A 72,089-nucleotide genomic window follows, 5' to 3' on the forward strand; every position below is an offset into this window, starting at 1 on the left:
TCTTTGTCCACGTTTTGATCGTTTATCAACGTGATATAAAATGTCATCATGTAAGAAATAAAATGGCTGTAGCACTAATACTTTTCGGTGTTTGTCCTTATCTTTAGGTAATCTACCGGTCTCTAAGTAGTCTATGATATCTTTATAGTTGTTATCCGCACGTTGTTCAGATTTTATTTCAGTCGTTGAGAATAAATTATCAGCATTAATATGAATGTCTCTGCACTGTTTCACTGATTGACAGGCAATTTTACGAACAGGTGGTGAAAATATCGGATTTGATGATTCTTTCGTATTTAACTGATGAGTCTCGTGTATTTGATATGAGGGTAATATGTTCAAAAGACTTTCGTTGTTGAGGTCATCATCCGGTGAATCAACATATGTACGTCTGCTTACTCCATCAGCATTGCCATGTGATGATCCAGGTCTATACACGATTTCAAAGTTATATGATTGTATGAGTGCTACCCATCGAGCAAATTTGCCTGTTGGTTCTTTAAGCGAAAGTAGCCATTTCAAAGCGGCATGATCCACGTAAGCCGTAAAACTTGTAAATCGGAGATAACAATCAAATTTCTTTATAGCAAACACTAGTGCTAGACATTCCAGTTCGGTAATCCCATAGTTTTGTTCTTGTTTACTCAATGCACGACCAGCATAGCAAATAACTCTTTCTTGACCACTTTGTTCTTGACAGAGAACCGCACCTAACGCAAAAGAGCTAGCATCAGTGTAAACACGAAAAGGTCTATCATAGTCTGGATACGCCAAAATCGGTGGTGACGTCAAGGCGGATTTTAAATGTTCAAATGCACTGTCACATTCTTTTGACCATACAAATTCACAGTTTTTCTTAGTCAGTGCATAAAGCGGTGCGGCAATCTTTGCATAATTTTGAACAAATTTTCTATAATATCCTGATAAACCTAAGAAGGCACGTAGATCTTTAAGTTTACGTGGAACGGGATATTGAGTGATTGCGTCAATTTTTGACTTATCTGGTGCAATACCCTCGTTGTTAACTTTGTGTCCTAAATAATTTATCTCCCTTTGTGCAAATGAACATTTTTGGGGATGCAGTTTAAGTCCAGCATCTCGTAGTTTAACAAAAACGTCTCTCAAGTGTTCTATATGTTCATTAAAAGTTTTTGAAAACACTATTATGTCATCTAAATAGATCAAACAAAATTTGAATGTCATTCCTCGTAATACGGTTTCCATTAATCTTTGAAACATTTGAGGGCTATTTTTCAGTCCCATTGGAAGACGTTTAAATTGAAAAAGACCTAAATGACATCTCCACGCTGTATATGGGCGAGACTTAGGACTAATCTGAGTCTGATAAAATCCACTACGAAGGTCCAAACAACTAAAGTATGAGGGTTGGGTGGCCCCCAAGCTTTCTAATGCATCGTCAGTAGTTAAAAGAGGATGAGCATCTTGTTCTGTTATGGAATTTATTTTTCTATAATCAACCACGAATCTATATTCGCTATTGTTCTTCTTAGCTACAAGTAGACATGGCGCTGCCCAAGGACTAGTACTTGGTTCTATAATATCTTGTTTTAACATATCCTCTATCATGTTTTCTAATATTTGTTTTTGTTTATTACCAATCTTGTACGGTCGTTGTCTAATCGGTTTTTGGTCGCATGGCATGCTGATTTCATGTTGTAAAATATCGCAATTTCCTAACTTTCCACCGTTTACAAAAACATTAGAGTAACTTTCTAATAAATTTACCATCTGATCTCTCTCTTTATCGTTTAGGTCATGACCTATGTGTGAAAGTATTTCATTCATTACAGCGCCCTCATCTTCGATGGGCGTGTTTTGCACAGACACAGACGTTTTTGATTCATTAACAACAAACACCTTATCTTTGTTCGATAAGCACACAAATTTCCCTACATTAGAATTCTTCTTAATTGTAATAGGCTTATCTGTTAAATTGCATAAACCATGTGCTACTGTCCCGTTTCTAACCTCAGAAAGTGATTTCGCAGCTAATAAGCTATGAGAAGCCAAAACAGGGGACTCTGTAGAAATACCTAAAATTAAATCAGGCAGAGGTGTGCCTTTAATTTTTGCAACAATTAACTTCTCGGACATGGGAGGTACAGTAACATCAGTTTGTGCAACTAACTGACGTCTAGGGTCAAAAGTAACCTTTCTATTTACAAAATCAATCACTGCTCCTTTACTCTTAAGAAAATCAATACCTAAAATAATGTTAGGTTCTAGACCAGGTACTAAATAAAATCTAACATGTGCATTCTCCTTCCCAACTACAATATTTACACTAATTACACCAATAATTTTTACCTTTTCATTATTGGCTATCAAAATAGAGTCTTTATCAGATTTATCAATGTTTACTCTTACACCAATGTTTCTCAATTTGCCAATTAAAGAAGGATTTGCGACAGAAATATCTGCACCTGTATCTATCAATGCAAATGTATCATATTTATCAATAGAAATCTTAATATAATTGTTTATCAAAGAAGCAGCGTTTACTGTACACAAACTGTCACTTACTATTGGGCTTGGCGGGTCAATAAGTCCTTCCGGCCTAACAAGTCGCCCCGAATTGTTAGGCTTTTTTAGTTTCCCATATAATATTCTCGACACTCTCTTGCATAATGTCCACGCTTGTGACAATTATAACACTCGATGTCTCTCTTTTTATCAAAACCAGATTTCTCTTGTATACTGTAACTGCGACAGTCTTTGGCAGAATGTCCGGTTTTTGTACACAGTTGACACTCTACTTTGTATTCACTTTTGTTTATTCTAGGGTTTGAAATCTGCATAGCGGATATAGTGTCTTTCAAATCTTTGATTGCCTTCTCCTGGTCAGAAAGTTTATTCAACACTGAGTTTGAAGCTCCATATTCGAAGGTGCTTGTTAGTCCGGCCATCGATTCTTGTGCCAATCTTGCAGACTGTACGGCATCTTTGAAGTATTTAGGGTCCCTTTGAATCACAAACACACGTAACGATCCAGGTAGTCCTCTGATGAATGCGGTTGTAGTCTCCCTGTCTGTTTTGCACAAACGGCTACACCGTTTCTCAATGTCACTAATGTACACTTCGAGTGATTCTGATGGAAGCATACATCGTTCATATAAATGTTGTTCAAGCATCCATGTTGGGTGTAGTCCACTAAAATGTTCTTTGAATTTTGTAAATAATGTATCACTGTTTCGTTTTACACTATTGGGCAGACCATTAAACCACGATAGCGCACCTCCTTCCAATTTTAGACGCATAGCACTTGCAATTTTTTCATTTTCCTTGTTCCATCCATGGAACGCAATCCATGCATCGAATTTATCGAGCCATAGGTTGGCATCTTCAGTTGGTAACCCGGCAAAACTATCTATAGAAAATCCCGGTGTAGATGATTTTGATCCATGTTGGAATGTTTTTGCCATGTGACTGATGTTGTTCATCAAAATTTCGAAATGTTCACTGTTTACGGTGGCTTGTGTTGGTGTTGTTTGACTAGCTGATTTTTCGGCTGAATTTTTGTCAGGTTCAGGCTGATTTTGGATAGTAACTTCACTTTCTGAATCGCTCATTTTTGAATGTTCAATGGTTCTGTTTCTCAACTGGTATGACATAACAAGTCCATTTTAACCAACAACCGGGTACCTCCACCATATGATACGCCTGTTGTCCTCGGTGTTACTTAGGAATTAAGGGTATCAGGGGAACTAGCTGTCTACTGACGTATACTTCTCTCTACTCCATAGTTTGGTTATTGGCGACAACGTTGTCGTTATTTTACAGGTATCTCACTTGAAATGTCCCAAGAATAACTGACTCTTGTATAAAGTTACATTTTTAATTCCATCTCAATTATTGAAATATCTTTTATAATTATTAATAGGTGTGTATAGTTTCAGCTTAGATTAACAACAGCCCACTCATAAGTATTTCTTTCTCATTCCCACGATCGCAACTTTAACCTTTCAACTCTAACATGTGTTTTCATTCAATTCTCACTCCGATCTAGATCTTACCAACTTTATCCTAAAGTGCACTCGCCACATCTGATGTGCGCCAACTAATAAGTAAGAGTGTGGTCAGCTTGGTAAAATGTTTATGTAAGAGACATGAAGACAAAATGAATATATATATTTATAACTTTTTTGTTTTTATTTTAATTCCGACAAAGATGCGATACGAGTGGCTTCACTAAAACATGAGTAAATTCCGAAAAAAACCACCTATAAATCATGACTTTTATTTGTCCACTTTCTATTACTGCTTTTTACGTACTAGTACGAAAAACGATTGAATTGATAAAAAATCATGTGGCGTCATTGTGATTTATCAAAACCACTAGTTTTCAACCAGTTTGATATCAGTTTACAAAGGCGGTACTTATTAATTTGAAATTGTTTGACATTTGTTTTTTTTTCTTCTAAAAGTAAAAGAAGTTTAAAATAATCATTTAACGAATTTTAGTCAGATTAGGTTTTATTTCTAATATATGAAAGAGAAATGTTTTTCAAAATGTTCCACAGTGTTTAGTACATTTTTTACGAATAATTTCCTGCATTTGTTAATTTAAAGTTAAAGATATAATGTTGAGAGTGCTTTGTAAAAATTACTCACTGTTGAAGGCCGTATGGGTAACTTATAGTTATTAATTTCTGTGTCATTTTGTCTCTTGTGAATAGTTGTCTCATCACCAACCATACCACATCATTTTTTATATTGGTTGCAAAAATTAATTATCGTATTGAACTCGTTTTTGTCCAGAAATATATTGCTCAAACGTGTTCTTCATATGATAATAAAATTTGAAAATGAACCATTAACATACGCACAAAAACATGATTTCTGTCTAAATCCGTCTGTTTATACTTGTAGCTTGCATTAAATAAGTTTGGTTAAATGTAGTAAATATTTTTTATCAGATGGATTTTTGTTTGTCCCCAAATACATTGCTCAAACTTCTCCATATGTAAATGAAAAAAAAGGATAAAATTTTGAAAAAGTACCATAGCAACCGCACAAGGGTGGTTGCATGTAGTAAAAGGTTTATTATCTTATTGATTACGTGGTAGTAATACATTGCTTAACGTCTCCGTATAAGAAAATAAATTTTGAAAAGTGCACCACAAGAAACAAAAAAATGTGTTTCGGCTCCATACCTGTTCGAACGCATGTCCGTCGTCGCCCGTATTCTATCATTTATTAATATGGACATCAAATTAAAAAACCTTCAATACAATTGAGAAAAAATACTTCTTCATTCTGAAAAAAACACATTAATAGTATTTCAACAACAATTCATTTTTTTTACAAATCTTGTCCATTAAACACAACAAATACCATGATTCCCGTGTAATCAGTTATGTAATATGACACGTGTCAAACGGTTCATTGATTTTCGGCACCTCAAAGAAATACGGGCACGTGTCTAAATAATGTTGAATATGTTATTCATCCATGATTATTTTTCTACAAAAATTGAAATTTATGCATTAAATATCATTCTCTACCATAATATGAAAAGAAATTGCATGTAACAGCACCCCATCTAGTCCTTAGTGGCATGTTATATGTCCTTAGCTCCTTAGCAGTGTTTAGACGCACCCATATTAATCTAAAGTAAAATCTGGATCCGCACCTGTTATATTTGGCGTAAATTAAAAATTTCTGTTTTAGCTAAAATACTTGAGTTCAATGGCACGTGCTAGTAATCAACCGAGGCAACAGGAAACAAAATCAATGATCCATAACGCAAAAAGTAAATGACTATTTTACAATATACAATAAAAAGGTGCCAAATATATTCATTTTCTCCGTGTCAGATTTTTATTGACTGTACAATCGCTTGCAAGTTAGCTGTACAATTATTCGGAGCCTTCCTGTACAATCACTTTGAACTTTCCTGTAGAATTGCTTGGTAAAATTTATTAAATAATAAATACATTGCATATGCATTGCATTGGTTGTTCCTTGTCTGTCCTATTACATTCATCTATGGTATTTGAAATGAAAATAAGCACAAAACCAGTCATTTTGACAATTAAGATTATTTTAAGGAACCCTTTTAAGGTAACTATACCAGAGACACTAATTAAAATGTGTACAATAGATATAAAAAAAGAAGAATTGCCAAAGAGACAACTCTCCACAAGACCAAAATGACACAGAAATTACCAACTATAGGTCACCGTACGGCCGTCAACAATGAGCAATACCTCATAGTAAGCTATAAAAGGCCCGAAAATAACAATGAATGATATAAAGTTTTTTAACACTACAACCACAGAAGAAGGGTGGCTGCTTTTATATTTCCATATGTCGGGGTTTAAATCCCATTCAATAGAAGAAGATGGGGGGAAAAGGTGTTTGGCTATATTTATATCATGTCTATCATGACGCGGGGAACTGCTACATAGTTGTTAATAATTCGTAAATCATAATTTAAATTTCACCAATAATAGGGAGCATTAAGTCGCAGAAATAATTAAGGACAGTCTCTTTATGTAAAGAATATACCACATTGAGCTTTCTGAACTTTCTTCTGTCTTCTAGCAATTTCCGGACTATTTCGAAATATGTAGTCTAACGTCTGACATATAAGTATGCAAATTCAATAATTACATGTAGTTTAATCCAGATTAGATTTAAACGATCAAGTTTATTTCTTTATAATGCATAATTGGGACAAATTCGTTGTTCAAAATTATTTTCCAAGTGTTATTTAGATTTCAAATATGCATATTGAAAGTAAATTTTAGTATTGTTTATTGAATCAATTAAAATTCAGATCAAATCCGCTTAAAGAAAATAAAACCGGCGAATGACACTCATTTTTGTTGAAATTGGGTTTGACTGACCTTAATTGATATTTTGTTTAAAACAATTCTTCAAATTAAATATACAATTAATTTACGTTTTTAAGGGGGCATTGAACCTGAAATAAATACTAGTAACAACAATACAGGCTTACAGTATTTTGAATCATTTTTGAAGTGTTCCAATCGGCGTTTTACGTTTCCGCAAATTGGCATTACTTTTCCGCGAAAAAAAGATGACGTTTCCGGAAAAAAAAGTTTACGTTTCCGCAAATAAATATCTTACTTTTCCGGAAAAAAAGTTACTATTCCGGAAAAAATAAATTATTACTTTTCCGCAAATAATTAAGGAATACCTATTGATCGAAAGCAAAGCTAAAATAAAAAATAAATATGCATGAAGTTAAAGGTCATCATAACATATAAGTAAAAAACATCATTAAAATGTATCGAAAACGTATGTTCAAACATATCTTGATAGGAGTACATAAGTCAGTTCTGGCAGAATATTTGTAGCCAACACGTCGTGCAAAGACCATTGGAGCACATTCACCGTTTACAAGTTCTGTATTTTGTTTAGGAAGGAAGTCCATCTTCTCCTTTTCATACCATCGAATGGGTGCTTTTACAGTTAGAGTTCTCATCTTTATGTAAGATGTTGTCTTCAGTTTCAATAAAACATCGACAAAGACAAATATGGTAGGATGCTTAAAACTGCTCGCACAGGTAGACACTAAAAGACTCGACACAATTCGTTGTTCTCTTTTCCTCGCGGTCAAGGGTGATGCCCAAATGCTTGGTGGAAATCTCAATTGCCACCCATATGAAATTCCAATATATAATCGGTAGACCTCATGCATTTATCTTCAGATGGAGCATCGGCAATTAATTCAACATTTAGCATTCTTTAATCATGTCAGTTGGCAAGTAAGCCAAACCAAAGATTTCTCAATAAAGTTTAACTCATCCTTACTCGAGTCAACTAGTTATACACAATGTTAATTGTAGCTATACTGAGATCAGAACATTTGTTTTATTAAAAATTATATCACATATGTACATTCAAATCTTTATAATTTACCAGGTAAATTTGCGGAAAAGTAATAAATGCAAATTGCGGAAACGTATACTTTAAATTTGCGGAAACGTAGTATTGGGACTTTGAATAATTAGCGGAAATGCAATACGCCCGTTCCAATATAATAAACCAGAGACACATAACTTGTAATTTATGTCTCTGAATGAACGAATGATAATTTTTACGAATAGAAAGAATAAAGCAAGTCTGTCCGAAAGGTGATTGTCAATTTGATATTTCAAAGGCAAATGTATAACTATAGTGTGTTCATTGTATACTTAAACTTAAACCAGAATGCGTCGAAATGTCTCTGCATGTTTATAACAGTCACAAGTCACTTCTAAAATTAAAGATCAGCGATCGATTAAAAATTCATGCAATAATATTTTGTTAAAAGTGATCGAGATGCCCTTATCAGGTAATTCAAATAATCGGACCCTTATTTTTTTTCTTCCAAAACACGTTAAAGTTAATATCAGAGCCATATAATTCATGTTTTATATCTATGCTAGTACTAGTATAATTTTCTCAGATTATATTCTCTGTTGATATGCATCTTTCTTTTAAGGTCTTAAAAAGTCTTGTTTTTCTCTAACACTTTAGAATAGTATATCGGGACCATTTCTGAAAATAATCGTTCAAAATGCAAATTTAAGTTTTAGCCTTTAAAACTTGTATGCCAGATAATTTGACCACATGACAAGAAATTCTACAATAAACATTGGTCACGCATGACAGATTCCGACGTGAGACAGTCACGTGCCGTTACAATAGCCAGTGTACACGCATCAGTGCACACATGTATGTCAAATAGGTCAGTTGATTGGAGGAATGTTACCTCAAACACGCCTACCTCAAACTAATACCCAATCAAACGCCTTTACCAGAAACATAAATAATACATATCAGATTTGGTTGCGTATTCAACATTTGAAAAAGTTTATAAACTCTTAATTCGAGATGCAAGTTTTCTTATAAATTTCAGCTATCTAGTGATGAAAAAATATAAATTTAAAAACAAATACAAATTAAAAGTTTTTCGAAATTTTCCGTAGTCTATTCGTCAAAAAAAAAAACCCACCAGCAATCCAAAATATAAGAGATCATACAATACAAATCTAACAAGACTCTCAAAGGTGTTTGCCAAAAATTATTTGAAATAAAAGATTTTCGTGCAGACGAGAAACAACATTGTATTATATAATTAGCATGAGAAGTAAATTTGACCAAATGAATGAAAAAAACTTTTAACAGAGTAAGTGCACATATTTCTAATGGCGACATCCACCCATATCCAGGTTACGTCGCCGAAAAAGAAAAGTATATTTATAATAATAATTACGATGTCAATTTCATGATGTTATAGGATTAAAGTTAGAAAGAATCTTAAGCACGATTCATGTTTCCCCATGTATAGAGATTAAAACAGATTTATATTTTTTATTTTTAAATTAAATTCTAAAATACAAAAGCATGGCATTTTGTTTTTGTTTTACTTCTTTCCCGACAAAGTTATTTGCCACATGTGCATTACTTTGATTTGCGCCAACTAAATGACTAACAAGTTAGAGTGTGGTCAGATTGCTATGCTATGACTTCATCAAAAACTACCTTGACCAAAAACTTTCACCTGAAGCGGAACGAATGGACAGACGAACGAACGAACAGACGGACGAACAAACGGACCCACAGGCCAGAAAACATAATTCCCCTCTACTATCGTACGTGGGGAGTAGTCATCCCTGTTAGACTAGACCACTTTTCCCCCATAGACCCAATGTTAAAGCCGCCATTTTGTTTGGAGGAGGGAATTTTTGACAAGGGTCAAGTGGTCATTTATTTTTTAAATTAGTAATATAATTAAGGAAATGTTGTGGTTTCTTAATTAATAATTTATTGTGACAATTAATAATATAATTAAGTATTTTGATTAAATTTTAATCAATATTTAGCGATGAAATGGTTCAAATCTAATTAATATTATTGATTTATATCTACTCTTGTAGCGCGGGTGATAGGGTTTGACCAAATCAATTAATCAAGACAAAACCTTTTTTTGGTTGATGACCAGTGAAAGAATAAATAGTATGTCATCCTTTGTGTTAAAACAATACGTATACCATTGTAAACAGCGGACGTATTCCAATATATTGTCTTCAACTTTGTCAAATTTTAAATGACCTACTAAATGAACCTTACATTCAATGTTTACATGTTTATAAATAGATGTTTGTGTTCATATGCTATTTTTTCATAGAGTGAACGTTAAATTCTGTTTTTGTTTGTGAAAGTCGGGTGATATCTATTATGTAAATTAAAGACATTTGTTTCAAATAAATATAATTAAATAGTGATAACTTGGGTCATGTTTATATTTTGACCATGTTAAAATCTGACGCTATCTATTATAACTGGATTATACCGGTTTATACCTATTCATGAATAAACATAGTATGTCGGGTCAATGAAATATTAATTTCAATCCGATTTTTCTTTTTTTTATTAAGACTAAATAAAACAAAGAAAATACACGCATGTATGTGAATGAGGCTCTAGTTGAGGTCATTTAGCCAATAGCGGATGTTTGGTGCTTGACATGACCTGTCCACTGTTATGAGTCTGACTATTTATCCGATCCTACACATACATGAATGGTCTCGTTAATCCCTTTCAGGAGTCAGTGTGAAATTTTCCGAACGTTTCTCGTAAAGGGCATCAGAAATGTTTAGATTTTCATGTATATTTATCTTCTTTTTTTTATGATTATTAGTTGTTCTATACGAGAAGTTACTGTGATATGCAGTAAGATGAAAAAAGGTTTGGTATAAAAATAATATACACTGTCAATTTAATATTTTTTATTTGTAATACAATTATAAAAGAAATCAATGAGATTAAAAGTCTTTAACATCACTGGCTTTCACCCATGAATTAAACTTGGTTGGCCAATTTAACCATTTGATATAATATTGTTTATAGGGTCCTCTTCCTTTTGTTTTTATAACTTTCTCAATTTTCCACAAGGAATTGTCTTTGACGTTTATTCGTTGAAGTTCAGATTGGTAGTAGGATCCAGAAATTTCTTCTCCATGGTAATCTTTAATGCGATATAACGGTGTCATGCTTCTCCAGAATCGTCCGGATATCGTGAAAACTTCACCCGTCCATTTTTCGTCATATTCCCGAGAAAAAATATTTCTCAAATATGTAACTCTTACTCGATCTCCAAGTTTAAACCTGAAGTGGAACTGTTTCTTTAACTTTCCAGAATGCGGTCTTGAAAAATATGTCGATAAGCGAATAGCTTCTTCATTTTCCCTTTTCACTTCTACAGGTGCCATGTCGATAGTGCTATGAATAGTACGGTTGTATCCATTTACAAAGCTTTGAAGCTTGTCTATGTATCGGTAAGACTGATTGTACGAAAAGTAGCGATATATTTTCGTTTTTATTGTTTTTATAACACGCTCGGACACTGATGCTTTGACCTCATTTAACGCATAAAAATGATTAATCTCTTCCTTTTTAAAAACTGTCTGAACTCTCTTTGTCTTGAACTCCTGTCCCATATCCGTTCTTATTCTATTTGGAAATCTTCCTGTTTTAAATATGTCTTGAAATGCAGCTGCCACGGACTCTCCTTTTTTGTCTTTTAGTTTACGTAGCCATAAATACTTTGAAAACACATCAATGACCACCAATACGTATTTATATTCTTTATTGTATTTTGAAAACTTCACCATATCCATAAGGTCAGCAGACCATTGGTCATCTATCCCGGCAACAACGATTTCTGTTCTATTCTGTGGTCTCGTTAATGGTCGTTGTAAACTGTATGGTTCCTGGCTTTGTAACCATTTTCGTATCTTATATTTACTAATTTTGAATTTCCCATCTTTTTGTATATAATTATAAAGTTTGTCTGGTCCAGAAAAACTAGAAGGATTTGATGGAATGTAGTAGATTTCCTTTAGATATTTCTCCAATGCAGACATGTTGTCAATGCAAATATTAAAATGGCTATAATGAAATCCGTGCAATACAGTATGTTATAAAGGACTAGTCTTTCTCCTGTACATCTTCGTCAGTGTCCTCTTCATCGTCCTCATCGTCCTTATCCTCAGTGTCACTATTTGTTTCAAAGTAATCCTCATCAAATAATTCATTAAATAGATGTCGATTTTTCATGAGAATACGCCGAATTTGAGTTTCGTTATCTGTATTGTATTCAACAACATCCTGAATTTGTCGTACAATGTCAGAGTGCACATTGCTTTTATCTAGGGGAACAATCAGTTTCAACAACTCAGTATAGCGTTTAAAAAACTGACGTTGAACAATAGGGCTTATTTTTTGATTGCTTTGTTGAATTGCGTCTTCATCATTCATACCCTCTTTCACGTACTTGTCGTATTTTTTATCCCAAGTATCTTTCGCTGTATCAATGGCTGCATGTAATATGGTTTTGTATCCTTCATTGTCGTCTATATTAACATCTTCACTACTATCGTCTGAACCACTATCATATTCAATCCATTGTGAGGCTGACTTTTTTGAAGGATTTTCGTTATCTATGTCTTCGTTGTCTCTTTTTCTTTTGAAAGATTCGTTTTCTGGACACCAATGTTTGATATGTCTTTGTAAATCATGCATGCTGTCAAGCACTACTCCACAATCGTCACAAGAGGGCATATTTTCATACGTCTGTTTACTAGGATTGTCTTCGTAAGAATAAGGAGCGGCTGAATGTTGCTCTGTATTTATATCATTTGAAGTAGGAATTACTTCATTGGTCTTTGCTAATTGTTGCTGTAAAACGTTTCCAAGCAATCGGTTCGATTCTGATGTCGTTGGTTTTAAATCCACAAGAAGATTTCCAAATGGTTTACAAGTTGATTCTTCAAATTTTTCTAAAAAGTATAGTACTTTCCCCGGATACATTTGTCTGCCTAGAGTCATTATTTGTTGTTTATCGACAGGGTTGTTAAATAATACCAAGTAGTGACAATTTCTTCTTTGTGTAGGATCTTTACTGAAGTAAAGATTCTGATTTAATACTACAACTGATAGATTCCTATGATGGCTACCTTCCGTAAACAAGTCAGTGATTCTAGGATCTTTTGCTGATGTTGACATTAAATCGTCCAAAACTATCATATTTCTTACACTTGGATCAATGAAGCTATCCTTCTCTAAATCAACTGGTATCCCTTGTATAAATTCGACATACGGTCTAACCGTCTTTTGAATTTCGTGGTAGAGTGGTTGCCAACGTCTGTAAAGCCATATTATTCTCTGAATAGTAGGCTGAATAAATCTTGAATTTTGGAGAAGTTGTTTCACAAAAAAAGTTTTGCCACATGATGTTGGTCCGCTTACTGTCATCGTGAATGGATGTTTAAAAACCAAGTGTTCTGTTGCCTCCTTCTGGGGCGGCGGCGTATCCTCATCATGCGGCGGCGGCGGCGGAGGTGCTGTTCCTTCTCTCTGCGGCGGCGGCGGCGGGTCCGTATGACTGGTCAGCGGATATGGTTCAGTGATTCCATGTTTGTTTCTATGATGTCGCATCATAACGTCTTTTCTAGAAAATTGAAGTTTACATACGGGACACGTTTTATCGTCCATCTGTTCTCGTAAGAAGGCAGCTGTTAACTGATATATCTTTACAGTGTTTCAATTTATATAGACAATAACTGGTTAGTGTCTTTAAATATCAGCTGTATTTGTACGAGACTAAGAAACATGTGTAATGCGAGCTGTAGCGAGCCATTTCTGGTTCGGGCTCGCTACAGCTCGCATTACACATGTTTCTTAGTCTCGTACAAATACAGCTGATATTTAAAGACACTAACCAGTTATTGTCTATATAAATTGAAACACTGTAAAGATATATCAGTTAACAGCTGCCTTCTTACGAGAACAGATGGACGATAAAACGTGTCCCGTATGTAAACTTCAATTTTCTAGAAAAGACGTTATGATGCGACATCATAGAAACAAACATGGAATCACTGAACCATATCCGCTGACCAGTCATACGGACCCGCCGCCGCCGCCGCAGAGAGAAGGAACAGCACCTCCGCCGCCGCCGCCGCATGATGAGGATACGCCGCCGCCCCAGAAGGAGGCAACAGAACACTTGGTTTTTAAACATCCATTCACGATGACAGTAAGCGGACCAACATCATGTGGCAAAACTTTTTTTGTGAAACAACTTCTCCAAAATTCAAGATTTATTCAGCCTACTATTCAGAGAATAATATGGCTTTACAGACGTTGGCAACCACTCTACCACGAAATTCAAAAGACGGTTAGACCGTATGTCGAATTTATACAAGGGATACCAGTTGATTTAGAGAAGGATAGCTTCATTGATCCAAGTGTAAGAAATATGATAGTTTTGGACGATTTAATGTCAACATCAGCAAAAGATCCTAGAATCACTGACTTGTTTACGGAAGGTAGCCATCATAGGAATCTATCAGTTGTAGTATTAAATCAGAATCTTTACTTCAGTAAAGATCCTACACAAAGAAGAAATTGTCACTACTTGGTATTATTTAACAACCCTGTCGATAAACAACAAATAATGACTCTAGGCAGACAAATGTATCCGGGGAAAGTACTATACTTTTTAGAAAAATTTGAAGAATCAACTTGTAAACCATTTGGAAATCTTCTTGTGGATTTAAAACCAACGACATCAGAATCGAACCGATTGCTTGGAAACGTTTTACAGCAACAATTAGCAAAGACCAATGAAGTAATTCCTACTTCAAATGATATAAATACAGAGCAACATTCAGCCGCTCCTTATTCTTACGAAGACAATCCTAGTAAACAGACGTATGAAAATATGCCCTCTTGTGACGATTGTGGAGTAGTGCTTGACAGCATGCATGATTTACAAAGACATATCAAACATTGGTGTCCAGAAAACGAATCTTTCAAAAGAAAAAGAGACAACGAAGACATAGATAACGAAAATCCTTCAAAAAAGTCAGCCTCACAATGGATTGAATATGATAGTGGTTCAGACGATAGTAGTGAAGATGTTAATATAGACGACAATGAAGGATACAAAACCATATTACATGCAGCCATTGATACAGCGAAAGATACTTGGGATAAAAAATACGACAAGTACGTGAAAGAGGGTATGAATGATGAAGACGCAATTCAACAAAGCAATCAAAAAATAAGCCCTATTGTTCAACGTCAGTTTTTTAAACGCTATACTGAGTTGTTGAAACTGATTGTTCCCCTAGATAAAAGCAATGTGCACTCTGACATTGTACGACAAATTCAGGATGTTGTTGAATACAATACAGATAACGAAACTCAAATTCGGCGTATTCTCATGAAAAATCGACATCTATTTAATGAATTATTTGATGAGGATTACTTTGAAACAAATAGTGACACTGAGGATAAGGACGATGAGGACGATGAAGAGGACACTGACGAAGATGTACAGGAGAAAGACTAGTCCTTTATAACATACTGTATTGCACGGATTTCATTATAGCCATTTTAATATTTGCATTGACAACATGTCTGCATTGGAGAAATATCTAAAGGAAATCTACTACATTCCATCAAATCCTTCTAGTTTTTCTGGACCAGACAAACTTTATAATTATATACAAAAAGATGGGAAATTCAAAATTAGTAAATATAAGATACGAAAATGGTTACAAAGCCAGGAACCATACAGTTTACAACGACCATTAACGAGACCACAGAATAGAACAGAAATCGTTGTTGCCGGGATAGATGACCAATGGTCTGCTGACCTTATGGATATGGTGAAGTTTTCAAAATACAATAAAGAATATAAATACGTATTGGTGGTCATTGATGTGTTTTCAAAGTATTTATGGCTACGTAAACTAAAAGACAAAAAAGGAGAGTCCGTGGCAGCTGCATTTCAAGACATATTTAAAACAGGAAGATTTCCAAATAGAATAAGAACGGATATGGGACAGGAGTTCAAGGCAAAGAGAGTTCAGACAGTTTTTAAAAAGGAAGAGATTAATCATTTTTATGCGTTAAATGAGGTCAAAGCATCAGTGTCCGAGCGTGTTATAAAAACAATAAAAACGAAAATATATCGCTACTTTTCGTACAATCAGTCTTACCGATACATAGACAAGCTTCAAAGCTTTGTAAATGGATACAACCGTACTATTCATAGCACTATCGACATGGCACCTGTAGAAGTGAAAAGGGAAAATGAAGAAGCTATTCGCTTATCGACATATTTTTCAAGACCGCATTCTGGAAAGTTAAAGAAACAGTTCCACTTCAGGTTTAAACTTGGAGATCGAGTAAGAGTTACATATTTGAGAAATATTTTTTCTCGGGAATATGACGAAAAATGGACGGGTGAAGTTTTCACGATATCCGGACGATTCTGGAGAAGCATGACACCGTTATATCGCATTAAAGATTACCATGGAGAAGAAATTTCTGGATCCTACTACCAATCTGAACTTCAACGAATAAACGTCAAAGACAATTCCTTGTGGAAAATTGAGAAAGTTATAAAAACAAAAGGAAGAGGACCCTATAAACAATATTATATCAAATGGTTAAATTGGCCAACCAAGTTTAATTCATGGGTGAAAGCCAGTGATGTTAAAGACTTTTAATCTCATTGATTTCTTTTATAATTGTATTACAAATAAAAAATATTAAATTGACAGTGTATATTATTTTTATACCAAACCTTTTTTCATCTTACTGCATATCACAGTAACTTCTCGTATAGAACAACTAATAATCATAAAAAAAAGAAGATAAATATACATGAAAATCTAAACATTTCTGATGCCCTTTACGAGAAACGTTCGGAAAATTTCACACTGACTCCTGAAAGGGATTAACGAGACCATTCATGTATGTGTAGGATCGGATAAATAGTCAGACTCATAACAGTGGACAGGTCATGTCAAGCACCAAACATCCGCTATTGGCTAAATGACCTCAACTAGAGCCTCATTCACATACATGCGTGTATTTTCTTTGTTTTATTTAGTCTTAATAAAAAAAAGAAAAATCGGATTGAAATTAATATTTCATTGACCCGACATACTATGTTTATTCATGAATAGGTATAAACCGGTATAATCCAGTTATAATAGATAGCGTCAGATTTTAACATGGTCAAAATATAAACATGACCCAAGTTATCACTATTTAATTATATTTATTTGAAACAAATGTCTTTAATTTACATAATAGATATCACCCGACTTTCACAAACAAAAACAGAATTTAACGTTCACTCTATGAAAAAATAGCATATGAACACAAACATCTATTTATAAACATGTAAACATTGAATGTAAGGTTCATTTAGTAGGTCATTTAAAATTTGACAAAGTTGAAGACAATATATTGGAATACGTCCGCTGTTTACAATGGTATACGTATTGTTTTAACACAAAGGATGACATACTATTTATTCTTTCACTGGTCATCAACCAAAAAAAGGTTTTGTCTTGATTAATTGATTTGGTCAAACCCTATCACCCGCGCTACAAGAGTAGATATAAATCAATAATATTAATTAGATTTGAACCATTTCATCGCTAAATATTGATTAAAATTTAATCAAAATACTTAATTATATTATTAATTGTCACAATAAATTATTAATTAAGAAACCACAACATTTCCTTAATTATATTACTAATTTAAAAAATAAATGACCACTTGACCCTTGTCAAAAATTCCCTCCTCCAAACAAAATGGCGGCTTTAACATTGGGTCTATGGGGGAAAAGTGGTCTAGTCTAACAGGGATGACTACTGTGGGGCATAAAAATAATTTCCCGATTTTTAATGTCTTCATATATGAAAATAAATTATGAAAAGTGCACCACAAGAAACAAACTGGTTAAAGTGTTCCAGCTCCATACCAGTCTATTCTTCAAACGCATGTCCGTCGTCGCCTGTCATCACATTCAAGCACGCTTGCAAGAAATAATAAACAGTATAGAGATACGGGTACAATACACATTATAGATGATTTGTCCGATCACCTGAAAAATAAAATTGGTTCCAACGACAAAAAACGCTACGAAGTATTACATTCAATTTTCGGTTCTACCGGACTTTTCACAGCTCAATTTCAAGATGAGTTTAATAAATAAAAAAAAAAGCAACAAATCCAAGCTGCAACACGTACTTAAAAAAATATATATATAAATGTGAAATAAATATTTAAAAATATATATATATATATTTTAGTCACTTATTAATATGAACATTCCATATATTGCTCCAGTGACCGTATGAAATTTATTATTTACCAAAAAATTACACTTGAGAAAATACTTCTTCATTCTGAATAAAAATATTAATACAATTTCAACAATTCATTTATTAGTATCCAACTCTACCAAACATTGTCGATTAAACAAAAAAACAAGACAGAACCAATTTAATGTCATATTTTCTTTTTTTTTTATATAACTATAACTCCCGAAATTAATTTGAAACTTTGATACTCAATACTTTTCCAGCAAAATATTCCGGCCGTTTTGCATTTGCGCCGATATTTTCTTTCATTTGCGCCGTTTTTTTTTATAGGTAAATTACAGGTGAAAAGATATAAGAAGATGTGATATGAGTGCCAATGGAAGAACTCTCCATCCAAGTCATGTTATTTTTCATTTAACATTATAGACCTCTTCCATTAGTCAATTGTCAATCATAACATGTATATAACTGTTGTCCCCTGCTCACAGTCGGGAGGTGGAAGAAGGCCTACAAGATACATTTCTTTCTTATGCATGTTCAATGTAAAAATGTATATAATTTTAAATTGCAACTATCTATAGTTCCGTAACTTTCTATCAAAGCGTATAAAAGAATGGTCGATAAGTGCGTATATTTTTGTTAAATCAATATTCCTTGTAAATTTCAAACTGTCCTTCACTTTTGACAACGAGTACTTACATGTCCCCAAATTTACCATTGGAAAAAATGCATGTGTAAGCAGATTTTTATTTTATCAAATCTCTTTTTGGAATTATTTAGATTTTTATAAATAATATTCTTTACACCAGAAATGTTATTTATAAACAGTAATGACTAGTATATCACTATCAGCGACGCAAGACAGAGATGTATATATTTATCAAATGATTATACACCTGAATGATAGTTTCAGTCGTGTACACTGATGGATACGCTCAGATGTGAAACTATGCATGAACTTGCAAGTCCGACAGGAAATCGCTTGAATACCTGGCCGTGTCACCTCACAATACATTTGGGAGTAATACCTTTAGCCATGCTGGTGATCAGACAAGGGAAGGTCTGAATTTATTTTAAAAAGTTTATTACATAAAAGAATTATGGACAAACTAGGTTTTTGAAAAAAAAATTCACGGAACGTCAGGGGTAATACTTGTACAAGTTAATTTTATTTACTTTACATATAAAGTAATATAAGTAAATAAATAATGTTTGAATAATATCCCGTTAATTTTGTCTGAGTGTTTTTGTTGATTGCGGTTTGTCATATATTTGATTGTTTGTAGCTCCTGTATACTAGTATTATATAAACCAAGTTGTCATCACTGTTGGGTTTCTCGTCTGAATTTTTACATTAACTCTGTTAGATGCCTCTTTCCAAGCCGAGCATTTTATAGGGTCTCATTATGAAGTTTAAGTTTTTGGTCATTGCTGAAGGGTGTGCAGTGACCTATTATATAGTGGCTAACAAGAAAATCACTTGGTTTACATGGTTTATGGTTTATTTTTATGATAGTCGTCTCATCAAAATTCAAACCCAGTGGCGGATCCAGGGGGAAGGTTCCGGGGGGTTGCAACCCCCCCTTTTTTGGGACGATCAATGCATTTGAATGGGTTCATTAAGTTGGACCCCACTTTGTCCTGGGTTTGGAACCCCCTTTTTGAGAAGGCTGGATCAGCCCCTGATACCATATTCCCTTAGGCAAAAATAAAAATTATGTTTGTTTCCCCTCCCCCACCCAGGTCAAAAAATTATGTTCCATAAACAATCGAAATTATTTTCGTTCCCAAAAATCATGAAAATAATCTTTTCTATTTTTGAAAAGTGTTGAAGGCAAAAGGATTGATCATCTAAAAAAATACACTCAAATTCAGCACAAACAACTCAGAGGATGCGCTGACTGGACAAGTCAATCCATTCATGTAACCATGCTATGACAGCCAGTTAAAAAAAATTAACCTCAAACCTTCCTGGTCTGTTTACAAGGGTAGACCATGGGGATGGGAAACAGACATTCTTTAAAATGTGGCCTTATTCATATTTTTTTTTATTGAAATTCTGTAATAAGAAGATTTTACTAGTCTATAAGTATCACATATACTTTACATTATCAATAATCCATTAAAAAAAATTCCAGTCAAAACAACCATGCCAGGCAGAGATGACAAATAATGTACACTTTACAGTTCTTCCATACCCCAAATTTATGGTTAACCGTTTATAGAAACCATGGTAACAGAGAAACAGACTAAACATAAAAAACATAAAAATGGTGTCATAGTCAGATGAAATCAGCTAATAAAAAGTGTCAAACATGTTCACCTTACATTCGTTCCATATGCCAAAAATAGTGATCCTATACATGTACAATGTAGTTACATGTAGTAGTCATCCCTGTTAGACTAGACCACTTTTCCCCCATAGACCCAATGTTAAAGCCGCCATTTTGTTTGGAGGAGGGAATTTTTGACAAGGGTCAAGTGGTCATTTATTTTTTAAATTAGTAATATAATTAAGGAAATGTTGTGGTTTCTTAATTAATAATTTATTGTGACAATTAATAATATAATTAAGTATTTTGATTAAATTTTAATCAATATTTAGCGATGAAATGGTTCAAATCTAATTAATATTATTGATTTATATCTACTCTTGTAGCGCGGGTGATAGGGTTTGACCAAATCAATTAATCAAGACAAAACCTTTTTTTGGTTGATGACCAGTGAAAGAATAAATAGTATGTCATCCTTTGTGTTAAAACAATACGTATACCATTGTAAACAGCGGACGTATTCCAATATATTGTCTTCAACTTTGTCAAATTTTAAATGACCTACTAAATGAACCTTACATTCAATGTTTACATGTTTATAAATAGATGTTTGTGTTCATATGCTATTTTTTCATAGAGTGAACGTTAAATTCTGTTTTTGTTTGTGAAAGTCGGGTGATATCTATTATGTAAATTAAAGACATTTGTTTCAAATAAATATAATTAAATAGTGATAACTTGGGTCATGTTTATATTTTGACCATGTTAAAATCTGACGCTATCTATTATAACTGGATTATACCGGTTTATACCTATTCATGAATAAACATAGTATGTCGGGTCAATGAAATATTAATTTCAATCCGATTTTTCTTTTTTTTATTAAGACTAAATAAAACAAAGAAAATACACGCATGTATGTGAATGAGGCTCTAGTTGAGGTCATTTAGCCAATAGCGGATGTTTGGTGCTTGACATGACCTGTCCACTGTTATGAGTCTGACTATTTATCCGATCCTACACATACATGAATGGTCTCGTTAATCCCTTTCAGGAGTCAGTGTGAAATTTTCCGAACGTTTCTCGTAAAGGGCATCAGAAATGTTTAGATTTTCATGTATATTTATCTTCTTTTTTTTATGATTATTAGTTGTTCTATACGAGAAGTTACTGTGATATGCAGTAAGATGAAAAAAGGTTTGGTATAAAAATAATATACACTGTCAATTTAATATTTTTTATTTGTAATACAATTATAAAAGAAATCAATGAGATTAAAAGTCTTTAACATCACTGGCTTTCACCCATGAATTAAACTTGGTTGGCCAATTTAACCATTTGATATAATATTGTTTATAGGGTCCTCTTCCTTTTGTTTTTATAACTTTCTCAATTTTCCACAAGGAATTGTCTTTGACGTTTATTCGTTGAAGTTCAGATTGGTAGTAGGATCCAGAAATTTCTTCTCCATGGTAATCTTTAATGCGATATAACGGTGTCATGCTTCTCCAGAATCGTCCGGATATCGTGAAAACTTCACCCGTCCATTTTTCGTCATATTCCCGAGAAAAAATATTTCTCAAATATGTAACTCTTACTCGATCTCCAAGTTTAAACCTGAAGTGGAACTGTTTCTTTAACTTTCCAGAATGCGGTCTTGAAAAATATGTCGATAAGCGAATAGCTTCTTCATTTTCCCTTTTCACTTCTACAGGTGCCATGTCGATAGTGCTATGAATAGTACGGTTGTATCCATTTACAAAGCTTTGAAGCTTGTCTATGTATCGGTAAGACTGATTGTACGAAAAGTAGCGATATATTTTCGTTTTTATTGTTTTTATAACACGCTCGGACACTGATGCTTTGACCTCATTTAACGCATAAAAATGATTAATCTCTTCCTTTTTAAAAACTGTCTGAACTCTCTTTGCCTTGAACTCCTGTCCCATATCCGTTCTTATTCTATTTGGAAATCTTCCTGTTTTAAATATGTCTTGAAATGCAGCTGCCACGGACTCTCCTTTTTTGTCTTTTAGTTTACGTAGCCATAAATACTTTGAAAACACATCAATGACCACCAATACGTATTTATATTCTTTATTGTATTTTGAAAACTTCACCATATCCATAAGGTCAGCAGACCATTGGTCATCTATCCCGGCAACAACGATTTCTGTTCTATTCTGTGGTCTCGTTAATGGTCGTTGTAAACTGTATGGTTCCTGGCTTTGTAACCATTTTCGTATCTTATATTTACTAATTTTGAATTTCCCATCTTTTTGTATATAATTATAAAGTTTGTCTGGTCCAGAAAAACTAGAAGGATTTGATGGAATGTAGTAGATTTCCTTTAGATATTTCTCCAATGCAGACATGTTGTCAATGCAAATATTAAAATGGCTATAATGAAATCCGTGCAATACAGTATGTTATAAAAAGTAAAATCACAAAAATACTGAACTCAGAGGAAAATCAATTTGGAAAGTCCATAATCACATGGCAAAATCAAAAAACAAAACGCATCAAAAACGAATGGACAAGAACTGTCATATTCCTGACTTGGTACAGGCATTTTCAAATGTAGAAAATGGTGGATTAAACCTGGTTCTATAGCGCTAACCCTCTCACTTTAATAACAGTCTCATCAAATTCCTTTACATTTACATGATGCGTTAAATAAACAGTCACAATCAATAAAATAGTCAAAATATGGGAACATCAGTCATCATCGTATAACAATTTAACAGGACACAACAACATCTACTATCTAAGGACTAGTCTTTCTCCTGTACATCTTCGTCAGTGTCCTCTTCATCGTCCTCATCGTCCTTATCCTCAGTGTCACTATTTGTTTCAAAGTAATCCTCATCAAATAATTCATTAAATAGATGTCGATTTTTCATGAGAATACGCCGAATTTGAGTTTCGTTATCTGTATTGTATTCAACAACATCCTGAATTTGTCGTACAATGTCAGAGTGCACATTGCTTTTATCTAGGGGAACAATCAGTTTCAACAACTCAGTATAGCGTTTAAAAAACTGACGTTGAACAATAGGGCTTATTTTTTGATTGCTTTGTTGAATTGCGTCTTCATCATTCATACCCTCTTTCACGTACTTGTCGTATTTTTTATCCCAAGTATCTTTCGCTGTATCAATGGCTGCATGTAATATGGTTTTGTATCCTTCATTGTCGTCTATATTAACATCTTCACTACTATCGTCTGAACCACTATCATATTCAATCCATTGTGAGGCTGACTTTTTTGAAGGATTTTCGTTATCTATGTCTTCGTTGTCTCTTTTTCTTTTGAAAGATTCGTTTTCTGGACACCAATGTTTGATATGTCTTTGTAAATCATGCATGCTGTCAAGCACTACTCCACAATCGTCACAAGAGGGCATATTTTCATACGTCTGTTTACTAGGATTGTCTTCGTAAGAATAAGGAGCGGCTGAATGTTGCTCTGTATTTATATCATTTGAAGTAGGAATTACTTCATTGGTCTTTGCTAATTGTTGCTGTAAAACGTTTCCAAGCAATCGGTTCGATTCTGATGTCGTTGGTTTTAAATCCACAAGAAGATTTCCAAATGGTTTACAAGTTGATTCTTCAAATTTTTCTAAAAAGTATAGTACTTTCCCCGGATACATTTGTCTGCCTAGAGTCATTATTTGTTGTTTATCGACAGGGTTGTTAAATAATACCAAGTAGTGACAATTTCTTCTTTGTGTAGGATCTTTACTGAAGTAAAGATTCTGATTTAATACTACAACTGATAGATTCCTATGATGGCTACCTTCCGTAAACAAGTCAGTGATTCTAGGATCTTTTGCTGATGTTGACATTAAATCGTCCAAAACTATCATATTTCTTACACTTGGATCAATGAAGCTATCCTTCTCTAAATCAACTGGTATCCCTTGTATAAATTCGACATACGGTCTAACCGTCTTTTGAATTTCGTGGTAGAGTGGTTGCCAACGTCTGTAAAGCCATATTATTCTCTGAATAGTAGGCTGAATAAATCTTGAATTTTGGAGAAGTTGTTTCACAAAAAAAGTTTTGCCACATGATGTTGGTCCGCTTACTGTCATCGTGAATGGATGTTTAAAAACCAAGTGTTCTGTTGCCTCCTTCTGGGGCGGCGGCGTATCCTCATCATGCGGCGGCGGCGGCGGAGGTGCTGTTCCTTCTCTCTGCGGCGGCGGCGGCGGGTCCGTATGACTGGTCAGCGGATATGGTTCAGTGATTCCATGTTTGTTTCTATGATGTCGCATCATAACGTCTTTTCTAGAAAATTGAAGTTTACATACGGGACACGTTTTATCGTCCATCTGTTCTCGTAAGAAGGCAGCTGTTAACTGATATATCTTTACAGTGTTTCAATTTATATAGACAATAACTGGTTAGTGTCTTTAAATATCAGCTGTATTTGTACGAGACTAAGAAACATGTGTAATGCGAGCTGTAGCGAGCCATTTCTGGTTCGGGCTCGCTACAGCTCGCATTACACATGTTTCTTAGTCTCGTACAAATACAGCTGATATTTAAAGACACTAACCAGTTATTGTCTATATAAATTGAAACACTGTAAAGATATATCAGTTAACAGCTGCCTTCTTACGAGAACAGATGGACGATAAAACGTGTCCCGTATGTAAACTTCAATTTTCTAGAAAAGACGTTATGATGCGACATCATAGAAACAAACATGGAATCACTGAACCATATCCGCTGACCAGTCATACGGACCCGCCGCCGCCGCCGCAGAGAGAAGGAACAGCACCTCCGCCGCCGCCGCCGCATGATGAGGATACGCCGCCGCCCCAGAAGGAGGCAACAGAACACTTGGTTTTTAAACATCCATTCACGATGACAGTAAGCGGACCAACATCATGTGGCAAAACTTTTTTTGTGAAACAACTTCTCCAAAATTCAAGATTTATTCAGCCTACTATTCAGAGAATAATATGGCTTTACAGACGTTGGCAACCACTCTACCACGAAATTCAAAAGACGGTTAGACCGTATGTCGAATTTATACAAGGGATACCAGTTGATTTAGAGAAGGATAGCTTCATTGATCCAAGTGTAAGAAATATGATAGTTTTGGACGATTTAATGTCAACATCAGCAAAAGATCCTAGAATCACTGACTTGTTTACGGAAGGTAGCCATCATAGGAATCTATCAGTTGTAGTATTAAATCAGAATCTTTACTTCAGTAAAGATCCTACACAAAGAAGAAATTGTCACTACTTGGTATTATTTAACAACCCTGTCGATAAACAACAAATAATGACTCTAGGCAGACAAATGTATCCGGGGAAAGTACTATACTTTTTAGAAAAATTTGAAGAATCAACTTGTAAACCATTTGGAAATCTTCTTGTGGATTTAAAACCAACGACATCAGAATCGAACCGATTGCTTGGAAACGTTTTACAGCAACAATTAGCAAAGACCAATGAAGTAATTCCTACTTCAAATGATATAAATACAGAGCAACATTCAGCCGCTCCTTATTCTTACGAAGACAATCCTAGTAAACAGACGTATGAAAATATGCCCTCTTGTGACGATTGTGGAGTAGTGCTTGACAGCATGCATGATTTACAAAGACATATCAAACATTGGTGTCCAGAAAACGAATCTTTCAAAAGAAAAAGAGACAACGAAGACATAGATAACGAAAATCCTTCAAAAAAGTCAGCCTCACAATGGATTGAATATGATAGTGGTTCAGACGATAGTAGTGAAGATGTTAATATAGACGACAATGAAGGATACAAAACCATATTACATGCAGCCATTGATACAGCGAAAGATACTTGGGATAAAAAATACGACAAGTACGTGAAAGAGGGTATGAATGATGAAGACGCAATTCAACAAAGCAATCAAAAAATAAGCCCTATTGTTCAACGTCAGTTTTTTAAACGCTATACTGAGTTGTTGAAACTGATTGTTCCCCTAGATAAAAGCAATGTGCACTCTGACATTGTACGACAAATTCAGGATGTTGTTGAATACAATACAGATAACGAAACTCAAATTCGGCGTATTCTCATGAAAAATCGACATCTATTTAATGAATTATTTGATGAGGATTACTTTGAAACAAATAGTGACACTGAGGATAAGGACGATGAGGACGATGAAGAGGACACTGACGAAGATGTACAGGAGAAAGACTAGTCCTTTATAACATACTGTATTGCACGGATTTCATTATAGCCATTTTAATATTTGCATTGACAACATGTCTGCATTGGAGAAATATCTAAAGGAAATCTACTACATTCCATCAAATCCTTCTAGTTTTTCTGGACCAGACAAACTTTATAATTATATACAAAAAGATGGGAAATTCAAAATTAGTAAATATAAGATACGAAAATGGTTACAAAGCCAGGAACCATACAGTTTACAACGACCATTAACGAGACCACAGAATAGAACAGAAATCGTTGTTGCCGGGATAGATGACCAATGGTCTGCTGACCTTATGGATATGGTGAAGTTTTCAAAATACAATAAAGAATATAAATACGTATTGGTGGTCATTGATGTGTTTTCAAAGTATTTATGGCTACGTAAACTAAAAGACAAAAAAGGAGAGTCCGTGGCAGCTGCATTTCAAGACATATTTAAAACAGGAAGATTTCCAAATAGAATAAGAACGGATATGGGACAGGAGTTCAAGGCAAAGAGAGTTCAGACAGTTTTTAAAAAGGAAGAGATTAATCATTTTTATGCGTTAAATGAGGTCAAAGCATCAGTGTCCGAGCGTGTTATAAAAACAATAAAAACGAAAATATATCGCTACTTTTCGTACAATCAGTCTTACCGATACATAGACAAGCTTCAAAGCTTTGTAAATGGATACAACCGTACTATTCATAGCACTATCGACATGGCACCTGTAGAAGTGAAAAGGGAAAATGAAGAAGCTATTCGCTTATCGACATATTTTTCAAGACCGCATTCTGGAAAGTTAAAGAAACAGTTCCACTTCAGGTTTAAACTTGGAGATCGAGTAAGAGTTACATATTTGAGAAATATTTTTTCTCGGGAATATGACGAAAAATGGACGGGTGAAGTTTTCACGATATCCGGACGATTCTGGAGAAGCATGACACCGTTATATCGCATTAAAGATTACCATGGAGAAGAAATTTCTGGATCCTACTACCAATCTGAACTTCAACGAATAAACGTCAAAGACAATTCCTTGTGGAAAATTGAGAAAGTTATAAAAACAAAAGGAAGAGGACCCTATAAACAATATTATATCAAATGGTTAAATTGGCCAACCAAGTTTAATTCATGGGTGAAAGCCAGTGATGTTAAAGACTTTTAATCTCATTGATTTCTTTTATAATTGTATTACAAATAAAAAATATTAAATTGACAGTGTATATTATTTTTATACCAAACCTTTTTTCATCTTACTGCATATCACAGTAACTTCTCGTATAGAACAACTAATAATCATAAAAAAAAGAAGATAAATATACATGAAAATCTAAACATTTCTGATGCCCTTTACGAGAAACGTTCGGAAAATTTCACACTGACTCCTGAAAGGGATTAACGAGACCATTCATGTATGTGTAGGATCGGATAAATAGTCAGACTCATAACAGTGGACAGGTCATGTCAAGCACCAAACATCCGCTATTGGCTAAATGACCTCAACTAGAGCCTCATTCACATACATGCGTGTATTTTCTTTGTTTTATTTAGTCTTAATAAAAAAAAGAAAAATCGGATTGAAATTAATATTTCATTGACCCGACATACTATGTTTATTCATGAATAGGTATAAACCGGTATAATCCAGTTATAATAGATAGCGTCAGATTTTAACATGGTCAAAATATAAACATGACCCAAGTTATCACTATTTAATTATATTTATTTGAAACAAATGTCTTTAATTTACATAATAGATATCACCCGACTTTCACAAACAAAAACAGAATTTAACGTTCACTCTATGAAAAAATAGCATATGAACACAAACATCTATTTATAAACATGTAAACATTGAATGTAAGGTTCATTTAGTAGGTCATTTAAAATTTGACAAAGTTGAAGACAATATATTGGAATACGTCCGCTGTTTACAATGGTATACGTATTGTTTTAACACAAAGGATGACATACTATTTATTCTTTCACTGGTCATCAACCAAAAAAAGGTTTTGTCTTGATTAATTGATTTGGTCAAACCCTATCACCCGCGCTACAAGAGTAGATATAAATCAATAATATTAATTAGATTTGAACCATTTCATCGCTAAATATTGATTAAAATTTAATCAAAATACTTAATTATATTATTAATTGTCACAATAAATTATTAATTAAGAAACCACAACATTTCCTTAATTATATTACTAATTTAAAAAATAAATGACCACTTGACCCTTGTCAAAAATTCCCTCCTCCAAACAAAATGGCGGCTTTAACATTGGGTCTATGGGGGAAAAGTGGTCTAGTCTAACAGGGATGACTACTACATGTAATAGCAATTCAAAACATTCATGACCTTCTGCTGGTGTCTGCTCTGTAGTCGGGTTGTTGTCTTGTTGGCACATTCTCCATTTCCAGTCTCTAATTTCAGTCAGGGGTACTACTTGTACAAGTGTATTTTTTTTACTTGAAGAAGTGAAAAAAAATATACACATATAAGTAAATAAATAATGTTTGAATAATCTCCCTTTAATTTTATGAAAAATTTACTTGTACAAGTAAATTTTTCTTACAATCCCACAAAAATCTTCAAGTTTTGAGATGTAAAATCATGCCTTTAATGATTTTTCCCAGGTTTGCTCAAATTTTTTCAATAAAGTTCAATGTTTCATCTCATTTATTCATCAAAGAAACTGATTGAGCAAAGATCTTGTATATTTGCACAAGGCAATCAAAAATTGCTCCTTTGGGGCTTGTAAATGAGCAGTGTTAAGAAGATAACAGACAAATGGGACTTTCATTGTCCATGAAATTACATTTGAATGATTAGTAAAGACATCTGCAAAGGGTACACAATTTAAAATTCTATTAGAGCAAAGAAACTTCAGAATTCAAGAAAAGAAGAAAGGATGATTTTTTTACTAGATACAAGTAAAAAAATCTGAATGCGGAAGGGACATAACTCAGCCATTTTTTTTTTAACCTATACAAGTAAATAAAATTCACTTGTATAAGTATCCTACAAATTTACTTATATGTGTATATTTTTTTTTACTTCTTCAAGTAAATAAAATACACTTGTACAAGTAGTACCCCTGACTGAATTTTATTACAAAGTATATGAGAAACAAACCTTTAACCCCATCACATTATTTATGTATATGCCTGTCCCAAGTCAGGAGCCTGTAATTCAGTGGTTGTTGTTTGTTATGTGTTACATATTTGTTTTTTCGTTAATTTTTTTACATAAATAAGGCCGTTAGTTTTCTGGGTTGAATTGTTTTACATTGTCTTATCGGGGCCTCTTATAGCCGACTATGCGGTATGGGCTTTGCTAATTGCTGTACGGTTATCTATAGTTGTAAATGTTTGTGTCAGTTTGGTCTTTTGTGTATAGTTGTCTCATTGGCAATAGTACCACATCTTTTTTTATATACTAACCATGTTAACATTGTATTAAACTGAAATAACCTTAATCACTTAAAATATCCATGAAATAAAGTCAAGGTCAGGTCAACCTAACCTGATAGACAAGTAGACCTTGCAAGATACTCATATACAATAAAATGTATCAATTACATATAATAAAATGTAAAGTATAAGAGATCACTTCACTGATTAAATAACAGTATATTTTACATGCAGTCACTGAATCATGAAAATGAGGTCAAGTACAATGGACATGATGATATAATGACAGACTGAAACATCATAACATATTAGCTACTAGTACATGTATCTGAATACAAGACAAGAAACATCCAGCTCTTTTAGCTTTTAAAATGTAAAGCTCTATAAAAATAGCTTACATCATCCCCCTAAGACTGTAATACATATTTCTTGCATACAACCAACTTTCATGACTTTCGTGTAAGGCGAGACAAAATAAAATGATACTTTGAAGTAAATGTATTGTTTAATATGTTCGACTACTACATGTACATGTACTAGTATAAAATGCCAGTTTTAGAATGAACAGTAATTTAGAAGATTATCAAAATACATGAAGATACATCATTGTACATTCAGACTATTATAACTACAAATGTATACAGCAAGCTGTCATTTGACTCTAACCAACAACTGTACCAGGGCTGTAAAGCTTTTCTAGGTTGGTGAAACTTCCATCATCATGCATATGACACTAAATTATAGTGACGGACCGTGACAGACCCTCATGGAAGGTCAAGAAGGTTTAACACACCATGGTGGTACATGTAGCCAACAGTAGCAATGGCAGCATAGAAATTCTTCTTATATCCAAATTCTTTAATATTTTAAATGAATAATTATCCAAGGTGAATTCAGATAAATACATGTATGATCATGATGATGCACTTTTAGTATTGACAATGATTGCAAGATAATCACAGAAACCATGAATTTCCATTATTCCAATTTCCTACATTTTTTCCTATGAATTGTAAGTTTGCTATTTGTTCAATTCACAATTTCCTTTGTGTACAATCAGAACATCCCATTAACATCATGGCATAATGCTGTTAGCTTTATCAACCTTATTTCCAAACGCAATAAGTAACTCAAAATAATGAATGAATCCACCATTTCACAATTTACAGCTACAGGTACAAATGAGGTACCGTATTTGAGTAATTTAGTGACACTATATATTTCCTATGTATACATGATATATGCCCCTTCATAATTTGGCTGGGAATCATGCTCAAACCAATGTGATATCTTATCTACAAAAAAAATATATACATTAAGAATAAAGTATTTATTACATGTATCTAAAATTAAATAAGTCAATAGCATTAATACTATTTCATATATAACTACATGTATTTGATTTGTCACAATTGTAGTATAAATAATAATTCAACAAATTCTTTTAATAATACTTTTTTATTTTAAAATAGAATTTGTTGAATATTACTACAAACATGACAAAGCAATTGGTATAGATTATAACATGTCCTTTTCCATATTGGCCCTGGTATCATCCCAAGACTCTCATATTGGCATCGAGGCTTTAGCCGAGGGCTGATATGGGTCGAGGGATGATACCCGGGCCAACATGGAAAAGACATGTTATAATCTGTTTATCACATATTTCAGTTCTGCAGAAAAGAGGAAAAAAGGTCAATTTTAACAATTTAATGAAACATAAAATGTAAAACTTAAACATTTTATCCCGCACAACCAAACCATTCACAGGAAGAATTTTTTAGCAAGCCCAAATTCTTACTTTGCCTTTGAACAAGTTACTGTGCAAGAATGTTGTGTATTAGAAAGTCGATTCATACCTGTATGCACAAATGTAACAAATGTAAACATTTTCCCTTCAACTGTTCAATTTCTTGGCCGGATCAATGATCATTCTGAGAATCTCATGTCTGATAGGCATGTTCTACTCACCAATTGTAATTTCCAGTTCAGCTATAAATATTGTGCTGCATGCAGTGTCCATCTACCATGTCAACGATTTTGTGCAAAATAAGTTTGCCATTTGAAGCGCCGACAGACACTGCCGACATGCGAGAGGTATTTTAATAAAGAGGGTACGGTAACGTTAAATCGTTTACGGGCGTAGAATTATTTTCCGTTTTTAATAAAACTTGTCAGATTTGATTGATTATCGTCGGAAAATTTCCCTAATGGATAGTAATTCAAATTAAACCAGCTTTATTATGCTGTATTCATGTAATATATATAACCTGGTCTTTAAATGTACTTCAGGTACACTGACGTATAAACATTTTTTTGATAATTTATCAAACCTATTTCAAATATATGTAAATTGAATGATTTCATAAGCCTTTTTCTGCTATATAAATATTCAAACTTTATTTTTTAACGCAGTCTTCTGGAATGTAATAATTTTTTTTATTGAGGCTCTCGAATTATAGACACATTAAAAGTAAAGATGGAAAGCCAAACGCATGAGTCTGGCAAAAATGAACAGACAATAAACGGAAAACGATAAAAGATATAGTTTTTTCCCTGCCTCAAATTTTATACTCAAATGCAATTTATATAGCTAACATTAAAAGTTAAATGAGAATGCATTCATTTACAATATTAAGAAATGTTACATCTTAAATTTAATTAAACATATTAAGATTACGTTTTCAAGTGTTCACGGCCGACATCCGTAATTATTTAATAAGGGTGTAAAAATGATCTGTTGCGTCAAGATGACACATTTTTCACCACTTCAGTCTCACTCTGTAATTGCATAACCATGTATTGCATTCACTTGTTAACCATAAAATATAAAGGCTCAGGTGCTTTCATTAAATAAATAAATGTTATTTCGGCAATCTGTTGATTTTTTTAGTCAATTCGCGGCGGTTTGTGCAGCAGTATGTCTCTGAGCTACTTTTTAAAATATATAAACAAAATTGTTAAATTATTAAATAGGAAGAAGTAAGAATTCAAATTGAGTATTTTTTTATTTAATTAACATGATTAAAGGGACGTTATAGACTCTCAGTTAACATAAACCGTCTTCTTTCTATTTTTTTTTAAATTTTATTCTTAAAAGGGGAGCAACCCCTGATAATCAACGGGAAAGTTTAACTCGTTTTGTGTCCAAATTATTAAAATCTGAACACGACTGGACACGGTCTGACAACATCTTGACGTAACTTTGTATCCATGGTCTGTTTTGGTCTGACACAGTCGTAACGGATCTAAACAGCTCGCTAGAAGATTCAGTCTGATTTATCTTGACATGCCTTAACGGACTGATTTACCTAATGAGACTATCGATCGGAACGGGTAACTTAACGATCTGACAAGTCGTGACGTTTTCCTCTAGCGGTAAATCCAGTCAATTAAGATATGATCAGACCAAAATGACCGTTTCAGACTGAAATCGTGCTACTAGTGCAATGAGAAAACAAGCATTAACCAAAGCCCAAATTTCAGTAAGCCTAGCCGGAATAATTTCTAACGTCGTTTTCTCTGTATCAAACCAGACGCCAATAAAACATCCCGGAACATGGAACATGGAGCGGGGCAAGCATTTTCAAGCGATTCCTCTAAACCATAAGTTTCTAGTACCTGTATAAAAACCTTGAAATATATTCACACACCACAATAGTTCGATACTATTCAAATTTAAGAATAATCATGATAATCATGATAGAAATTCAAAAATTGTTAATACATAAAATTAACCCTAAAACCTGTACAAAAAATAACAAAATACCCATATCAAAAAATGGGCTAGGGTGGACGGGTTTAAAAAGTTCTCAAACAATAGTTGATTGACGCTTCAAATCAAATTTCAAAAATAATATATAATACCAACTTACTGTTTACCCTGTGAAAACAAATCTTAAAGTGAAGTAAAAGGTATGTAATTTAACAGGTAAACGAAAGTGAGTAGAATTCAACTTATAAACCAATAAGAAAAGTTATGACAAAATCAGGATGACGAAAAGAATGAAGCATTTAAATGAGTAGATTCGTTAGGAACAGACAAATGATAAAATCTAGCAAATATACCATTTTTTCTAAGTAATTGATCAATTTTTATAAAATAAAATTTCCATGACAAAGATGATATAAAAACACTATTTTATATTTATTTGACCCCAAACGGTTATACATAAAACATTATCCAACCGTAACGATAGCAGACTCATAAAAAAATTTTGAATAATGGTTGTACAAAATACTGAGACACGTACACGATATAAGTCATATTTCTGAATAGATGATGTTCGCCTTAATATATATGAACATGTCTAAAATAGGTCTAAATTGAAAACAAGTCTATATTGAAATAACATTCAAACCTATGACTGCGGAGGATAAAAACCGCAATTTGTATACATGAGCATGCATAACAAATGACTTTGTAGGGGTCTTCAGAAAGAACAATACTTTCCAAAAGACTAAAGACATAAAAAGTATATATTTACTTAAAGCATATGACAGTCGGTTCAAACAACAGATGTTCTTAAACACTGCTTACTGCCACATGTGCCATGGCGATTGTTTTGTCATCAAAAGCCACAAGGTATGTCAAATATCGGTATTTCGGGAACCTTAGTTCTTAATTTGTTCCTTATTGATATCAAATATCTGTCTCAATCTATTAATAAATTTTTTTCCAGTAGTGTTATTCTAGTCATTTGATAGACTTCACTGTAGGGATTAAAATGTACCCATCCTTTAGCCCTAACAGTGGAGCTAAATGATTCTGTTAATCCTTCTCTAAACTTATGAAACGCATTTAGACACAGGATGATTTTTTTACTACGAACAATCCTCAAAGAATTACACAGCGTTTTCTTCTTTGTGAAGGGGTCTTAAAAGAAGTGGATTGAAATTCACTTTTCGTTGACAAACACTCACGACTTCGAAGAATCGTCAGATTTGTATCACCATTAGTTGCTGCAATATGCAATGGTGTTTGTCCTTTCTTACATTCTTTATCAACTGATTCGCCATATTTGACTAATAGTTCCCCAGCAGGCACACAACGTTGAACCGACGTTGAAAATATGTTGAAATTTGGTTGTAACGTTGATCAACGTAAAATCAACGTTGTATCAACGTCAATTGTATCAACGTTTAAAACACGTTGTTGTATCAACGTTGATTTGTGGTTAGAATTTTCAACGTTGAACTGCCAACGTTGAATCAACATTGAATTTGAGTTGATGCTTTCCATGCTTTATTTGGTTGAAAATATAACGTTGATAAACGGTTTAGTTAAGGTTGTTGACTTTAAGTGTCAACCAAAATTTCAATCAAGATGAGATTGATCGACCAAATTTTATGTATAATCCTTTTTGCTTAATTGATAATTTTTATATTGGTTTAATGATGTTTTTGAATACATTCAACGATTAATGTTTCATATATAAATTAATATTTTATTTGCGATAAAATTATTATATTATAATTACTCGAAACGGATATCTTTTTCTGATTGGCACATGCGTAGAAGACAGACATTTCGAATTTATTTGCGCCAATTTGGTTACCATATCAGTTGCTCTCGGCAGAGTAAAGTAAGTAAAATTTACATTTATTGTTTGATTTAATGATATATTATAATTTAATTAGTTATCAAAAGTACCAGGGTTATAAGATATACAATCATTACAATAGTAGTGTAGCGTTTACCGTAATTATATGAGTATAGGCCTGGTTATTTAAGCAGATCAGATATAATTTACAATTATACACACATGTGTTTGTAATCTCGGGAACAGCAAGATTGACCTTAACATATATTTGAACATTGATTGGGTGCGGCAACTTGTTATGTTAAGACTTGCAGAGGAAGAGCCTGTTTTTATGAACATTGATTTGGTAATTTAAAGCAAAAGCGAATGGAAAAGAATGCTATCATTGACATTGAAGATACTGGGATGGCGGAGTCATAATATATCATGGAACATCAGTTGAAATTGAAAACAAAATATTCGTCTGGCAAATAATACAAAATAAATATTAAAGTTCACCTATGCGATCTCATATACTAGCTCTTTTACATGTTTTATATGTTTATATAATTAAAAGTCAAGGATTTACAACACATGGCATTCTTGACCTTATTGCAACACATTCAAAACAAACAAATTCTTTTCTCTGGGTCAGAATAGATGTCACTCACAGCATGTATTCCGAGGATTTATCAATGAAGCAATACGGCAGATAAGAAACATGTGTGACCATAACAAATTAGTACACAATAATCTGTCCAATTTCAAAGTGGTCTATATGATAACGTCTAAAAAGATGCTTTATCAATTGACCGTATTGAATTTATACATCACAAAAAAAAATCAAGGAAAAAAAAGAAATATTATTTATTTTTAATGTCTAAATTTAATCCATATGCATGTTAATGAAAATTAAATAAGACGTATCACTAAAGACTGGAATATATTGCAGTTTGAAGAAAAATGTAAACACAGGATCAAAGTTTAGCAGCCATGCCGAAAGTATCTATTGATTAAAGATCATGAAAAATTAAGATGTAAAATGACATATATTGATATAGTTAATTATACGTGAATAATATTTATTTTGAATTTTATTAAAGTAAAGCATCTTGAGATGACTATCGAAAGCACTTAAAATTATATAAGGACATTATTGTATCTTAGGAGGAGTGTGGGTTAGGATCGCGGTGCTTGCGGCCCATCATCTTATATTCATATGAGTGACTGTCAAGATCTCTGTGCTTGTGTTGCATTATTGTTTCTTAAGATGAGTGACTGTCAAGATCTCGGTGCTTGTGGTGCAGTATTGTATCTCAAGATGAGTGACTGTAAAGATCTCGGTGCTTGTGGTGCAGTATTGTATCTCAAGATGAGTGACTGTCAAGATCTCGGTGCTTGTGGTGCATTATTGTTTCTCAAGATGAGTGACTGTCAAGATCTCGGTGCTTGTGGTGCATGACTGTTTCTCAAGATGAGTGACTGTCAAGATCTCGGTGCTTGTGGTGCAGTATTATATCTCAAGATGAGTGACTGTCAAGATATCGGTGATTATGGTGCAGAATTGTATCTCAAGATGAGTGACTGTCAAAGTCTCAATGCTTGTGGTCACCCCTGAGAGGGTGAAATTGGTTGATTATATAAGGAATCACTGAAGCATGACTTGAGCTCTCCCACTCTTTTATGCAGTCAGTGGACCCCTAATGAAAATTTCAGGATCCGCTACTGATTCCAGAATCATGTTGGATTTTCAGTGAAGACAAACTTCCCGTAATGCTACAATAATAATTATTGGACTTAAAGTTTTTCAACCAATTATTGAAAAAATGTAAGATCACAACAATAGTGATCTCCGAGGAAAATTCAAATCGGAAAGTCCCCTATGAAAGGTTTTGGATGTCTAAATTTTGTAAGCGTGTTTTTTTAAGGATGGAATTGACAATTTGAAAATGCTGCAATTCAATAAACATATTTTTTTGTAGATGCATGATGTCTTACCAAAAAATCCATGTCTGTAAAGTACATCTCGGATAAAAAGAATAAATATGCCTATGGTGTCCAACCTTGACCGATTGAAATAATAAGAGGTGAGTATTGCAATATATACTATTGGTTTTTTTTCGCATAAAAGTGTGTGAAATTTTGTCAAAATTTCTTTTAAATGGGCTCTACATCTTTGTCTACTAAAATCTTAAGGTTTGTTTTTATTAAATTAATTTATTATTTGCTATCTGAACTCAAGTTTAAAAAAAAACTGTCATGTTAGCTATTACTTAATATTCAAAGAAATAACTATATCATTCATATGACACTAGTCTTCTTTATATGGGCTGCATAATGAAATTAACAAAGTTATGTTAAAGATAGTACAATAAGTTTTTTTTCTATTGCAGATGCTGTAGTAACAAGTTTCGAATGTAAACATTAGACCTTAATATGGAACAACAGTACAAGATGTCTAGCAGATGGTTTATTTTTTTCTTAAATAAAATTAAATATTCAAGTTGTGTTTGTTTGACATTGTAAGAGGCATGTGTGGGTAACTTGTTATTTAACTACTGTGTTATGTCACAAACATATTTTGAGTGTGAACACAATAGTTATTAGCAAAGCAAAATCATGTCCATTTGGAAAAGTGAAAGCAAAATGTATACCAATGACACTACATACTACATGTACACCAACCACCAACATATAGTTGTGCGACAGTTTTATTACACATAAAATGGCATTGATGGATATAATAAAGGGTAATAATTTCAGCTGTTAAAAAAGCTCAATTCAACCATTTAACATCCTATTCTCCATATTAAAAGTTTACCTGGACACAAATCCCACCTATTTTCAACATACACTGATCACAGTTCAACAAACATTCGACCTGATTTCAACATACACTGACCACAGAACAACCAACATTCGACCTGATTTCAACATACACTTATAACACTTCAACCAACATTCGACCTGATTTCAACATACACTGACCACAGAACAACCAACATTCGACCAGATTTCAACAAACAACAACCAAAATTCATCCAGCAATCGACTTGTTTTCAACAAACCTCGACCAAATTTAGACCGAAATTCAACCTATTTTCAACGTTGAAATCTGACGTTGAAACAACGTTATGTTTTCAACGTCATATCAATTTTCAATCCAACACTACTTTTCAACATGGATTCAACGTTGAAATCTGACGTGTATTCAATGTTGATTCAACGTTGTTGTGCCTGCTGGGATCGACTACGTTTTCATGACCACTTGAGCTAGCGGAATGAAATGGAGTATATCCATTGTTATCCCTTTGCTCAGTGGAAGCGCCGGCATCTAATAATAATTTGACTAGGTCTCTATGTCCATTTTCACAAGCAATTTGTAATGCTGTTTTGCCTTTACTATCTAGGATTTGAACCAGCTGAGGATTGTGGTCACATAAGAGTGACACTATTTCCTTTAGATTGTGATTAGAAGCTATATGTAATGGACTCCATCCTTTTCTCTCACACTTAAAAACGTCAGCGTTATGACTCAGTAATGTTTTTACAATGTCTACTTTGTTTAAATGACAAGCTGCATATATCGGAGTCCGTCCATCATTCATTGCAAAGTTGACATCTGCTCCTTTATCGATAAGAAACTTGGTCAAATTTGTATCACCATTAGTTACTGCAATATGCAACGGTGTTTGTCTTTTCTTGCCCTCTTTATTAACTGATTCGCCACATTTGACTAATAGTTCAACTACGTTTTTATGACCACTTGAACAAGCAGAATGGAATGGAGTATATCCATTGTTATCACAGGTATGATATGAAGCGCCGGCATCTAATAACAATTTTACTATATCTACATGTCCATTTTCACAAGCAACATGTAACGACGTTTTGTCTTCACTATTAATAATTTGAACCAGCTGAGGATTGTGGTCACATAAGAGTGACACTATTTCCTTTAGATTGTGATTAGAAGCTATATGTAATGGACTCCAACCATTTCTCTCACACTTGACGTCAGCGTTATGACTCAGCAATGCTTTTACAATGTCTACTTTATTTAAATGACAAGCTGCAGATACCGGAGTCCGTCCATCATTCATGGCAAAGTTGACATCTGCACCTTTATCGATAAGAAACTTGGTCAAATTTGTATCACCATTAGTTACTGCAATATGTAATGGTGTTTGTCCTTTCTTGCACTCTTTATTAACTGATTCGCCACTGTTAAAGATAAGCTCAACAACATTTGTATGACCACTTGAGCTAGCGGAATGAAATGGAGTATATCCATTGATATCCCATTGATCATTGGAAGCGCCGGCATCTAATAATATTTTGACTATATCTTCAAGTCCATTTTCACAAGCAACATGTAATGACGTTTTGCCTTCACTATTTATGATTTGAACCAGCTGAGGATTGTGATCACATAAGAGTGACACTATTTCGTTTTGGTTGTTATCAGAATCTATATGTAATGCACTCCAATCGTTTTTCTCACACTTAAAAATGTCAGATTTATGATTTAGCAACAGTTTTACTGTTTCCAAATTGTTTGACCAACAAGCTGCGGTAAAAGGTGTCCGTCCATTATCCATAGTAAAGTTGACATTTGCACTTTTATCAATAAGGAACTTGATCAGATCTGTATCACCATTCGTTGCTGCAATATGCAAAAGCGTTTGTCCTTCCTTTCCTACTTTATTCACTGATTCGCCACTGTTAAGTAAAAACTCGACTACGTTTTTATGACCTCTTAAACAAGCAGAATGCATTGGAGTATACCCATTGTCATCAAAATGAGTATTTAAGGATCCGAATTTTAATAATAGTTTTACTCTTTCCCCGTTACCCTCTTCACAAGCAATATGTAATGGTGTTTTTCCGTCCTTATCGCCATCATTTACTACAGCACCGTACTCAATTAATTTCTGTACTACGTTGTCCTGACTATATAAACAAGCAAACTCTAGTGAAGTGATGCCATTGTCAAGGAAAGAGTTAACGAGAGCATCGTGGTCTAATAATAATATTACTATATCTTCGTTACCATTTTTACAAGCAATATTTAATGGGCTCATTCCAGTGTCTTTACATTTATTAACATCAGCTTTATATGTTAACAGCATTTTTGCTACTTCGAGCTGATTAAACTGACAAGCCAAAAATATCGGTGTCCGACCGGCTATACAGTATCTTTTATCAACTTGACCAATTTCATAGGCTGGAATAGATTTATCATGGTGAATGAAGTCGTCACAAGAAGGCGCTTTATCGTTCATAGTACCTTGAAATTCAACACAGTCGTTATACAATGGTGTATCTCTTTTTTTGAAACCTATATCGATCTTCCCACCATTTTGTAGTAATAATTTAACTATGCGTGTAAATCCTGTCTGGCAAGATATATGCAATGGAGACCATCCATAATTTTCACATTTGTTCACATCGGCCTTGTAGTCAACTAACAATAAGTGTACTGCATTAAATTTACCAGAACTGCACGCTAAGTACAATGGAGTCATTCCATTAGGCATTTGCTGGTTAACATTTGCTTTGTGTTTGACAAGAAGACTTATAAGGTCATCATATCCAGCATAAGCCACAATATGAAGCGGATACCAACCATTATTTTCACATATGTTAACATCAGCAGACTTTTCTAACAATATTTGAGTTGTTTTGAAGTGTCCACTGTCACAACTTCTAAGCAGAGGTGTATATCCTTCATTATTTCTCTGATTAATTGTAGCCCCTTCAGAAAGAAGTAAGTGAACAATTTCGTAATGTCCGTTCATTGAAGCGTTGTGTAGAGGAGACGTATTTGTGTTATCAAGAGAACATATTTGTTTTTTGTTTCTTGCTAGCAGATATTTTGAAATTTCTAAATAACCTTTTGCTGCAGTGACGTGTAAAGGAGTCGTGCTGTCCACCTGTGAGGATCCAAAGTTGGCTTCCGACTTCTCTAAATAATCCATTAATATTTTTCTATAAATTTCAAATGTCATTTGAATATTAGCAAAAACCTCCCAGTTATAACCCTCACTAATATCTTTAGATAAACGTTTAAAGTACTTTGTTTCCAATTCCTTCGTTATCATAATGGCGCAGGGGTCATGCTGTTCATGGATTGATTTTAATTGACATCTACTACTTATAAAGCCAGATTCTCCATATTCTAAAATACATTGAATTATACAATTTCCTACATAATGAGAAATAATGTCAAAAATTTTATCGTGTTTAGTACAAAAAGAAGAATCTGTCTCTATGAGATACATATCTTTCAGATTGTGAATATTTGACAAAATTGACATTTTAGGGATAGAATTGCTGGTATTAATTTCATCCAATACATCGTGTATCATGCTATCGTATTTGTTATTTCCAAACTGAAGACCCTCTTTCTTGACGGAATTGTTTGATAAAACTAAGAGTGCAAAAGTTATGAATGATACATCTGCTTTCTTTTTAAAGTTTTCAATTTCCTTGTGTATAAAAAGATTTGGGTTTTGAAAGAAATCAACATTCTCCATTTCATTTTCTTTAAACATGCAACACAATAAAGGAAAAAAATTGTACATCATTATGATATCATCATTCAGTCGACTTACATACGTGTCATTAAGATATAATTTGCTGATTGCTTTTCTTTCCAATAAAGATAAATTTAATTCTTCTGACTGCAAGTTGAAATGCACAAATGATAGAGAAGATAAGCTATCTCTAACATTATCATATAGATAGGATCTACATGTCACAATAACTTTAGTAACATTATGTTTTAACAACATCTTTATACGTCGTATCTCAGATTCCCAACAGTTAAGGTTGAATTCGTTTAATGAATACTTTCCAAAAACATCATCAAAAACGAAAGGTTGTTTAGCATTAGAACTTGCCATTTTTAGAAAATCTGAAGGCAACAATATAGGCAGAACTGTGTAGCCGTTTGTTCGTTCATGAGTGTGGCTACATAGTAAGTAAGTGAAGATTTGCCACATCCGGGTATACCTGTAATGATAGTGCATTGGTTTTCATTAACCACTTTAGTTAGTTTGGTAGCTGCCTTGGTCACGTAAAACTTCTCTAACTTCGGTTTCCATTCTAACATTTCTTCAGACTGAAAAACTGAAAAACACATACTTGTATCAACAACTTCCAGACTGTTATTTTTTCAGTTTAAAGTTAAAACAAAATGTCAGTATTTTAAACATTGTTGGATATCTGTTGAATAACTTTTACATATGATCAAGTTGGATGAGAACATTCTTATCAGTCTCTAGAAATCAAATAAACTTCGATAAGTCATATTTTTAAACGACAATGAATTAAAAAGTATGTTTTTTATGACACATCAAACAAACTATGGGAATGATTTTTCAATCTCTATCAATTATCAGTTAAACTTTCGTCATAAGTTATGAGAAATGTGTTTAAAAAAGATAGCATAAATGCTGTGGTTGGTTCAGCACATCAAAACAATAGAAATCAGGGCAATTGCGTTATTACATTTTCATATTTCTTTATAGTGTTCAATCAATAATGCAGAGTGTACTTTTTTTTTTTAAATTGACATTAGATGTATATTAAATGTATAGGTTAATAAAACTCTATAAGTAGAACAAAGTCAATCAAATCGATCATTAATTACATTGATTGCTTTTTTAAAGATGTAAACTTCCAATATTTAGATATACTGCACCAAATGCGCAGTTCGACAATTCTACAGATTGTATTTTTGTAAATATAGACAATGCATTTCCCCATAAGAACTCCCATTTCGGCTAAAACTTTTAAATGTTTAAACTTTGTTATGAAGTTTCTTAATCTTTTTTATCCTAGAATGGAAAGTTGATATGCATTTAATTTTTTTCAAGGTGTAAAACATTTGGCTGGGCGGCATATCTTTAACATTAATATGCTCCGAACTTCTAAGAGTTCATACTCATACTTAAATTATGTACTAGCCATTCCTTATCAAAATGATTTAATTTGTATTGTTACATGAAAAATCAGAAACCACAATGTCTAGTCATATTATGCTTCAACAAAATTAATAAAAGGCATACATCTTTTGATATTTGATTGTTTACCTTCTGCAATCAACATCAAGCATGATTGTGAATTAAAGTACGGTATTTAAAAATCAAAATTAACACAACATGTTACAAAAACGATAAGGCGAAAGAAACCAGAGGGGCATTCAAAAAACAAATGACAAAACAACGGCGTAAAAATACAAACACAAGCAGACAAATAAAAGTATAAAAGACAGATCATATAAAACTAAAGACTAAACAACACTAACCCCACCAAAACTGCGGGTGATCGACATTGCCATGGCCAGAAATAATGATAACCAAAAGACAAAGAACAAAGAATAGCATGCAAGCAAAAACAATTATAGACCCAGCAATACAAATCTCAACAAAACTAAGGGTGTCTCAGGTGCTCCAGAAAGGTGTGTAGATTATGTTTCACATTTTGCAGAAGTCGTGTTGCTCAATTTAATAAACCAAAAAAAGAAAGAAAAAATCCAAAGTATATATGATATCTATATATCATACAATATGTGAAAATTCTCAGCAAAACATACATACAAAGCAAAGGGACAGCAATCGCAATCGGAAAGTCAGCCGCATAAAACTCCATTATATTGACAACACGGTGTGAACAAACCAAAGAGACCTGATAGGTTAATAATGTCACATATCGGGATAGTACATTGAATTAGTACTGTACAATACTAGTATATCCTTCTCGTATATGTCGCTGATATAACATTTGTAAACGAGAAAAATATTGGTATCAAACTAAAACTTTATGACTAAGCGTCATTTTAAAACCAAATAAAAAAAAAATCTATTACTAAAAAGGAATATTAAAGGGGCATTTTGGCTTAAAGACCAACAGTACATTTGTGTTCTGCTTAAAATATGATGACGAGTCCTTTCTTTCACATAGTATTATACAAATTGCGTTTCTGCAGCACAAAACAATTTTCAAAAAATAGCTAAATGGTAGCTATAGTGTTTGCATACTAAGTTGCTATCCCAGCAAATTGGATAAATTATTATTATATAGATCAATTCTAGGTGATACATTCTCTTTTATATTTCATTTCCATTTCTATTTTTTTCATAATATAATGTGAATACGTAAAGAAAGAGACAACTCTTATGTTCCTGATTTTCCATGTACAACCCTTACATAATCTTACCAAAAAGTATTAAGTTACTTTCATCTTTATTTTCAACTTCAATTATTAAACACAACTGATACATTGACATTGAAACTAAAGTGTATCTAATAAAATTTAAGCCTCAGATATTATAAGGATTAATGTATTTATAAATTTATAATTGACAGTGCATCATAAGCCCCTCAAGGCTGTTAACTTTGATATAAAAAAAAAAACACATGTTAATTGACTTCTTATGTTTAAAATTGTGATATATTGTATTCCATATTCTGGAAGCGGGACCACAGATGATCTGGAATTGACTGGACTAGCTTGTTCTTTCTCCTTAGGTTCGGCCATTCTTCGTCGTTTTACCCCCTGTTCTCTAGCCGGAGTCCCTTTCTTATAATTCCCTCTTGGCATGGTAGATCGGAAAACTGGTCAACAAATAAAAATAAATTGGATGGCACTAAATTTAGAAACTGGTCAGCAAAGAAACAGCTAGGATGGTTCGTAATTTAGACAATGAACGTCACACTTTTTAAACGGCTAATGCTTCTTCGGTATAAAAAAAAAACTAAATGTCAACAAAATGTTTGTCTGCGATGATACTCTGGCAATAATAACTAGACAGGTGAAAATTGCACAAAAAACTGAGAATATGACTACATGTGTATGTAAAAAATATTTTTTATATATTTTTTGGTATAACAAAATGTTTGTATGAAGCTAAACAGATGCTATGTGAGAAAGTTATAACGGGCTTGACACTCTTGAGAATACAATGCACGTGATAATAATCATTCTAAACAAAAAGAGGCGTTTCTTTATGTAAGCCAGTGTAAGCAGACACTTTTCATTTATAATACAAACACATTATAATCCAAACAAAAACAACATACGCCAGTAGCCTCATTAAATTCAATTATCTGATGAACAATAATTGCTTATGTATTCGGTTCTGATTATTCTTCTTTTTTAGATTTAACAAATTTTCCATCGTTTTTTTTTAAATTATTTTTATTATAATTGTTTGGGTTTTTAGTTCTTTTTCTTTTTTGTGATTACAAATGTTGTCACTTCGGTTTTATCATGTATATCTATTATATAGTCATTTTATAAAATTTACTGTTTGAAAAGTATAATTTATTCTAAATAATAAGGATCTTCTTATCATAGGCAGAAAATCCTAGCCATATTGGGCACAACTTTTTTGGAACTTTTGTTTCATAGTGCTCTTCAACTTTGTACTTTTTTCATTTGAGCGTCATTGGTTGGTCTTGTGTGGACGAGGCACGCGTCTGGCGTATTAAATTTGAAACCTGGTGCCTTTTGTTAGCTATTATCCGTGTGTTTCTCTGTCCTATATGTTCTCCCATTTATTTGTGTTGTAGTTTTGTCACGTAATGTTGTCATTTTAATGTTTTATTAAACATTGCTATAAAAACGGGAGGTTTGGCATGCCACAAAACCAGGCTCAACCTAACCTTTTTTTCTTAAAATGTCCTGTGCCAATACAGGAAAATGGCCATTGTTATATTATAGTTCGTTTCTGTGTGTGCTACAATTTAATGTTGTGTTTCTGTTTTGTCGTTATTCTCCTCTTATATTTGATGCGTTTCCCTCAGTTTGAGTTTGTAACCCGGATTTGGTTTTTTTTCTCAATCGATTTGTGAGTTTCGAACAGCGGTATACTACTGTTTATTTGTAAAAAAAAATCGGACAATTGTTTGATAAAATCCCTTTTAGTAAGCAGATGTATGATTCGAATAGCCAATCTATTTATATTCACATTCAAATATTCTGTGACTACTCCTTATTATTGTGTCAAATGAAAAAAAACTCTAAGGCTTTCATCTTTATCATACATGCTAATATATTTGGTTAAATTGCATTTACGTTATTCATGTAACAATGTATGAAGTATTTTGATTAAATATAAAAGATGGATTTTTTGTCTTTACCAATTAACTATCAGCATTAATTTTCACCAATTCATGTCTACGAACTAATCACAAATCAACAAGTATCTTATCCTATACGTTGTTAACGTACTATTTAATGCTAAGCAAATTTTAAATAAACAAGATTATTGTGTTTATGCATCAACTCTTTGGGGATTGATTTTTTGCAATTCTTGTTTGCTAGAATTAACTTTGAGGGGCTTGTGCATCCATTGTTACCAATGGTGCACATAATTGGCAATTAAATCAATTAAGGCATTCTGCTATTATCATGTCAGATCTCGTAAGTCCTAGTAATCTGTGACCCATTTCCCAAATTTACTATATTTGAATTATTTTTTCCTTGCACCAACGGTTTTCTATGATTAAAATATTGATTCAATACACTTTTATTCAAATGCAATCAATATTTCAACAGAGTCGAAACGATTTCACAAAAATTCCGCGTTTTAATTTCCGAAAAATCGATGTCAATAAAGCTACCTTTAAATAGATGTCATTAAAGTAAAAAATTACGATCATATCCAAGGAAAATACATTTTTGTAACCTGGATCATTGCACAATACGACTAGTTGTGTAACCAGAGGTTAAATAAGGAAATTCTTATTCAAGTTCCACTTTATATGCATATTTTTTCTTGGATTGCTAGAATAGAGATTACAACTTCAAAAAGGGTAAGATATTGTTATCATTTCCCCAAATGCGAAAGGCTGTAATGAATAATTAAGACATTTTTTTTCCATGAATAACAAAAACTGTTTTGTTAAGAAATCAATGTTTTTGTTTTCAACACTACGTAAAGGAATATGGCATTGCCTGTCATTACAGAACTTAAACAGCTTTCCTGATAGTTTAACTTGAAATAATTTTTTTGTTTTTACTTTTAAGACTGGTGTGATATGCATCTCATGCATTCGAAATACAATTGAAATCCTTTCAGAAAAGAACAAGGCGATGATCGTTTATTCTTAGAGTGAGCTTTAAAGCAACGCCTTAAAAATTAATGTGCTTGTAAAAACATAATAAATAAAATGTTAAGAACACGAAAATTTGATACTCTAAAAGGGGGCAGGAAGATTTTTCTTGATTTAACATACATATATATATATATATATCCATGAGTTGCAACACATGCTTAATTTTGGGTCGAAAAAGATCATTTTCATTTTTGAAAACCATATCTTTCCTGCATTTTGTGTCGCAGACTATTCATTTGCACAAATATTACTTATATATCTTACCAGTCATTGCAATTTATTTTCTAAGTCCTCCTGCCATACTTCCAGCAACAAATAAAATGGTTGTCCATTGAAAAGTAAGTGTAGTTTATTCAACTTTTTAGTTAAAAAAAAATCGAAAACGAGAAACTGCATACACTGAGTTTATCATCTATTATTTGACAGTCATATAAATTATCAAATATTATTTCTTTACATGTGAATGTTCCGTTTTCAAATTTTTACCAAAGCTATCGTCCTTGAACTTCCTTGTATTTTTTTGTTTATTCATATGATTTACCTATATTCTTTGCTCAATGACTTTGATTATTCTTCTACAGTAGATTCATTTGTTTTTGTGAGTACCAATTTTCCTGGATTGAGGAAAACCATCATTTTCGTAGATATTTCATTTCGTTGTTTTTACAAAGTCTGCATGCAATTCTTTAGAAAACTTTATTAAACATTTTAATTCGTGGTTCTCTTGTACCCCAAAAAAATATCATCAAAAATTGGTTTCCGAGGAATAATCATGAATAATACAAATCTTGAAGATTCCATGTCTTCTGTCTGATGATATTATTTTTTTATCCGATTACACATCCTAGCACGTATGTCGCTTTTAACTGAATACGGATATTCGAATAGTTCATGTTTATAAGAATGCTATCTTTGGTTTGCAGCATACATTTTTCTCGATTCTAAGAGTGTTAATACATCTAAAGATTGATCTGTCAAAACACTTTTAAATTTAAAAAATGTATTTGAATGCAATCAAACTTTTTAACTTTTCTACATTGGCTAGAGGTATAGTGGGACGGTTGAAATCTCACAAAACATGTTTAAACCCGCCGCATGTTTGCGCCTGTCCCAAGTCAGGAGCATCTGCCTTTTGTTAGTTTGGTATGATTTTTTATTTTAGTTTCTTTCATATATTTCGGAGTTTAGTATGACGTCCATTATCACCGAACTAGAACATATTTTTTATTTAGAGTCCAGCTGAAGCAAGCCTCCTGTTGCTAATTTTTCACGCTGTTTTGAAGGCCTATTGGTGGCCTTCGGTTGTTTTCTGCTCTTTGCTCGGATTGTTGTCTCTTTGACACATTCCCCTTTTCCATTCGTAATTTTAATGATCTTTTGTACACAAACAGAAGACATACACAAATGTAGAGTTCAACTACTGTAAACCAACTTATTTGTGCGGATACTGTATTTTGCGTTAAGCACTTTCTATACCATTTCGCGTCAACTTACTTTCGCGATTCTTAAATTTTTTTTATGTAGAATAGTTATCAAAGGTACCAGGATTATAATTTTAAAAACACGAATACCAGACTAAGATTTGTACGCGAAACACGTCTTGCGTCTTCGAAACTCTCATCAGTGACGCATACAAAAAAGGTTGAAAAGCCATATAGCGGATGAAGAAGAATATCATTGTCTATCCAATATTCAGACAGGTTTTGCGCTGCAATAATCTATTCATCGGGTAGAAAATCATGATAATCTTGCTCTGACTATAGATGCATCGATGAGATTAAAAAGAACGTAAAAACTTCAGTCGACAGTAGCTAGATCCATAGCAGATTTCTTTTTATAAAACAGTTCTTCAGAGGATACCAAGAATATATAGGAAGTTGTGGTATGAGTGCCAATGAGACAACTCTCCATTTAATATTGTCAAAACTACCCAATAACTTCGCGAATACATCTTTGTCATGAAAGCCACAGTATATAACCTCTGCTTTAAGTGAAAAAAGAGTAAACTCACAATAACATTGAAAAAAATATCATAATTCAAAAGGGAAATTCCCTAATAAAATGGCAAAATCAAAAGTTCCAACACATCATATTCCTGACTTGGTACAGATATTTTCTTATGTCGAAAATGGTGGATGAAACCTGATTTTATAGCTATCTAAACCTCCCATTTGTATGACAGTCGTATCATATTCCATTACATTGACAACGATGCGTGAACAATACAAATCGACATAAGTAAAAATGTCAAAAATTGGGTTACAGCATTCAACATTTTTTGTTAATCTAAATCACAATAAAAACAACAAATATATAACAAAGAAGCACAAAATGGCATTTATCAAATCAAATCAAATGAAAAGATCTGTAAAACTTATTTGGTTGTGGATACCATCTCCACGGTATCATTTGCTATTTTTATTGTAAAAATTCATAGAAAAGCTTAACCAGTGTGGCAACAGTAAGCTAGGATACTTTTTTATACAAAAAAAGCTTGAAATGAAATTAAATTATCATAGCACAAACTTTAAGACTCTATTTGTATTTGCTTCTAATTATTTTTGTCTTGTTTTTTTTTAGTTTCTAATAAATTACCTGCTTGTTTTTCTCTCTTATTTTTTATTATTATTCCTGTTTTTTTTTGTTTTTTTTTTTTGTGGTTGCAAATGTTTTCAAATATATTCGGACAATTGTTTTATAAATTAGTAAGCAGATGTGAGATTCGAATAGCCAATATATTTACATATATTCACATGTGAATTTTTTACTGACTACTCCTTATTATTGTATCATATGATATTTTAAAAAAATGCAATGCTTTCATCTTTTTGATACATTTTAATATATTTGGTTAAATTACATGAACACCAACTAATATAGGTAATTTAGAGTTTAAGGTAATTCAATGTATGAAGTATTTTTGTTAAATATAAGATGCGGTTTTTTTTTGTTTTTTTTTTCATTTACCAATTATCTATCACCATTAATTTTCACCAATTCATGTCAACGAACTAATCACAAACCAACAAGTATCTTATCCTATACGTTGTTTACGTACTAATTAGTGCTAAAAAACAGATAAACAAGATTATTGTTTATATGCATCATCTCTTTGATGATTGTTTTTTTTTGCTATTCTTGTTTGCTTGAATTAACATTGAGGGGCTTGTGCATCGATTGTTACCAATGGTGCACATACTTGTCAATTAAATCAATAATGGCATTCTGCTATTATCATGTCATATCTCGTCAGTTCTTGTAAACTGTGTCCCATTTGAAATATATACGCTTTGCACCAACGGTTTTCTATCATTAAAATATTGATTCAATACACTTTCATTCAAATGCAATCGACATTTGAACAGAATCTAAATAATTTCACAGAACTTCCGCGTTTCAGTTTCCGAAAAATCGATGTCAAATAAAGCTACCTTTAAATAGATGTCATCAAGGTAAAAAAATTACGATCATATCAAAGAAAAATCCATTTTTGGAACCTGCATCATTTCACAATACGACTGGTTGTAAAACCAAGGGTTAAATAAGGAAATTCTTATTCATGTTCCACTTTATATGCATACTTCTTCTTGGATTGCCGGAATGGGGATAATAACTTCAAAATGGGTAAGATATTGTTAGCATGACCCCGAATGCGAAAGGCTGTAAAGAAAATTAAGACATTCTTTGTTGGTTTCTTTCATTGGATTATACAATTTGTTGTGTGAACTAAAACAATGTTTTGTTTTCGACACTACATAAACGAATATGGCATTGGCTATCATTAAAGAACTTAAACGGATTTCCTGGCCGTTGTAACTTTTCGAAAGTTATAAATGTTTTCTTTTACTTTTAAAACTGGTGTGATATGCAACTCATGGGTTTCGAAATACACTTTTTAGCAGAGAAAAAAAAACTTTAACTGTTAAAGGAGTAGGTCTGGTAAGGGCCGTTTATGGCCTCAAATTTCAAGTTCATCTGACGAAATATTTTGACACTTTTTAAACACTATAGTGTCTATTTCAGTTGATTAGTTTATGTGTAAGATTTTTACTGATTTAGTCATTAAAAACACTCCGGTTCAAGCTATGTCATTTTTTTATATTTCCTGTTTACAAAACTTTGAATTTTTCGAAAAACTAAGGATTTTCTTGTCCCAGTGATAGATTAACTTAGCCGTATTTGGCACAACTTTTTGATATTTTGGATCCTCAATGCTCTTCAACTTCGTACTTGTTTGGCTTTATAAATATTTTGATATGAGCGTCACTGATGAGTCTTATATAGACGAAACGCGTGTCTGGCGTGCTAAATTATAATCCTGGTACCTTTGATAACTAATTAGATATGAAAAATCTATCAAATATGCAAAAAAAATGTTCTTTTCAGATGGTTTTTGTCAAAAATGAAAGTGACCATCCGTGTTCATCCTCAACATTTATATATGTTGTGTATTATCATCAAATACTATTGCATTTCAATATTAAGAATGAATCCAAATGCGGCTATTTTCATTGAAGACGGAAGCCGTCAAAAATTTAACTAAAATGCTGAAATTGAGATTTCAATAATTTAGCATGAGTTATTGATGCTAGTACCCGATATATGTGCATTGTATTGTCAAAAACAACCCATATTTGTGTAGCAGAAGCATCCTACTTTCCAATAAATAACAAACAGTTAACATTTTAACAATTTTGTAAAACTGCTATATTTTGAGAACAAAATTGGTCTTACTGAACCTATTCCTTTGTAATAGATGTGAGCTTCTAATAAAGGAATTTGAATAAAAATGTATATATATAAAAAATGTGAGGTGCACGGCTATTTGATATTCTGGAAGGGGGAGAAGAAAGTTAATTTTCAATTACACATGTCTTTCCTGAATTTTGTGTTGCAGACTATTCATTTTCACCATGTCCTGTACAATAGTTATCAAAGGTACCAGGATTATAATTTAGTACGCCTGTTTTTGAGCTTACTGTGACAAAGACATTTTTAAATTTAACTTGAAAACAAAAAGAATTCGATTAATAGTTTTGTCTAAATTTTAGCTATAAGTCTTCAGTCTTTCATACCAAGTATTTGTAAAATGGTTTCTATAGACATGATTGATATTCGTTCCTTTGCTTAATGGTCTGACAATTATGCCTAGTACAACATACATTTAAATGACGTTATCTTATTTACAAATTTACAGTCTATCAAATAAACATGATAAACTAAAATACTTTGACAGAATGATAACAATTGGAATCAAGAGTTTTATAGAAAATATATGATACTGTTTAGCATTGGAGTTGATGAACCCCTTATCATATCTGGGACTTTGCAACAATATGTATATTATTAGCCTGTCGTCAATTTCCAAACAGTTTACGCCTAAATAATTATCTGTTGTTTTTTAAACAAACTCTCCCGATACTGGATCATTATTGATTCGCCTTGCTTGACAGTTTATTGTGTGATTATGGTTAAATAAATCTGCGAATCATCTTAACAGTGTGAACAATACATTTCATATTTTAACCATTTATTTCATTTGTATTTATTGTGTCTGTTTAGTTAACGCATCAATGTAAATTAAACGGAATTTGATGAGACTGTCATCAAAGTGAGAGGGTTGGCGCTATAAAACTAGGTTTAATCCACCATTTTCTACATTTGAAAATGCCTGTACCACGTCAGTAATATGACAGTTCTTGTCCATTCGTTTTTGATGTGTTTTGTCATTTGATTTTGCCATGTGATTATGGACTTTCCGAATTGATTTTCCTCTAAGAAGTTAAGTATTTTTGTGATTTAACTCTTTTTTTCAGCAATCATGAGAGTGTGTAAAAAGTTGTGAATTTGAAGGAATTTTTTTAAACAGAAAAAAAGTGATGTCGATTTTCTAAATAATAAGTAAATGATCGAAAAAAGTAAAATCACAAAATACTTAACTCAGAGATAAATCTATTCGGAAAGTCCATAATCACATGGCAAAATCAATGACAAAACTCATCAAAAACGAATGGACAAGAACTGTCATATTCCTGACTTGGTACAGGCATTTTCAAATATAATAAATGGTGGATTAAACCGGATTTTAAAGCGCTAAACCTCTCACTTTGTTGACAGTCTCATCAAATTCCGTTATATTTACGAATTGATTTCTTCAGAAAAATGATGAATACTTTTTGTAATGTTAACCACAAATAAAAAACTTATCTATAGTTTATTGGCCCCATTTTTCTTTTCATATAAGACTTTAATAACTTATAAAGGTCATTTACCAAAATGTGTCTGGCTTTTGTTCACCTATTATTCAATTCCTATGAAACGAGTTTCTGGTTATTGTAACGTTATGGTTATTATTGAGCCAACGCATGCATATATACAAAGCGGATGACCATTGAACAAGCGCAAACATACTTGAATTGGTACAGCAATGCTATTTGTTTATAGTTTTCCCATATTTAAACATAATTATGTTAATCACATTTTTTTTCACAACAGTTGTTTAATGATTGATTAATTTTATCACTCATAGGGAAAAAAGTAATAAAATGTGGTTATGCTCAACTTGTTATAAGGAAAACAGTGTGGAGGATGGTAATTGTTCAGAATGCCATACAGAACGACCACTGTCAAGAAACTCAAAGGGTATGCTATTTAGTGGTAACATACTTAGATAAAGGAAGATGTGATATAAATGCCAATGAGACAACTTTCCATCCAAGTCACAATATATCAAAAAGGTAAACAATTATAGGTCAAGGTACGGTCTTCAACACGGAGCCTTTGCTCACAGCAAACAGCAGGCTATAAAGGACCCCAAAAATATACTAGTGTTAAACCACTCGAACGGGAAAACCAACGGTCTAATCTATATAGAATAAAAAAAGAAACGTGAACACTTGTGAACCACATCATCAAACGACAACTACTGAACATCAGATTCGTCACTTAGGGAGGTGCAAACAATTGTAGCAAGTTTAAACGTTTTAATGGTATCAAAGGGAAAATCTTACAGATTAAATATGTTTTGAATGATGGCATCTACCTACTGTCTAACAAATTCCAAGCTGCCATTCAGCATGGATTTAAAGCCTAAAAATAGTACATGGGACAAACAATACTAAGAACATGTAAAGTACAGAATCAAGTACGCAATGTATTTTTGCCTGAAATATTGAATACAGATATTTATAGAGAAAATCTTACATAATAAGGATGTTTTGAATAATGGCATCTACCTACTGTCTATCAAATTCCAAACTGCCAGACCATTTCTTGTTCTTACACGATTAATGTTACCCTATGTTTTTCCTTTTCGGCAATAATCTTGAACACATATGATAGATAGACAGTGATCAGCAATACAATATCTGTAAACATGGTAAATATGTTAACATAGATAAAGTTGGGAGTTGTCTTTGTGTAGGAGCTAGTGTCATTAAATGAAAAAGGTATTGCTCTTGTCAATGTTTGTGTTGGGCAGAAACCAGAGAATATCGAGAGAAACTGCAAAGAGAAAAATATCAACAATACAAGTTTAAAAAAGTAGATTGGAATTATATTTTTAGTCTTCAATTTTTAAGAGTCTCAACTGTTTAGGATTCACGTAAACCTAGGTGAGGGACATGTCCGTTTTATAGCCTCTACAGTCTTTGTTGTTGTAGAAGGGGTAACTTATAATTGTGAGAATATAAAGATAAATCCATGAAATTACATAAAAGGTTTATGACAGGTAAATGGGATTGACAAATACCAATAATCCATTGTATGGAACTATCATACAGTATATACATTGAACGACAAATTTATTTGACGTTTAAAATTTTTTGACGTCAGACACGCGAATCAATGAATTTGTTTGTAGATTGATGTTGTTTGTGTTCTGTTAAATTGTTCCTATTAAAATTGTTACACGATGATGACTGCAGTACCCATATTTTGACTATTTTATTTATTATGTCTGTTTAATTCACTCATCAATGTAAATATAACGGAATTTGATGAGACTGTCATCAAAGTAAGAGGTTTAGCGCTATAAAACCAGGTTTAATCCACCATTTTCTACATTTAAAAATGCCTGTACCAAGTCAGGAATATGACAGTTCTTGTCCATTCGTTTTTAATGTGTTTTGTCATTTGATTTTGCCATGTGATTATGGACTTTCCGATTGGATTTCCTCTGAGTTCAGTATTTTTGTGATTTTACTTTTTTCTGAGAAGAGTGGGCTTCTACTAGACAAACATTTTTATATTAATCATGATAATGAATGAAATTTGTTTCACTGTGTTAATATCGTATGAGTTTCTAAGTTCAGCTGCAGGTAGAAGATAAAATGTCCGATCATTCTTTAGGGAATTATAGATTATTTATCATATTCTCTACTGCAGCAAAAGTATCTCCTAAAGAATCAGATACCAGAGAACTAAATGCCCGGAAAGAATGTAACGTGAATGGATCAATCGGAGTGATAAAAAAGATTTCAGATTCAGAGAGAACTAACGTCAAAGACGAAAATTGTAACTTAGATGATATGGAACAAAGACCAAAACAAGATTGTCAAGATCCAGAAATATCTAGAAATCAGATACAAGTTAGTTATTGCCCTTGTTTTAGTAAGATATTTCTAATTTACAGTTTTTAAATCTAATGTATCTAACAATCTTTTCAAACAGTGTAGACGAGACCGATCTCAAGAATTGTAATCTCTTCATCGGCAGTAGTGATGTGTAATATATTATTTATCACAGATGGAGATTCTTTGGTTGTCAGATATTAATCAGTATTTATTCATGTTATTTCACTTCATCTTGTTCATGAAAACCTATCTAGACGTTTAACTTTTTTTTTGTCAAATCTGATCCGGTGTCAAACATTATATTTTTCAATCATTTCAATTGCACATTATATTTAGCAAGTTAATATTTCATTCCACAGAATAGTTTTCCTGTCAAACTTAATAAACAAAAGTATAGGGAGATGACGTATGATTGCCAATAAGATGATTTTCCATAAAGGTTAACGACCAGAAAAGGTGTAAACAGAAACAGTAACCATACAGCATTCAACAATGAGCCACCTCCCAAAATAAGGAACACACTGTAAAAACGATCTGGAAAGGAATTGACTCTATATATCAGTAATAAGCACACCAATAAATAAAAAATAAGAATACATAAAGTGCAAATATCCCATTACTAACAGTTACTGAGTACTAGTTCAAAGCTAAATGAATAAACCAGACTTAAATTGCACTCAGCACACCTCCAACGGATTTAGTGTGAAGAGGACATACGTAGCTTTTAAAATCTTCAACAGAAAAAATCAAATATGTGTGTTGTCCTTGCTTAGACAATATGATATAGTCTACAACAATTTCACTTTTATTTCAGATTTGACTATAGCTTTTTACAAATCCATTCTATTCAAACAATTTATCAAATTGTGAATTTATCTTCGGAGATGACTTTCCTAGTCAAAGTAGTATTACGTTTTTCTGTATCTGTTGCCTCACCATGTACGCTCAGGACCTTGAAAACTGCAAATCACTGCATTGATAGTATATAACATGCATGCGAATAACTGTGAAAGAAGATACAAGATGAAATGCTATGAATAACTAAACCTTAAAAAAATGATACTATGACAGACAAAATTACATATAGTTATCAGGATTATAATAAAGTACGCCAGACGCGCGTTTTGTCTTCATAAGACTCATCAGTGACGCTCATATCAAAATATTTATAAAGCCAAACAAGTAAAAAGTTGAAGAGCATTGAGGATCCAAAATTGCAAAAAATTGTGCCAAATACGGCTAAGTTATCTATGCCTGGGATAAAAAAATCCTTAGTTTTTCGAAAAATTCAAAGTTTAATAAACAGGAAATTTATAAAAATGACCACATTATTGATATCTATGTCAACCCAGAAGTGTTGACTACTGGGCTGGTGATATCCTCGAGGACGAAACGTCCACCAGCAGTGGCATCGACCCAGTGGTGTAAATAGTATACACCATATATGGTATTGTCATGGTTTTAATAAAGAAACGTGCAGCTAAGACATTGCAGTTTTCCGATTCATTTTTTATATAGGCTTACATGGTTCATTGTCTCTTTTGAGTAGAAAGAATGTTCTCCAGAGAGACCACTTGATAAACATCCAAAAGGAAAAGGACGGCAGTCTAATACTAATCAGCATCAAGAAATGTACAAAAATGTAGGATATAACCAACACTCAAACCAGTATCAAAGATTTAACCAACCCCAAAACAAATATCAAGGAAGACCTCAAGGAATGCATGCCAATCAAGGGTATAACCAGCAACCACACCAATATCAAAGATTCAACCAACAACCAATCCAGTATCAAGGAAGACCAAATGGAATGTGTGCCAATCTTGGGTATAACCAACAACAAAACCAGTTTCAAGGTAACAACCAACCCCAACACCAGTTTCATGGATACAACCAACCACATCAACCACAACCGTATAGTCAGGGGTTAGAAGGAATGATGCCACCACCATTACTACCAGCACAATATATAAACCAGTCTCAACAGAATGTCACTGGTAAGTTAAATGATTTAAGGACGATTAATATGTTATCGCGATTTTATTAATGATTCTTAAAGAATCAGTGAAGAATTACCTGATGATGAAAATAATAATAATAATATGAAAGGAAAAATAATCACGAAAAGAAGTGACTATAGAGTATATGTCAATAAGACAACAACGAAATAAAACAAAAACACCTAAAGTTTTTTGAAATGCTTGAAAATTTTGTCTGCCAATCAACATATCAACAGGGAAGATGTGGTATATAAGTACCAATGAGACAACTATCAATCCAAGTTTCAATTTGTAAAAGTAAACCATTATAGGTCAAATTATGGTCTTAAACACGGAGCCTTGGTTCAAACTGAACAGCAAGCTATAAAGGCCCCAAAATGACTAGTATGCAACAATGTAGCGATACATGTTCCTTACAGATTTAAATAACATTCTAGTAACCAATCTTCCATATTAAATTAAGTTTATCTCTTTGAATGACTTAATTGGATAATAAAAGTTTTCCAAAAAATAATATGAATTAACCAGTATACAATCCTGTTTATAACTGTCAATCCATGAATAACTTTTATGTTCATAAACATTAATTCTTAATAAGGTTTTTTTTATGCAGTTCAGGTTCAGGTTCAGGTTCCCTCCGGCTCACATTCAGGTCAAGGACTTGCACCTAACCCTCTAGTGATGCCAGAAGATAGAGGAAGAGTCAGAGGTCCAAAAATAGGGAAAGGTGGACATGGCTTTAATGAAAATAAACATGAAAAATTGGAAGACGAGAATGCTCTTGAAAATCAAAAAAAGAGGGGTAATGGTAGAGATAGGGGTCGTGGAAGAGGTGGTAAACGTCAGCTTGAGAGAAAAAATGAACATGAAGATGGAGAAATATCTGGTGTTGATGATATTGATGTTTTCAAATTCTTGATCAAATCTTTTGGTGGAGGTTGTACTTTCGAAGACTTTTTAAGGCGTTGTGAACTTTTTCCTATGGGCTCTAATATATGTTCGTGGTTTAAAAAGCATAGTAGAAGATTTCATGTTTTCTGGGACGAAAATGATATTGTTTATATCCAGCCATTTTATCAAGAGGCCAAAATCTGCACCCCATGGAACAATAAACAACATCCAGGTCAATGTCAGAATTCCTCTTGTGATTTTTTTCACATCTGTCGTCGCTTCATTAGAGGCAGTTGTAAAGAAAGCAGTTGTCCCCTGTCTCATAGTTTTAGAAATCCACACAATCGGCATTTAAAGAATAAACTGGGAATCAGCGATTTTAGTGAAGTTGATATCAGAGTTATCCTTAATTGTAATTCTCTGTCAATTTGTGCAGATTATATTTACAATGATGGTTGTAAGGTTGAAAATGGAGAAAAAAGATGCCCACACCTACATTTTTGTGAGAAAAAAATATTTGGAAATTGCAAAGATCAATGCAAGAAAACTCACTCTATCACTCAGTTTCACAACAAATGGGTTCTTGGATCATGGAATATGAGTAGATGGCAAGAGGTACGAGTATTGAAGTCTATAAATGTACCACCAAGACAAAGAAAAGAAAATGACAACAATTCTGATGATTCTGACCTCAGTCAACACGAAGACGATGCGGTAGATACCAGTATTAGATATGATAGTGATGTCAGGGCCAGTAGTGAAGGTCTTTCTAGTACTGCATCATGTGATCCAAAATTCAAACAGCTGATCATTTCTGGTGAAAGTCGTAGTATAGAAGATGTAAAGGATAGGAGAAAGATGAAACCTGTATGCAGTGAAAGATTCAAATCATCAGAAGATAGCATTTGTGGAATTGTAGGAAAAGACGACCAGTGTCTTCCTAAAGTATCTGCACCACAAGAAAAATACGATGCTGATGATAACATCACAAAAGATGGGATAATAATGAAAAAGAACAAACAGGAAAAACAGGGTGCCACTTCTAGTAAAGTTGTAAAGCCAAAGCCCCCACCAAAACTTTCAAAACTGACTCCATCTGATCCAGATTATCAGGAAAGAAACCCTGATTTGTTAAAGGATGAAACAGAAATTTCTGAAATCTGCATTTTCGTGTCTAAGGATAAATGTCCGTCTGCATCCTGTAAGAATCTGCATCTGCCTAGTGGCATTCCTTACTTGTGGCAAATAAGGCAAATAAAAATGTTTGGCAAATGGTTTTCTCTAACATTGGCAGAGAACGAGAAAATAGAGAAAGGTTACTGTGATCTACTAGATGAAGTAAGTTAATACTGATTTCAGTTATTAATTTTATTCTATTTGAAGAAAGTACGTAAATGAAATAAGACAATTTATGACGGACTGATTTTCTGTCTCGTGAGTCATAAAGTTTTTCATATAAAAGGTTGGTTGTATATTCTGTTATTGGATATAGCATTTCAAAGGAGAAAAAGCGTGTAAAATGTAATGTCATACTATTTTGCATATTTCGTAAACATGTTTCATTAATTATAGGTGAAGTACAATGGCAGTAAATACAGTTATCATATTTGGTTCTCAAAGATGCAGGCCATAATTTGTGATGTTGATGGTCAACCTGCCATTGGCGATAATAAGCATGACCAGTGGTGTAATGTTAGACGTCTGAGTACCCCATCCTTCACTGAGAAGAAAATGATGGTTGATAGTTATCCGACACAATGGAGATGGTACTGGAAAGATGACAGTGAAAAATGGAACATGTACAGTAAGGTGAGAACGGTACACATTTGTAGATGTTTTATACACATTTGCAGATGTTTTATACACATTTGGAAATTTGTTTATACATATTTGCAGATGTTTAATACATTTTCGTATCTTATTAATTGATAAAAATGTGCTTTTCGTCCTTTAACAAACAAATTGTAAGATATGTTGAAATCCATATAGTCATTGCAATGTTAATAGTAACAATCCAGTTTTGACACATATATTACATATATGGTAGAGATACGTTATAATTGATATTTGGAACACTAAATAAGTCACATGTACTTTAAAATGCATCCATCATGTTTTTCGTTTGCATAAAGCTTGATACTAGGGTGTCCAACTTATATCTTTGTCACTCTTCAAGTCTGTGTTTACTGCGGAACTGGTGTAGTGCAAGAAGCCATGAAAGCGATTCTTAACCTAACGTGTAGGTGTTATAACAAAAACTGGTAATATTGGAGATCTTTATGATGAAAGGTCTTTATGTGAACCGTTACCTTGTGAACAAGCATGTAAAAAAAAAAAAAAAAAAAGGTTTTTTGTTAAAAGTTCTGCACAGCATGTCGAAACCAGAACTTAATTTCATATCACATGAAAAAGAGACAAACGATACTAAAAGGATATTCAAACTCATAAGTAAAAAATATACTGACAACGCCTTAGTTAAACAAGGAAAATACCAAAAAACAGAACACGAAACACGAAATCGACAACTAAAGAATGAGTATCATGAACCTCATCAAAAACTAGGAGTGATCTCACGTGCTTTATAATGTTAAAATGGTTAGCAGATAAAAACGTTTTAGACCTGATTTATGTATGTAATGTAACCACTAGTTTTTTTGTTTTTTTAAACACCAATTTGTCATCATTGACATTTATACAAAAAAAATATAAAGAAAAAACCGACAGCACAAGGGGTTACTGTCAGGGTTGACTAGCTAGGGGTATTGAAATATTTTTAATCCTTGATTTTGAATGTCTCGCAAGGACTCCCTGCTAATGTGTGTTGATGTATTTCGTATAAAAATAGAAATAGCAAGGGTCGTCAAGTTGGTAACTTATTCCTTATTCCTTATTCGTAACTTATTCCTTATTCGTTACCTATTCGTTATTCATTCCTTATTCCTTATGTGGTCTATTTGTTACTTATTCCTTATTCCTTTTTCGTTACCTATTTCTTACTCGTTAATTATTCAATTTTCGTATGTCTCCCCCTTTTCTTGCTTTACTTTCTTATCTCTGGTAATAGTTCTTGGTTTGTAGAGGTGAAATAAATAAAGGCAACAGTAGTATACCGCTGTTCAAAACTCATAAATCCATGGACAAAAAACATAATCGGGGTAACAAACTAAAACCGAGGGAAACGCATTAAATATAAGAGGAGAACAACGACACAACACCGAAACGCAACACACACAGAAACGGACCCAGCAACAACACTTTTAGCGCTAAATTTACACGTTTTAGAGCTCGACTGATACCCTGTTACTTATTATTTGTTCCTTATTCACTTGTAAAACGTGTGTAATACGTTGCACCTTTACAAAATACTATTCAATTTTTGTCTTGTCTCTGGTGATAGCTATGGTTTCTTAGAGTTAAAATAACCCTATAAGCGCGTATGTACACGTTTCAGCATTCGACTGATACCCTGTTACTTATTAGTTCCTTATTCGCTTGTAATACGTGTGTTATACGTTGCTCCTTTTAAAAAATACTTTCTTATTTTTGTCTTGTCTCTGGTGGTAGCTAAGGTTTCTTAAAAGGTGAAATAGCCACATTAGGGCATATGTACCCGTTTTAGCACTCGACTGATACCCTTTTACTTATTTATCTCTTATTCGCTTGTAATACGTGTGTTATACGTTACACCTTTATAAAAATCTCTTCAATTTGTGTAGTGTATCTGGTATTAGCTTTGGGTTCTTAGAGGTGAAATAACACTTTGACATATACCTTTTTTAATCCTTTTTCATATAATTTTGTTATTTTCATAGGATGATCTCACCCTTGAGAGGAAGTATCAGACTAAAAAGAAGACTCATTTGTATACCATGGAGAACAACCATAGTGTGTACATGATAGATTTCCAGAAGATGATCCAGGTTAACGTCGAAACAGATAGAAAACAAAATATTACCAGACGTCCACTGTTTGTGTCGAAAGATGATGTTAATGAGAAAAAAATGTGAGTTGAGAGTTGAATTATTTTAACTTTGGTTTTGGCGTATAGGGATCAAACTCAATTCTGTATAAATTAAAATTGTTTGATGGAATCTTATATCAGAGCATACAGTGGTTGATTTATAGTATTTACTTGTATTATCAAAACAAGTTGTCGGTTAACAGAGTAATATTAGTCAGGTTTCAATGAGTTGTCGGTGTTAACAGAGTAAATATTAGACAGGTTTCAATGAGTTGTCGGTGTTAACAGAATAAATATAAGAAAGGTTTCAATGAGTTGTCTGTGTTAACAGAGTAAATATTAGACAGGTTTCAATGAGTTGTCGGTGTTAACAGAATAAATATAAGAAAGGTTTCAATGAGTTGTCTGTGTTAACAGAGTAAATATTAGACAGGTTTCAATGAGTTGTCGGTGTTAACAGAATAAATATAAGAAAGGTTTCAATGAGTTGTCTGTGTTAACAGAGTAAATATAAGACAGGTTTCAATGAGTTGTCTGTGTTAACAGAGTAAATATTAGACAGGTTTCAATGAAAATTGTATTGAAAATATTGAATACGTTACCAATGTTAAAAATTAATATCAGATTAAAAAGATGCAAGATCTAAGATAACTTTGTCGTGCCTGTGACATAAGTCACTTAGAACTGAGACACATCAATTTATCGTCGGATTCTCGACAAAGTTCAGGTTAAGTATCTGATGTACTTTTTTAAAAAGCATCCATGAATTCGGAATTTTTATGAAAATTGGAAATGCTTCCTTATCATGATCAAAAGTCGTTATTCACAGCAAACTTTTGACAATATTTATTTCAAATTATCCATAGTTTACTTTAAAATCCATTTACACTTTCAGATAAAAAAAAATACTTTGAATAACTATAATAAAGTAGTTTACTCAAATCAAGAAAAAAACTAATGCGATTATTAACTATAAAAGAGGGACGAAAGATACCAGAGGAACAGTCAAACTCATAAATCGTAAATAAACTGACAACGCCATGGCTAAAAATTAAAAAGACAAACAGACAAACAATAGTACACATGACACAACATAAAAATACTAAAGAATAAACAACACGAACTAACTAGCACACGTATTAATTTATTTGTTAGTACTATTAATCTTGTTCTTTTTACGTTATCTATTTCAGTAATGTTGAGTTATCATTATTATAATATCCCAGTTTTTTTCTTCATTTAAATGGTTTAAAACTAGTCATTTTTGGGCCCTTTATAGCTTGTTGTTCGGTGTGAGCCAAGGCTCCGTGTTAAAGGCCGTACATTGACCTATAATGGTTTATTCATAAATTGTTATTTGGATGGAGAGTTGTCTCATTGGCACTCATACCACATCTTCCTATATCTAATTATAAGTTATATTTTCAAGAAATCCTGTTTGGTATTTAATAGTAAATGCAAAATATGTTCGCATGATTCTTATAAGTATTTTTTATTTTGTTTGAATTCAACGTTATAATAAGCATTCAAAAATATTTAAAGAAAGTAAATGTTAGAAATTCAAAATAATAACAAACGTAACTGCAAGTAATTAAAAAAATCACCATGGTGTGTCAATCAGATATAAACTATAGCCCTTTTCAATGATTGTGTAGCTAAAGTTTATATCTTTGGTAAGCTTACTTGCTAGCTGAACCGTGACGTCATTGTTAGGTAAGGTAAACTACCCTCCATTTGAAGTAGCCTAGTCCTAGAAACAGATAGATTGGTTATCTGTCGGACTAGTCTACTCTTAGAGGAGGGTAGTTTACCTAACATAAAAATGACTTCATAGTCCAGCTAGCAAGCCAGCTTACCAAAGGTATCACATTTGCCTACACACTCATTGAAATCGGCTGTAAAGCTTTTCTATATCGACCAATAATGTTTTGTTGACCCGGTGTAAGTACAAAACAAAATGTATATTGACTGAAGATGATGTCCAAAGTCAATTATTTTTTTATGGGATATCAAACGTGTATTAACCACTATGAAAAAGCTACAATAGTTTTATAACGAAACAATATCATTCAATCGCTGAAACTTACTTTTAAAGATTGATTATTAAATATCTACTTTGTTGAGTTCTTTTATGTTATTTTCCATATAGGCTTTTTACCCAGCTACATTTTGTTGCTACGTGTTTTATTCATTTCAAATAGTACACAAACAGTAACCAGCACCTCCTAATACTCTCTTTGTAAATTTCTGCATTCTTGGTATGCATTTCAAATTAAAATCGTGCACGTTTTTCGTCTTCCTTCCAGCTAACAATTCCGAACGTGTTTAATTAAAATCACTTTCATTCGATCTTGTATATCTGGGCGTTATGTATTCGGGTTTAGTTTTCTGTAATTAGTTTTTACTTCAGTTTCATTATGTATATCTCTTTCATATTCATTTGTTAAAATTTACTGTTTGCAATAGCGTAAATTGTTTCATATAATATGAATGTTCTTATCCTGGGCATACAAACAATGCCGTATTTGGCAAAACCTTTTCAACTTTTGATCTTCAGTGCTGTACAATTTTGTATTTTTTTCACTTTCGATCTTTTATATCTGGGCGTCACTGGCGAGTCTCGTGTGGACTAGACGCGTTTTTGGCGTATTGAATTTTAAACCTGATGCTTTTTGTTATATATTAATCATGATTTTCTTTGTCTAATATGTTCTGCTTTTTATTTGTATTGTAGTCCTGTAATATTTTGTTTTCATTTCAATGTTATATTTAACTGTGCCATTTAAGTGCGAGGTTTGGCATGCCATAAAACCAGGTTCAACCCACCACTTTTATTCCCCTTTAAAAGTGTCCTGTACCAAGTCAGGAAGATGGCCATTGTTATAATATTGTTCGTTTCTGTTTTCTCTTATTTTTGAGATAAGACGTGGCACGGTACTTGTCTATCCCATATTCATGTATTTGGTTTTGATGTTATATTTGTTATTCTCGTGGTGTATTGTCTGTTGCTTGGTCCGTTTCTGTGTGCTGTTGCGTTTCGGTGTTGTGTCGTTGTTCTCCTCTTATATTTAATGCGTTTCCCCCAGTTTTGGTTTGTTGCCCCGATTTTGTTTTTTGTCCATGGATTTATGAGTTTTGAACAGCGGTATACTACTGTTGCCTTTATTTATCAGGTCTTGCAATTTTTTTTACCGCAGCTTACTAAAGTAGAATAAAATTTGCATTTAGATTAACTAAACTATCATAACTGTATTAACACAAAAAACTAACTCTTTAAAATTGGAATTTATAAATCTATGTATTGTTAAAAAGCTTATTATTGTATATTTTAGTAAGACATAGTTAATACTTTTTTACAATAGAACCATGACAATAATTGAAAAAAATGACAGTTTGTGAATTATATAAAAGCATTATAATTCCAAGTAATTGCAAGAAACCCAAAGTATCAATGTGCAGTAGGTTAAAGTGTTATGCCACCTGATTCAACATACTTAGTAGTTAGTTTTAGTAATTCATAATCATAAAAAAAAAGATTTTGTAAGCAATTCAAAGCTTGTTAATATAACATGTTTAAACTAATTGCATGTTTTTTTGTGGTTTTTTTGTTTAACGTCTGCTGCTACTCCATTTTTTACATTCATTGTTGACATATTTGTATGTTTTAATAGTGAAAAAAACTACGTCCCACCTAAACGAGTGTCCAGTTATCCGAATGCTAAAGGTTACTCGGATCATTACAAACACCTTGTCGACGATGATGACGATTTATATAAAGGTAGTGATTTTGTTTACATGGATAAGAGTTTGGTTCCACCGAAGGCTGATAGTAGTGATGGACACTAGGATGAAGACGAGTCTGATTTTATTGACATGGATGAGAGTTTGGTACCACTGAAGGCTGATAGTAGTGATGGCATCTCGGTTGTAGACGAGTCGGATAAACTTTCTAATTGTTGATGATATTGTGAAGTATTCTTTGCATTTTGTGCTTATATTAATTTTAGCTCTATTTAACCACTCAAATAATTGTTCTTTCTTTCGTTTTGCTCATGTAGCTGGTCACCTGTTGTGGTGCTTATACACTAGCCATTCGCTTTAAAATATTCACCGTTTTGTTTTTTTTATCGTTAATCACAAATGTAATTTCTTGCATCCTATTTTCATTATCTCTTTGGATCTTTTCATTAATATTTTATTTTTTTCTTTAGTTTTTGAACTTTATGCTTTTATCACATGATGATACCTCTCAATATGTTAAGTGGTTAATACATACTTGTGTGCAATAGGTGTGTCATGTAATGTAAATATAGACAGTTTTATAACAACATTAGTAAAGAGTTGTAAAATTATTTAGTTGTCTTATTTAATAGTGTTATGTGAATATTATTAGTTACATAGTGTGCTAGTTACCTCCCTTTTAACCTTTCATGGAATATACACGGTCTCCACGCGGTTGCTTTTAACCAATCATATTCCTAGAAAGGTATAGGAGGTAAGATAATATATAATACACGTTGATATTTCATTTTATAATAAGTAACAAAATAAACAGGTTGTACATGTACATACAGATATATCGTAGTCGTTCAGTAGAATACAAGTTCTCATAAGACGAGTTTATACAAAATAGCTCACGATGAGCGAACTGTTTTTAGGTTTTTTTTTTATATTTGCTTATGGTTATGACAAAAACAGACCAAAACACAAAAAATAACCATTCATGTAAAAAACTTGAAAATTGGGTAAAGGTCAGATGATTCCTGCCAGACAAACTTGTTCACCATACAATTAAATCAAACAAAACACGAAAAACCTAACATTGACCAATGAACATTGAAAATGACCTCAAGGTCATATAGAACCTGCAAAATAGATATAAAACGATGCTGAGAACAGTCAGATATTTCAATATTTATTTCAAAATATGATTCTGTTGATCAGTAAAATGTATGCATTTTCTGTAAATAATACCTAAGGTTGTGAATCGATATTTCTTTGGAAAAGAAATGCCTTCCAGTTCAACACTCCACTCCACTCCCTTCTCCGTATTCAATAAATTTTAATTGTCTAACATCAAACAATTTCTATATATGGAAATTCTTTTCTTTTAAATGAAGGATACATCAATGGTTTAAAGGATAGAGTCTTAGCTTACGAAATATACACTTTACTTGTATTGTTTTAATTTTAGTTTCTTGTGTGCAATTTGGAAATTAGTATGGCGTTCATTATCACTGAACTAGTATATATTTGTTTAGGGGCCAACTGAAGGACGCCTCCGGGAATTTCTCGCTACATTGAAGACCTGTTGGCGACCTTCTGCTGTTGTTTTTTTACTATGGTCGGGTTGTTGTCTCTTTGACACATTCCCCATTTCCATTCTCAATTTTACTTAAATTGATACAAGTTTAGTGTTTGTCTAATGTTTTCTTTTGTTGCTGTTATCATTTAAACACGTAATTTGCCCTTTACAAATACATAACTGTTCAATTACACGTGACAAAAACCACCACAAAGATATTCGTGCATCTTTGAAACCGAAACCACAAACATCATGTAAAAATTAATCAATATTATAACATTATATAGAAAGTTTACATAAATAAAAACTAACCAACTGTTATCTCTGTATTCAAAAGAAGCTCATTTTAGCCAATGCTGATAAGATGGTCAGGGTCAAAACATTATCGAGGGAGATTTATTCCATGTAAGTGGTTCGTTGGATACATGCCGTGGTATTTGTACCAATAACTTAGACTTCAGAACCAGAAGCCACAATGCTGCTGCTTATGGGAAAGGTGTCTACTGTGCTGTGCGTGCCAGATTAAGTCATTGTCCAAAAGTAGATTCACCTACAGACACGCAATTCATGTTAAGAGCCAAAGTGTTGGTTTAGCAGTATACAAAAGTTAATCCTTCTCTTCGTCGACTTCCAGAAACCCCTGGAGAGGTACATAAGTTGTATGATTCCTGTGTGGATAAAGAGCAAGATTATGTACAGAGAAACTATACCTCCTTTGGATCAAACCTTTGGTGCTCCGAAACCTACCCTACAATGCAAAGTTTCCCTAACTCGTCTGATGGTAGAGCAGAAAATCATCAGCAGCTTTGAAAATTAAAGGCAACAGTAGTATACCGCTGTTCGAAATTCAGAAATCCATAGAAAAAAAAAATCCGGGTTACAAACTAAAACTGAGGGAAATGTTTCAAATATAAGAGAACTATGACACAACAGAAACACAACACCAAAACGTAACACACAGAAACGAACTATAATGTAACAATAGCCATTTTCCTGACTTGGTACAGGGCATTTTATGCACACAAAAAAGTGAGTTGAACCTGGTTTTGCGGCATGCCAAACCTCCCGCCTCAATAGCAATGTTAATTATAACATTAAAATGACAACATTACACGACAGGGCTACACTAAATAAATGGGAGAAAATATAGGACAGAGAAACAAACGAATTATAGCCATTAAAAGGTACCAGGTAAAAAAATATATACGCCAGACTTGCGTTACGTCCACACAAAACTGCTCAGATGAAAAAAGTTTGAAAGCCAAAACAAGTACAAAATCACGTTTAAATACTGATACGTGTGTTGTACAGTGAACAAAATTGATGATAAAACATCCATTGGAAATTAAGGTAGATTCATGGTATACCGCAATCTTAGAGTGAACAATTCAAGTACAAAATCGGTCTAGTTATTTTCTCAAGTCTGCAAATTTGGAGACAGAATTGCAATTTATTGGTTATACTGTTTATTTATATAAAGAAATATCGGTTTAACTCAATATATTTAAACAAATATCAGTTTTTGTGTTTTTAGAATCAATTTTTTCAAATAAAATTTTTGAGGGGAGTTAACTCTTTTAGTAAAAAACATATCCTGGACCGATAGAGAAAATTTTAATTTCTACTTGAAGCAAGAAAACAAGTTCGGATACACCATTTTATCTTTTATTTTCTTAAAAATATTATTAAACCTATCTTCTCACAATTTATTTCAAAATTCTTTCTGATAGATTTGTTTATGCACTCAAATGTGTTTTTTCATGGAGAATCCAACCAAATTTAGGCATTTTTTAACAACTCGTAGCTTAGAAAATTAGACAGTGACCCATACTTTTTTTTATATTTTTTTTTAAATCTTCATTTTGGCAAAGTATAAGAAAATTCCATCTCAAGAAATATATACCTATGATCTACCTTAACTGTACATTATGTTGTCGGAGGATTTTGCCTTCATGGTTTATATATAAATATGGTTTTAACATTCTTATTTATTACTTATAAACACATATGACGTCGAAGAAAACACACAAAAAATGTGAATTGAATTTAAAATTGCATGTGGAATCGTTCTAAATCATTTTTGAAATCATATTTATCTTGTCTTGTATTTGACAAGAGTAAATGAGAGTTTTTTGAAGATGTTGATCTAAGAATTCCTAGATGAGGTGATTTGTCAACGACTGGCATAGGATTTTCGTTCAAAGTTAGATTGACTGATTTAGACTGTTTCTTGTGGTTAGATGGTTCTATTTGTAAGACAACGCTTTTTTGAGGCTGTAGTAGATAGTGATGGTTTTGACTATATTCAGCAGCTATATTTATGAGAAGTTGTAGTTCTGCTGGATTTTCGCTCATCAAGGCAACATCATCTGCACAGGCTATTGCATTAACAGAGGTTTCTCCAATTGTGCATCATTGTGCAACATTTTCAAAATTGTGAAGTAAATCTTCAATATATATTTTATACAGATCTGCACTGAGAAGACCTCCCTGTTTAACTCCCTGTTGGACTGGAAACTTTTCTGAATAATCATTTGCCCATTTGACGCATGCTTCTGTGTTTTTATGTATTTCATCAATTAATATCCAAGTCGCTGGATTGACATCGGTGAAGTGTACTTTCCGTAGAAGCATTTTTAGGACCACAACATCGAAGGCAGATTTCGCATCCAGTAAAGCTATAAGAAATGGCGATTTCTTGTCCATGTATTCTCTGTATACTTCCTCTACTATGATTGCTGCATTCAGTGGTGACGCATTTGCAGTGAAGCCTCTCTGTAGTATTGACTGTAGGTCGAGAGAATGTTTTCTTAGATCATCACGTAGTATGTACTCAATTATTTTCAATAATATTGGTAAAACAACTATACCACGGTAGTTCTTGGAGTAGGATTTGTCTCCTTTGTTTTTGTTAACTGGTGATAATAGACCCATCTTTATAAAATCAGGAATCAGCCTTTTTTAAACATAGTATTAATGAGTTTATGTAGAAATTTCAAAAATAGGTCCCCTCCATATAAATAGTTTTCTATGGAAACGCCATATATGTCTTCTGCTTTTCCTTTATTTATGGATTTAATAGTTTTTTTGAATGATATCCAGGCTTACTTCTTTTGATGTAAATTGGCGACTTATTTCTAAGATTGTATCATAGTCCATTTCACATAGTTGTAAATGCTGGTAATTAAATGATGGATGTTCAGTTGGTATTGCCAGTTTGTTAAAATGAGTATGCCATCCAGATAAGATAACATCTCTTTCGAAAGTTTCTCCATCAACGTTTAGGTCGTTTATGAAGGTATTGCCATTTTGTCTTTGCTTACGTATCAGTTTATAGAAAAGATTTTTGTCGCCACTATTCGAGTGTTTCAGAATGTTCCTCTCGTTATGTTTCCTTCTTAGCTCTTCGTTCCTGATTTCCGTCCTAAATGTTTTCCTTGTCAGTTTCTTTTCAATAATTAATGGATGGTCGATGTTCATTGGACGTCCATTGTCCTTCCATATCTTGTATGCATGCTTATTGGCTTTTAATGCGTCAGCAATTTCTTTGTTCCAGATATTTAATTTTAATTTGTTCTTGCCATATGTCTTCTGTTTACTAACTTTTTTCGCTGTTTCCGACATTAAATTTGTTGTATCTT

General features: G+C 32.9%; 3 protein-coding genes and 2 long non-coding RNA genes across 6 annotated transcripts; 3 read left to right on the top strand and 2 right to left on the bottom strand.

Annotated features, from left to right (window-relative positions):
- The first annotated feature begins 35,120 nt into the window (after window positions 1-35,120).
- LOC134692115 (uncharacterized) lies at window positions 35,121-38,092 on the top strand. Its single transcript, XR_010102226.1, has 3 exons — window positions 35,121-35,652; window positions 37,572-37,676; window positions 37,983-38,092. It is a non-coding gene; the product is annotated as an uncharacterized LOC134692115 (long non-coding RNA).
- Window positions 38,093-38,765: 673 nt separating this feature from the next.
- Window positions 38,766-41,390, bottom strand: LOC134692466 (ankyrin-3-like). The gene has a single exon (XM_063552918.1). The coding sequence runs from the start codon at window positions 41,388-41,390 to the stop codon at window positions 38,766-38,768; it is 2,625 nt and encodes an 874-aa protein (XP_063408988.1).
- A 5,884-nt stretch (window positions 41,391-47,274) lies between these two features.
- LOC134691994 (uncharacterized) lies at window positions 47,275-56,300 on the top strand. 2 transcript variants are annotated; one of them, XR_010102198.1, is made up of 3 exons: window positions 47,275-47,415; window positions 54,248-54,360; window positions 56,104-56,300. It is a non-coding gene; the product is annotated as an uncharacterized LOC134691994 (long non-coding RNA). The 2 variants fall into 2 exon arrangements; XR_010102197.1 differs by lacking the exon at window positions 47,275-47,415 and adding an exon at window positions 51,224-51,342.
- Window positions 56,301-57,844: 1,544 nt separating this feature from the next.
- On the top strand, window positions 57,845-67,495 carry LOC134692116 (uncharacterized). The gene is made up of 5 exons (XM_063552536.1): window positions 57,845-58,288; window positions 58,905-60,520; window positions 60,755-60,991; window positions 62,995-63,185; window positions 66,815-67,495. Exons 1-5 carry the CDS (start codon window positions 57,922-57,924, stop codon window positions 66,987-66,989), a joined length of 2,586 nt encoding a protein of 861 aa, XP_063408606.1. The 5' UTR covers window positions 57,845-57,921; the 3' UTR covers window positions 66,990-67,495.
- A 3,365-nt stretch (window positions 67,496-70,860) lies between these two features.
- LOC134692467 (uncharacterized) lies at window positions 70,861-71,382 on the bottom strand. Its single transcript, XM_063552919.1, has one exon. It carries the CDS (start codon window positions 71,380-71,382, stop codon window positions 70,861-70,863), a length of 522 nt encoding a protein of 173 aa, XP_063408989.1.
- Window positions 71,383-72,089: the final 707 nt, after the last annotated feature.

The sequence above is a fragment of the Mytilus trossulus genome, chromosome 12, assembly GCF_036588685.1.
Source record: "Mytilus trossulus isolate FHL-02 chromosome 12, PNRI_Mtr1.1.1.hap1, whole genome shotgun sequence".
NCBI lineage: Eukaryota > Metazoa > Mollusca > Bivalvia > Mytilida > Mytilidae > Mytilus > Mytilus trossulus.

Bases quoted from the DNA above. Each gene is read 5' to 3' on its own strand.
- LOC134692116 (XM_063552536.1), top strand. From the start codon at position 57,922: ATGTACAAAAATGTAGGATATAACCAACACTCAAACCAGTATCAAAGA. The intron at 60,992-62,994 runs GTGAGAACGGTA...TTATTTTCATAG, and splicing joins AATGGAACATGTACAGTAAG to GATGATCTCACCCTTGAGAG. The intron at 63,186-66,814 runs GTGAGTTGAGAG...ATGTTTTAATAG, and splicing joins GATGTTAATGAGAAAAAAAT to TGAAAAAAACTACGTCCCAC.
- LOC134692467 (XM_063552919.1), bottom strand. From the start codon at position 71,382: ATGGGTCTATTATCACCAGTTAACAAAAACAAAGGAGACAAATCCTAC.
- LOC134692466 (XM_063552918.1), bottom strand. From the start codon at position 41,390: ATGAACGGACATTACGAAATTGTTCACTTACTTCTTTCTGAAGGGGCT.